Below are 72,089 nucleotides of genomic sequence, written 5' to 3'. Positions count from 1 at the left end.
ATCACGTGGGAGAGTTACAAAGAACGATGGATTTTCCTCGCTAAAGTACCTAAACTGATGTAATGTTGTATAAAGAGCACACATAATATCTGCAGTTAAAAATGATGAATATACTATAGTACATTACAAGGATTGATGGAAAATTTTAGTTTACCATCTCTGAATCTTTCAAGATTTGCATGTTTGCACTATGAAAATCAGTATTTCCACTCATACCTGCAATATAAACAAGCAATATAACTCATATAAAATGACAATAATTGTATGTCGGAGTCTCTGTAACCCTATCATCACCTAATTCATCTAAAAAGTAGCAAGACTGTTCCGATGTTTACTTGCCAAAAAAAATATACTAAATCAAGTGTCAATTAAGTAGCAAGAATGAGGAACACATTCGAATCATTATACCCATTGCAACAAACTAAACTTTGGAAATCCGTCTATGGTATCACGACTGAAAAAAATAGAGTAGAACAACAAGTATTCACTATTACTAAAGGCCACTTTATTCACCATTACTAAATTATCGAAATTCTACACCGAGTATAACAACAAGTACTATACAATTACATCAGAGTATCGCATATCAAATGACTTGGCCATGATTTTAAACAAAATAAAAAACTACAATTGTGAATCATATACCAAATTCTACATACCTCGATGTTTACTACTGCTAAAATTAAACATCAATTTGCTCTGCTTCTCACATTGTGTGGAGACTACTAAAAAAATGATAAATCGGGCACCGAGTATAACAAGTAATGTACAATTATGGAAGAGTGTCGCATATCAAATTCCTTGCCCATGATTTTAAACAAAAAGAAAAACTACAACTGTGAATGCATATACCAAATAGAACATACCTCCATATTTACTACTCATAAAATAAAAAATCAATTTGCTTTGGTTCTCAAATTATGCGAATACTACTAAAAGTAACCCGATCGGATTAAATCTTTACATGCATCAATTAAGATCAATACAACTTGAATTACTTTCCCAAGTATCATACATTTCAGACCATATAAGTTAGAGAAACTACTAAAAATAACCGATTGGGACAATTGAAGCATACAACCGAAACTTCAAATTAAACAAACAGTAATAGAGGGTTGATGAATTAGTACAGTAGTGTAGAGTATCTGATGATGAAAGTTAATTGAGCTTGGTATGAGGATTGATAGAGCAGCAATCGACCTTCTCCACCGGAGATTTGAGCAGCAATTGAGAGAAACGGCCGGAGTCCTATATTTGCATGCAACCCCTTTTCTACACTAGACAGGAGTAATAAATTCAACTACTTTTGACCTATATCCTTTTTATGAATCAATAATTAAATTTTTATTGTATCACTAAATAATTTAAAACTAATTTAATTTAATTACGTAATAAATCAAATGAGATATGTTGAAAATATTTGAATTTTGCATAATTCTTGAAATAAATTTAAAATTATATGAGTTGTGGACGGAATGTTGTGTTAGCGGAGAAAAAAAATTGATTAACAATTTTATAATGAAAATATATTACATAATTTTTGAAAATTAAAAAAAATAAGTCTTTGACATTTTTTATAAGCAAGACTCTGACATTTTTTATAATTTCACAATTTTATAATGAAAATATTGTACTACTTCGTTTCACTTTTCATATCTATAAACGAGAAACGATGACAAATACATGAAAAAGAACGAATGCAGTTAGTTAAATATAATAATATATTTAAACGTTAAACGAGGACAGATGCATAAAAAACAGAAGCAGTTCGTTAAATTTAATAATATCTTATTTTTCATTCTTAATTAGGTTCGTAAAATAATTTAATATGCCTATATTTATTTAATAAAATAATCGTAAAAGTTTAAGAAAAATAAAAAAACCCGTATACATAGCCCGAGCATATTACTAGTACACATTTGAAAGCATCATCAAGGCAACTTGGTTATCTCTCATCTGGGCTTCTAGTAATAACCACAAATAAAGTGGGGCTCATAAAAATAAACTTGTACGCCTCAAAGTGTAGCCTGAAGGAGCAAGCCAACCCCAATTAGTGAAGTTGCCCTGATTTTATACCTTGCATGAACTTGCAAGCTACGCCTCTTTCCTTTCAACGTCGCACTTTCTTTACTCTTTTGACCTGCATACACCCCCACCCCCTTGCTTTTATATCATTATTATTACATCTCCTGTTACAAAATAAAAGCCCCTCTACACTCCATTCCTCCACCATATTTTGAGTAAGATTTTTTTTAACTTTTTCGCTTGAAATTTATTTTAGGATGACAATTATTGTTATTCTTTCCTCTCACCGGTTTATTCAATAACTTATAGACAAATTTCAATGAAGTTTATATGTTTGTAACATCTTAAAATTTGATATTTATTGATATGATTATAACAGTACCGGATAAAACAAACATTTTTAACCGCATATTTTCAGTCAACAAAAATTGGTACGAAAAAATAGTTTATAACCATTGAAAACCTACTTTCAAGCTGGTCACAAATAGATTCATAACTGATCAACAGTGATCAGTAATGAACGGCTCGGATCGAATAAACTCATTTCTGATTAAGTTAGATGATCAGAAATATAGACTTTTCTTATGACAAATCAACCCGTCCCTCCCAAATATTTACATTTGGATTGGACACGTAATTTAAGAAAAATGATAAAATAGTGGAGAAAAGTTAAAAAAGTAAGTAAAGTGGTGTGACCTATTAATATTATAGGTATAAATTGAGTATAGTGGAGAGAAGTAGTGAATGTAATTATTTTAAAATTTATAAAAAAATTACTATTTTTAAAAATTTTTGAAATATAAATAATTAAAAGATATATCACAAAAAATAAAGTATAAATAAATGAGAGGGACAAGGAATATATTTTAAGAATTAAATGGACTCTAACTTGTTTAATATCTCTACCTTATTGTTCTTGAATCTTCAGCTAAATAAAAAGAAGTTGCATAAATATTTAGAAGATGGACGGTAGGCACCTTGAAGTCGACAATACAAAAACACCAAATCTAAAAGTAACAAAATGCCGACCGCTCTTTTTCAAATTGAGTGCTTTACTCAAATAAATGTACATGAATATCTAAAGAAACAGGGTACAAAACAGCTATTGTCTTTGTCATAACAAATCTAAATAAAAGAACGGTCTTTCTAATGTCCCAAGATCATACAATAAATACTAAATTTTATGAGTTTGGTGCATTTTTATTGATGAAGTTGTTGTAAATGCAGGGGGTTCGACCACTCAAAATGCATCAAACTCATGCGAGTTAGTGCTTATTGTGTGCACTTAGACACCCATTAGAAAAATCGATAAAATAAATTATGATAAATAGGGTCTCCTACATTTTACATTAGTGATAGGCCGTACGAAATCCCAACTTAATAATCTGTTAGGATTTATAAAATGCTGTGTAGTAGTAGTACAATAGACATGGGCTAATAATTGTTATTAAATTCTAATAATATTTAATATCATACGCAAAAATATCGACTTTTCTTTTTTAACATCAGTTATAAATTGATGTCTGATGCAATATTTCTAATAGTGATTACCAGATAGTAATTGGTTTTGGAGAATGAAAAGGAGGAGAGGACACGTGTAAGAAGAGGTCGACTTGTATTCAGGTGTGTGTTTAAATGACGCTGAGTGTCTAGGGACAAGGTAACAGAGTAGTGATTCATGCATTAGTTATGATAGTGATTCATGTATTAGTTATGATGAGTGTACGAGATCAGGGGAGAGGATGAGTCGATTCGACTCGGTTTTCAGATAAAATCAAAATCAGAATTATATATGTCTGTTTTTTAAAATTGAAAACCGTAATTATTGATTCGAATTCGGGTTTAATTCAGTTTAAAAACCTCGGTTTGATTATATTGGACTCAATTTACCGATGTATATAAGAAAAGGAAAGTAATATATATAAATGAGACGAATTGATGCGCAACTTAGACTCAATATATTTTAATTTCGGAATGTATTATTTTCATTCTTAGTGAATGATCGGCAATAGCCCTTACCATTTTCGGTTAGCTCCCCAAAATTGCTAATGACCCTAATTCCGTTACCATTTTCAATTGACAAAAGTAACCAGCTAATATTGACAAAATTCGTAGTTATAATTTTTTAAAAATTAATAAATAATATAATATATATATACATGTAAATTATAATATTTATTTATTAATATTAATAATCGGTTCGGTTAGAAGATATAACCGAAATTGAGTCATTTATATCGATTCGATTTCGATTTTAATTCAATTTTTTTGTTCAGCAGAGGCCGAAGGGACTTATTTAGGGGACTTATGACATTGTACTTTCAATCTGGGATAGAAGGGAAAAGGTTCGAAGGCTAAGGTTGTGTTTGGTTGGGGTGAATGAAATGGAATGAATATAAGTAAATGAAATAAATGGGAGTTGGAGGGAAGATTTGAAAAAAATAATTAGACGAACAAAATTGTTATGACAAGGATTGTGAAAAAATGGGGTTAGTAAGGAATGAAGCATTCTATCTCAAATTTGGAGTGTTTAATTATAATGTAGGTGGTTATGAATGAAATGAGTGAAAGAATGAAAATTTTAAAAAATTTAATCATTTTCCACTTAAAATCTCATTTCATTCCATTCCATTTCATTCACTCCAACCAAACACAACATAAGTAATTACGGATCACAAACTACATTTACCATCAATTACAAAATTCTAATTTTACTTAGCACTGTAGTAAAATAAATGCGGCACTCGATGCTAAATTAATATTGAGTGAAGGACCGGACCCATAATTAAAAATTTCAGATGAATGTTGCTTCAAATCAAGGTTGTTTATTTAGAATCTTTATAATTATTATTATTATGTGTAATTCAATATAGTTAGTGATCCATCTCACTCAACACAAACTATATAAGCATGTACGGGTTCTAACTTCTAACACATCATGGAATAAAAGTTGATAAAAGGAGTATATATAGCAGACAAGTTTTCTTTTGTTGAGTATTCACATTTATCTTCTTTTCTTGTTGTGCTCAGTACACTTATACCATTTTGCTTTAACTCCAAGGAAGGACATTTAATTGGTGGGAGATGGAAAAGCTGACGCCGTTAAGCCACCTCTTCATGACGGTGTTTTTGTACAGCTTCTCCACCTTCATGGTGGTTCCGGCCATGACAGATGTCATCATGTCTGCTGTTTGTCCCGGTGAAGACGAGTGCTCCATTGCCATTTACCTCACCGGAGTTCTGCATGCGGTATTTATCTATATATATCATCTTAAATAATTTTTTTTGATAGTTAAACTCACGTACACACCAGCCGTCGAACCCTTAACCTCTCTTAAAAGAACCAAGACATCCACCTCTCTAGATTAATCTTCTTATTAGTGACATTGATCAGAATGCTCAATTAGCTTCATGCTATATGTTTAATATAACTATAAGCATACAGGTGGTAAACTTTTACCACTAGGTTATAGCATCGCCCTCCTGATCATAATGTTTAATTAGCATCTAATTATGAAAATAATTATATGCAGGTTGTAGGATTAGGAACACTAGTGATGATGCCTCTGATAGGAAATCTATCAGACACCTATGGAAGAAAGGTCATGCTTACTGTTCCTATGGTCCTAGCAATTTTCCCATCAGGTAAGTTTAATATTTATGGTATAATTGAAAAGGAGATGGTTCGCAACAAATGATTATTAGTAGAATTTTATAATAAAGTAAAATGATAAACACCTACCTGAGGATAATATTGTGGTATGGTATACTGCAATAATAGCTTATTGTAGACCGGAACTCTAAATTAAAAAAAAAAACATAATTCATTTTGTCTACTAAATCTTCTCAGTAATGCAGTAATTAAGAAATGCAATTGTTAGTTGTAAGTTGTAACGTTGTATGTAAGTGGGTGTGGAGTGTACATGCAGCCCGTATACGTATTATAGGCTGGTAGAGATCTTTCACATCACATCTTGTCTTGGTGGGCATGAGCTAGCCCATCCAGTTCTACTTTCTTTTCATACACTCACTGTGTAATTGTTGCTGACTGCATATGAAAGCTACAATCCATGGAAGTCATTTTCAAAGCCTAAAATATTACTAACAAACTGTTAAAAAATATTAAGGGTATACATTTAAATTAAGAGCAGATAATTTTTTGGATCATAAGGTCCAAACTTTTTTTAATTTTGTAAGATGTCCGAGACAGTTTACGCACAAATTTTCATTTCTCACGTTCACGCTTATAAGACTAATATGTTCAACAAGTCTGTTAATTACCGGGAAAATATTATTCAGAAAAATATATTTTGAATTTTTCGACGTTTATTTCAACTCTAAAACATATATATTTTTCTTACAAAAAAAGCATATATAATTTTCAAAATTAAATGATTTTACAAACAGAGTGAATCATTTAACAAGCAGGTCTCTGTTTGAATAATGCACATTCAGAGTCCACAAGCAAATTTTGTGTTATCACGGAAACAAATTAAAAATTGAAATGGACCATTTAACAAATGGTGCTACCTAATTAAGTACACAATTAGTTCCAAATTTGTACTTTTTCTACATACATTAAGTTTGATTAATGGATACTAGTCTACTAGTATGCGATATATCACGAGAACTATAAATATGTCGAAAAATGCATAGCATGATTAAAGCAAGTGATGCTAAAATATGGATTGATCAATGCAGCTATCCTGGCTTACAGTAGGAGTCCTTACTTTGTGTATGCATACTTGCTGATCAAAACTCTGACTTCCATGCTATGTGAAGGAAGTGTGTTCTGCATTGCTCTCGCTTATGTGGTAAACAGAGATCTGGTGCTTTTACAATTTTAAATGTTATGCTTTAGCACATGATCATGAGCTGAGTTTACGGCTTTTTGGGGCTTGAATTGTATAACAGGCGGACAATGTAGCTGAAAAGCGGAGGGCATCAGCGTTTGGGATATTATCAGGTGTTACATCATGTGCTTTTGTTTGCGGAAATCTCTTCACTCGCTTCATCTCTACTTCTTCCACTTTCGAGGTATCCTTTTATGCTTCAATTTGTTTCTCTTTCGTTTGTTGTACAAGTTGACCCCTATATGTAAATGGCATTGTTGTGTTTTGAATTATATGAATCAGGTTTCTGCAGCAGGGACAGTGATTGCAGTAGTATATATGAGGATCTTCCTCCCAGAATCAGTTGCTGGTGTAGGCATTACTGGCAATAACAAGACGGAGGATGAATCTCTCTTGAGAAAAGATTCATCAGATAACAAGCCTTCTTTTCGTGATACCATCTCTTTATTAAGGACCAGGTGTGGATCGTCTTTCTTGAAAATCCAAATCAAGCATAGTCTCATTTTTTTGTGTTTTCTTGAAAAAGAATCACATAAATATACTTTCCTTTCTCGAATCAGTATGTAGTTTAAGAGAAGTTTAAGCACTTTTTCTCTTTTGCGCACAGTCCCACTGATCAGTTCGATTATGAACTTACATTTGAATAATCTTGTAGCTCTACCTATTCACAAGCTGCTGCTGTTACATTTTTTACCACTCTTGGGGAGGTTGGCCTTTATACATCGATGTTGGTAAATAATTTTCCCAACCTACACTTTTGCATTTACTAGCTTAGCAACATCTCTTTCTGTAACTATAAACAATATATAGTTTGATATGAGCATATATACTTCTGCAGTTTTCTGGTTTACAAACTAAATGGACACGGAAAGTTCATGCTTTTTAAATTTAATTATATGAAACTGAAGTGAGAAAGTCACTAATAGCAAATAGTTGTATAATGCTAAATGCTTCTTCTCCAGAACACTTGCAAACAAAATGGCTAAAAGGTGTTGTTATCACTTGCAAATAGTTTTCTGTGGCCTGCTTGCTTTGACCTTGTTTTAGCGCCATGTTTTCGTTGGGGAAAATTTTACTAATGACATTGAAAATTACTTAATGATGCTAAGTTCTAGAAGTTGGTCATTTCCGTGTAATCCAATTCCTCTTTATCAAATTCTGTGTTTAAAGTGTTTAGTATATTTCTGGGTGACCTTGTTATCAGATGCTGCTCTTCAATTGCACACTTGAAACTCTCTATGGCTGACCTGTGTAAATTATGCTTTTCAGTACTTTTTGAAGGCTCAATTTCACTACAGCAAGGACCAGTTTGCTGATCTCATGGTGATTAATGGGGTTGCTGGGACAATATCACAGGTGACCTTACAGAATTCATGTTGCTGCTCTAAATATAATATGTTCGTTTGATAATAATCTTCAACCGCTTGTGAATATTTCTATTTGATATCATGCAACAGCTTTGCACCATCTTTCTTTTGTTTCGTACTAATTCTTTTTGCACATATCTGGCATGTAAATGAAATTTGGCAGATGGTTCTCATGCCCCTAGTAGCTCCTTATATAAAAGAAGAGAAAATACTTGCAATAGGCCTTTTTTTCAGCTGTGTACATGTAAGTAGCTTAGTATATACCTCTATTAAAATTCTTTTATACTAGACTTGACTTCACTCGATGATATAAAATAAAGTTATACTTTTGATAAATAATGCACATCAAAGGATTTTATTTGAAGCCAAAAACTTCATTGAAGGACATTATTTGAAGCTATTATTGTTTTTCGCAGATGTTGCTGTACAGCATTGCATGGTCTTCCTGGGTACTTGCTTTGCTTAACCGTCTTTCTTTTAATGTTTTACTTTTCTATGCTTCAATTGGATTTGCTGTCTTGTACTAAGTCATCTTTTGCAAACATTGACAAAACAATAGGTTCCTTACATGGCCGCTATGGTCACACTTTTGGCTGCTATTGGGTCACCATGTGTGAGTTTATAGCTCCTGAATATGTTACCTCGTTAATTGTAGCCCAATCGCTAAGCTGCACATCATAATCGAGATGTTATTTTTACAGATACGGAGCATTGCATCCAAGCAAGTTGGGCCAAGTGAACAGGTAATATACTTGAATAATTGTTATTTTACTTGAATTTTGTGGCATGTTAAAGCAGGGATGCTGTGGCCTGTGACAACATTACCTCGCTAATTCACTTGTCCAGTAACAGAGAGGAAATTGGTAAAAAAAACTTGCTGGAATAATTGTCTTCTCATGATGCATATCTGAGGGAACTGGTAGCATCTGAAAACACGACTGAAAGTAATATGACCAGACAATATGAATGGAGCTCAACGAAAGGCTGAGGACAGAAAAAAATAATCTAATTACAAATTCAGCATTATAGTATCAAAATATCCTGGCTTCTCTACTGGTGTGGTTGTGCCCCATTAACTACGTTACTCATTGATTTCCCTAAGTTAATTGTTCAATCCTTCTTTCCAGGGAAAGGCTCAAGGGTGCCTGACAGGCATATGTTCTATTGCCAACGTTGTTTCTCCCCTGGCCTTCAGTCCCTTAACAGGTATAAGATTCTGATATCAACTCTGTTATCCAACAAGTCAGGTAAAACCTGAAACTAATACTTCTTTTTCCTGTCCAGCTATATTCCTCTCTGAGAGTGCACCATTCCATTTCCCTGGTTTCAGTCTTATGTGTGCTAGTTTTCTTGTGGTAAGAGCTCTTTGCTACCGGAAAGTATCTCACTGCTCATGTTCATCTTATCTTACCATCCAGTTTGGGGATTGTCGCAAGTTAAAAAATATTTTAAACTATGAAGCACCTAAAAATTACTGATATGTCATGAGGAAAGAGGCTAAAACATCTTAGTTGTAGATGCTAAAACTTGTAGTAACGGATCAAGCGATGATTTTTCTATATGTGGAAGATAAGGGTGAATATGATATGCAGAATATACATTAAAAAAATGGCGGAAAATGATAACTGTCCAATAAAATGCCCCGCTTAGTTAATATTGACAATGATTGGGGACAGAAAATTGCTCAGGGATGCAAAGACAGGCACTTCATAAAGTTTTGATACTAAAGTGCCCTGTTAAGTACCGGTGTACCAAAACTAGAGGCATAATATGCAATTAACTCTTACATACTATGTCATCTTGTATTACTAAATTCGATCATATTTCTGTAAATACCTTAATCTAATTACTAATTCGGAAAAAATTCATCATTTGCAGATGATAGCATTTATATTAAGCATTATGATAAGGGAAGCTCCTCTCACCGTAACTTCCACAGATGACAATTCTGCCTCTAGTTTAGACTTCAATGAGTGCACAGTATAGGTCTTAAGCAAAAACATGTCCCTGTTGTCTCATGCTTTCAAATATTTAGTATCTCAAACTCTTAGTCCTGTTAATTAGAACATGCACAACAAATTCTGGTTAATGCGAAGCTCGGGAGGCTTCAGTTAGTTAGGTGGAAGTAAGATTGCTAAATTGGTCTCTGTGTGTGAAGAATGACACCTTGTAATATATATCTTGTAATTACCTAGTCACAATAGAAACTTAAAAGTTCCTGGAGAAGATATAAAGCGTATCCTAACTTTTTTATATCACCGTATGAACAGTCATTACATTTCTCCTCTGTAAAGAAAGGCCAGAATAAATTGGGACTCATTCTCCTCCAGCACCTTAATATATGATCTAACAATTCAGTTTTCATACGCTCAGATTTTAATACTGCACAGGCTGCAAACACATAAGCTGATTGAAGGAGCATATATTCTGGGCTCAATGTTTCTTTTCATTTAGCTAAATATATTTAGATAAAATTGAGTGTATCCGAGGAAGCTGGACTGGGAGACATAATCGAGGGAAATCTTCTCCGTCTTCATGGTGTGGTTCCGGTCATGACAGATGTCATCATGTATGCTGTTTGTCCGCGAAAAGTGTTGAGTAATCAGTTTATCTAAAATTTTAAGATGTTAAAGGAAGGCCCCAATAAGATCATATAGTTAACATTTCCCCTCACTCGAAACCCATTTACCGGTCGAAAAGTGGAACATCGACGCTCATCTTTAGGGCATAATTGTCTTTAGTATCCACAATAAATTGTGAAAATTTTGGGGGTGGCGAACCTTAGTCCTCCCGCTACCCTAAACTCTGATACCATGTTGAGTAAACAACTCTGATACCATGTTTAGTAAACAGCTCATCTAAAACCTTAAGGTGTCGGGGAAGGCGCCAATAGTATCATATAAAAAGACAAGTGCTCCATGGCCATTTACCTTACCTGTGTTCAACGTGTGGTATAAATCTTAATTACAAAAAAAAAAGCTTGTGGAGTGTGGTATAAGTTAATATCACCTTGCAGTATGTTTTAAATATAAATCTCAGAAATTTTGATGCATAAATAACACTTCACATATCAGATAATCTACACTGATTATTAAAAAGAATAAGGCATGATGACATATATAACATGCATGTAGACTGCAGGACTGAGAACTTTTCACTATCAAAGGCAACATCACTAGTGTTACACATTACACTCTGATGTAGTCAACTAAAAATTGCGTTATCAATACTAGTGGCTGCAAGGAACACAACAGAGCTCAGCAGATTGGAGCATGTTTGTCTTATGTTGTAAGTTCATCAAACAACTTTGTAAAACTTTGTAATTGTGGTGGGGTAGACATCAGAATACTCGGAAATTCATGTGTTTACACGTAGGCTTAGAAGAAACAAGCGCTAATTCTTAAAAAGGATTGTTACATGAAAAATCATTTAACACCTTGAATCAATGAGACAATTCTTGAACTCTCAAGGAAGAATATTTGAAACCAGAAGGGAGATGAGAATAATCTGTTACATAATGATTTTATTTATATACGGAAACAAAATTTTAAAATAAAATAAAAGCATATCCTAATTTAGACCTTGAGCATGATCATGCATCATTATAGACCTTTAGCTACAGACTACAGTGGTGTTTCTCAATTTTGACATGATAATGAGATTTTTGTATGAACTCAATTAAAGAAAAAGTCAGTTAAATTTAAACTAATATTATAATTTTTCGGGGTAATAGACTAAAACATAATCAAACTAAACTGACCCAAAACTTGCAATTGGATTATTAAACTCAAAAAGTTTGCACTCCACTAAGTAAACTAATATAAACTTGCAATTAACTAAATGAACTGTTAAAAAGTTGCAATTAAATTATTGAATTGATGTTCAACTTGCAATTCGGTAATTAAAGTCAAAAAATTATATAATAACACATATTTTCATTTATATACATTTATTTACTCAATTAAATTAATAATTTAGTTTTTAATATTAAAAATAACAATTGAAATCAAATTTGTATTTATCGAAAATCATAAAAATAAAAATCGTGTTTTAAATATTATATTATGCTCCCTCTATTTTTTTTTATTTTTCGCTTTGACTTTTGCAAATATTTCAATGTGATTTGATTGGCTAGTTAAAATTATCATTTGTAAAATATTCTTTTTGTAAATAAAAGTAGACAACTTATATTTTAATTCATAAAAAAAAAAATTTAAATCATATTTTTAACTAGCCGGTCAAAACACATTGAAATACGTGCAAAAGTCAAAAGCCACAAATAAAAAAACAGAAGGAATAGTATTTAAGGTTAGATTTAGGTCATGTTTGGAAGTTAACTTTTTGAGATAATATTAGCTTATTGTATTAAATTAGATGCTTATTGTATTAAAAAGTTTGGAGGAGTTTTTCAATTAAATGATTGCTAATTAAAGTACAAACAGCTAATTTAAACATCTATCCACCAACCACTTTCTTCAAAACAGCTAAATTGAATCAGCTATTCAAAACAACTTACCCAATCAGCTAGTCAAAACAGCTACTTCAAAGTTACAGCTAACAACTAATTTCCAAACATGGCGTTACAAGAGTTTGAGAAATTTTGCAAATTTTTTTTTATTTATTGTCAAGCTAATTGCCAACTTTGTCAGATCATCATATATATTAATATTTTATTTTCACTCAATTTTATATAACTTGACAACATTCAACTCTAATAGTTAACAATTTTTAATTGTTGTCTATTTGATCCCTTAAATTAAATTGTAAATGACTTATAAACTAAAAAAATATTATTGATATAAAATTTTTGCATTTGTATATGTATTTTAATCATTTTAAGAAGTTGTCAAATTTTGACAACTTTGATATGCAACCTCTTGGCAACCAACCAAGGTTGTCATGACACATAAGATTTGACAACATTTATTTAAGAGCATCTCCAGTAGAGTTGCTAACAAAATTGTCAAATCATGACAAATTATTAAATATATTATTTTTTAATTTTCTTTCACATCCATGTCACTGTTGACAACATTTATTAAAATTTTGCTTCAATAGTTAAGCAACTTTAAAGGTTGCCCATATGGTCCCTCTATATTAATTTTATATTTAGCTCAATATAAAAGTGGATTGAGTAATATACACTTTAAATATTTTTTATGACTTTTTTGCTAATTTAGGAAGTTGTCAAGGGGTTGTCAAACTTTGGGGTAGACAACCTTTTGACAACCTCCCAACTCCAAGGATGTCATGCCACATAAGTTTGACAACCTTCTTAATAACCCCTATTGGAGATGCTCTAAGAGCATGTTCAACAAGTGGTTGTTAAAATAATTGTCAAACTCGTCAAATTATTGTTTATATAATATTTTATTTTTACTCAGTTTTATATCAACTTGGTAACATTTTACTTTAATAGTTCACAATCTCTGAAAGTTGACTACGTGGTTACTAAATGAAATTGTAAATATCACATATATTAAAAGAAGTATTATTAATATCCACTTTTTATACTTGTATATGTATTTTAACCATTTTTAGGAACTTGTTAAGTTTTGACAACCTTAATGACAATCTCTTGGCAACTATAGATTTCCTAGGCTAGAAATCAAGATTGTGATGTCTCATAAGATTTGGTAATCACTTGACAATTTATATTGGAGATGCAGATGCCCTAACATTAATCTTCTCTTACCATTTAGGGGTTTGATGTGATTATGTGGATCATTGTACTTCTCAATCAATGAAAAAGATATATGCACCCAAGGGCTAAGAATTTACTGAATTGTAATGAAAACAAGAAAAAAGTTTACAGAAGCTCCCTGTTAATTTATTAGAATCGATCTAATATATCTGGAGAACATGTTACAATTCCAGAGTAAATTTACACAATAGCTAGGTTATTTCCATTTGTACTCATTTGACCTGGCTTCATTGTATAGTGAGATGCTGGCATTTGTACTAAGCATTATGATAAGGGGAGATCCTCTTGCTCCGAGCGTCTCAGCTGGCCCAACGGAGCCTTGGTTTAAAAACTGTCATCCGTTCTAAACTAGTCCTATTCCTGTAAATCAGAACTTCATACAAAACCTATGGGTGAATGTAAAGCTTGCAAGACAGCGTTACTGCAGTTGGCCTGTGAAAAGTAGGACTGCTGATGCTGAATGCCAGAATTGAATTCAAATTGATTATCAAAAGGATTCTTATTTTGGAGGTGATTTTTCCAAGTAGCTTTGATTTCACATTGTCTTTTTTCGTATCAAAAATTTAATTAAGATAAGTACAGATTTGAGTGTCCAACACAAGCAAAATAGCATGCTTAGTCCAGGTAAGGAAACACGTGATGAACGTAATTAAAGACTTCTTAGAGCATATATAGAAGTCCAAATAATTCCAGACCTGTTTATTAATTTTCAGGTCATATATACTATAAAAAAATTATATTATCCTGGAAATATTTTTTTCATAATTGTTGATGTACATTCAGGATGACAGTTTTATCTTTATACAACTTATTTGCTCTACAACTTGAAAAACAGTTCTGGATTTAACATTTTTTAATAATTATTATTTTTATATGTTAATTTTTCCTATTTTTTCCTATACATGTTTAATTTTCTCGACTTTAAAATAGCAACTCTTTTGGAGTAAATTCGAGTCAACTTGTTTATTACTCCCTCTATCATATTTATTTTTACACATTTTTTTATATGTCTCATTCAACTCTATACATATGAAAAGTTATCAAAAATAGTAACATTTTATAATATCACAATTAACTAAAACACCTAATTTTTTTTCACAACACTCACTTTATACATATAATACTTTACCTATTTTTTCACACTAAATTATACATTTTCTTAATCTTCATATCCATTTCATTTATATTGAAATCAATGAGACGGAAGCGGTATATACAAGTCAGGTTTAAGTAGGGTTGATCAATTAAGAATTTGAAGAACTTTTATTTAAAAAAATTCTATAAAACTATTTGCAGGTCTGATTAATTTTAATTACATCTTATTTTTACAGCATAATAATCTGGATGTTATTTCTCTCCGCTCTGCTCAATTCCATTTAAGACATGTACAGTTACAGTTTCACATTATTACCGCAAAATCTCTACGTAAAAAGTACCCAAAGACATAAGTCTTGTCAGAAAAACAAGTACACGTGTAGTCACAACTTTCGCACACGAACCCCTCTCTACCTACGTAACTTCAAATCTAACTACCCTCTCCATTATTAATTCCCCGGCGCTCTTCCCCATACATTATCCCCGGCGGAGTAACCGCCGCCAAGGTTCCTCCGCCACCGCAATCATCTCTCTCTCATTATCATCACATTTCACATTTTAAATATTTCAAAACACTAGGCTCTAAATATTACAAATATTTTTCATACCAATGGAAAATGCCGACGACATTTCCGACGCATCTAACTCCGTTATCTATCTTCACGGCGATCTCGATCTCCGTATAATCGAAGCTCGTTGTTTACCAAATATGGACTTATTATCCGAGCATCTCCGTCGTTGTTTCACAGCTTTCAACGTTTGTCGAAACCCTAACTCCACCAAAAAGCCTCACCACAAGATCATAACTAGCGACCCTTACGTCACCGTTTGTCTTAGCGGCGCCACGGTGGCTCGTACACGTGTCATGTCTAATAACCAGAATCCGATATGGAACGAGCATTTTCAAATTCCCTTAGCTCATCCTGTTTCACAGGTTGATTTTGTTGTGAAAGATAATGACACATTTGGCGCTGATTTTATCGGAATTGCTTCCGTGTCGGCGCAGAGAATTAAAACAGGCGATTTGATTGATGAGTGGTTCCCGATTATCGGGTTGTTTGGGAAACCACCTAAGCAGCATGCTGCTATTAGGTTAAGAATGAGGTTTCTCGAATGTGAAGATAATTTGGAGTATAGTAATTCCAAATTTAGCTTGCAAGGCTCTTATTTTCCGATGCGGCGAGGTGGACATGTGACATTGTATCAGGATGCTCATACGCCTGATGGAATGTTGCCTGAGATTGAATTGGAAGGGGGGAAGGTGTTTAGGCAAGAGAAATGTTGGGAGGATATTTGTCATGCTATTTTGGAAGCTCATCATTTGGTTTATATAACTGGTTGGTCGATTTATCATAAGGTTAAGCTGGTTAGAGAGCCTAGTAAGCCTTTGCCTAGAGGCGGAGATTTGAGTTTAGGGGATTTGCTCAAGTATAAGTCGCAAGAGGGCGTGAGGGTTTTGTTGTTGGTTTGGGATGATAAGACTTCGCATAACAAGTTCTTCATTCGTACGGTATTCAATTTCGTTCTTTTTGTTAGTTTTGGGAGATTGAAGTTAATGTTTTTGTTGTGATAATTTGTTGCTTATGAGTTATGATAAGATAACATCACTGTTAGTGTAAGAAACTAATTTATGAAATGTGAAGTTGAATGTCATGACTTTGAGGTTGAGTTCTTTTGCTCAGGAAGGCGTAATGCAGACACATGATGAAGAGACTCGAAAGTTTTTCAAACACTCGTCTGTGAATTGTGTGTTGTCACCGCGCTATGCGAGCAGTAAGCTTAGCATTTTCAAGCAGCAGGTGTGCGTTATACTATACTTCAGTCCTTACAATTTTCCTTATGATTGAAACATATTACGGCAGGAACATTTTGGTATTTATATATCCTGCCTTGCCGATCTAGACAGGAAGATTCTATGTGCAAACTTACATCACCAAGGCCAACTTGAAATGATCCAAATTCCATGACTACTTGACATAGTTTGTTCTCTGTTTGATAATTCAATTGTAATAGAACGATTTTCTACATGAACACAGTTTGTTTTAATTATTTATTTATAAAAACATAATTTGTCACAAAATTATCACAATTTTTTAGGTATTTCATGTTGTAGCTTGTACACCCAATTGACAAGAAAACATAACAGTGGTAAAAACTAAGCCTATAAAAAAAATTAAAATGACTGTTGCCGCAACATAGTGATGAATTAGATATTGAGATATCAACCAGGTAGCTTTAAGGAACACTATCATACAGGATTGTTTGCCGTCTACCCCTCAAGTCATGATCAAGATGTCCTTTATTTATGCGTTCAATATTAATGCAGCTGAACTTTTTAGTTTCTTTGAATTAGGGCCTGTTTGGCGACCACATAATAAGTGGCTTATTGGCTTATAAGCCTGTAAGTACTTATCGATGAGTGTTTGTCGACCAAACTTATAAGTTGAATGTTAGTAACGACGTACTTTTTCTCAACTTATTTTGATTTTTAAATTTTTTATTAATTTTAGTTTTTAAATTTATGTTTTTAAATGTTAAGTTAATTTAAAAGTCATGAATTTAGATAATAATATTTTAAAAAAAATATTTTAGTTCATTTAAGTTAAAAAAAATTCTGACTTATAAGTAAAATTAACCAAACACTTAACTAACTTATAAGTATTATATACTTATCACTTTTAAGCCATTTATTAATTTTAAGTCATAAGTTACTTATTTTAAGATTTCCCAAACGGGCACTTAGTAACGAGTCCATTGCATCTATAGAAGTTCTAGAACAATTATAGTGATCAAGCCAATTATGCATTTTTCTTGGAACTTTAAAAAATTAAGAGACCCTTTAAGATTTATTTTTAAAGAATCACAAACTAGAATAGACCATCAAGTCATTTAGATAGCTTGCCCATTCCCTCTTATCATTTTTCTGTAATCAGTCATGTACATAACATGATTGTTGACTACGGCCATAAAATTGAATAGCAGGTACTTGATGCTGTTATTTTACAAAACGCAACTAAGTAAATTAGCTTTACATCTATCAGGTTGTTGGGACCCTTTATACACACCATCAGAAGTGTGTGATCGTGGATAGTCAGGCCCATGGAAATAACCGTAGACTGAGTGCATTCATTGGAGGTCTTGATCTCTGCGATGGACGCTATGATACACCAGAGCATCGTTTATTAAGTGACCTCGAGACTGTCTATGAGAATGATTATCATAATCCAACTTTTCCTGTAAGCTTTCATAAGTTCTATCTATGCTATAGTGAGTCAATGTAGATAAGTTCAAATTCATGCAATGCACGGCAACATGTCAACTTTACCATTTGATAAAATGAATAGTTGTAATGTAAATTGGAATTCATAGATTTTTTATATAAGACATGTAGATAAAGTATAGCATCTTAATGCAAAGTAGATACAACTGTTTTCGTGCTTTAGGATCTCAATGGTTCACCTTTTCAGTTTGAAAAAGTGTCTATGAACTATGATTGAACTCTGATAAGAGATGCCTAGTTTACTAACAATTGTTACTCTGTGAGCACTGTTGAAATTCAAATTATGTGTATGTATCACCAGACTAGGATGAGCAGAAAAAAGAAATCATTGTTTTACAATTGGTTTCAAGATAAATTCTAAATGTTTTGTTGATAGATCCTTTCTTTATTCAGACTATTGAAGAAGTGTCCAACCTGGATACGTGTCCAAGTGTCGGACTCAGCAACATTTTACAAAACTTACGTGTTTTTGGCTTAAAATAAGCGTCTAAGTACAAGTGTTATGTGTCGGACATGTACTTGAGGTAAATCGAAGAGTCTTTGATGAGGAACAGGAGTGGAAAATGTTTACATATGTTATTTATGAGTTTAAATGTATTTAAAATAGAGAGGATTAAAATTATTTGTTTGTCTTTTATGTGGGTCTAGTTGTTTATTTATTTAATAGGTTATATATAATAAAGCCCAATAGATAAGGTTCTTCGTCCATTAGGTTATTCCTATATAATTCTCCACATATTACTAAGCTTTGATTATATATTTTTCTTGAGGATAATATTGATTAATTATTCTTGGGAATCGTATAATTCATCGCTTGTTCTCTTATCATCGATCTTGTTTAATAAATCGTTGTTTCTGCAATCTTGTCCCACATCAGTCTTGGTAACATAGGACAGATCTTCTACCGTTGATTTAAAGCATAGGAAGTTGATCTTCTTGTAGAAGAAGGGTACACTACAAATGAAGATTTTTCCTCCTTATCTCTTGATTAAACATTATCAATATGCATTTCGAAAATTATAAAAGATGCTACTATGTTGGAGATTGCTCTAGTTAGCACATAAGAGATTTATTAAGCAGGCTCTCTTAAATTTTATCTACAAAACAATGTTGAATAAAGAAACGCGTTCCTCGCTGCAGTAGCACTTACTGACAAAAAAACGTGTCCCTCATGTTTATTGTTTTAATCCCATTAGTGGCACCATCGGATAATGGCCCAGCAGAAATTACTTTTTTTTCGCGACCCCGTTATAGATTGTATCCATATGTGTTCTGATCGACGACTCATACTTGATCTGGTTTCATTTTATTGGAATTAAAAGAATATCTTAGACTTTTTGTTTCCGAAGTAACTCTCATCAACTAGTACTAGTTTGATGTCCCCGTGCAATATGTGTATCTCATATATTACTTTCTCATTGTAAGGCTGGAGTTTTGGGCCCTAGACAGCCATGGCATGATTTACATTGCAAAATTGAAGGTCCTGCTGCATATGATGTGTTGAGAAATTTTGAGCAGAGATGGAAAAAAGCTACAAAATGGTCTGAGTTTGGACGGCGGTTTAAAAAGATTTCTCGTTGGCATGACGATGCCTTGATAAAGATAGAACGAATTTCTTGGATACTCAGTCCTTCTGATTTAATTCCAAATGACCACCCCATTTTGAGGGTTTCGCAAGAAGATGATCCAGAAAACTGGCATGTTCAGGTTTATATTATGCATCACTCCTTGTATATATAAAATGTCTATACCGTGTTACTAGATTTTCCATACTAAATCTTTTTATTATTGTTATTCTGACACTGACAGGTTTTCCGATCAATAGATTCAGGGTCTGTGAAAGGATTTCCAAAAGATAATAAACTAGTTGTGGCACAGGTTTTGCTCAATTTATATATCAAAATTTGTTAGTAGTGCAATGAATTTGTTGGAAAGGTGTCATTTTAACTAACTTCTGTACATATCCAGCATGTCTGAGTTTGACATTGTATTTTGTTTTCACTTTGTAATATACTGCAGAACCTAGAATTTGCCAAGAACCTGGTGATTGATAAGAGTATTCAAAAAGCGTATATTCAAGCTATAAGATGTGCGCAACACTTTATATATATTGAGAACCAGTATTTTCTTGGTTCATCTTATGCGTGGTCTTCCCGTAAAAGTGCAGGTTAGAAAACCTTCATTACTATATTATGCATGTCATGTATATTTTAGCATATATATATATATATATATATAACTTCTATGTAGTCTGGAGATGCAGGGTTGCGTGGTAATGTCCCTTGTTCTACATAATAAATGTTTAGCATACATATAAAAGTATCTTGTCATTAATAGATTGTGTATGCTTTTCTTCCTTTGTGAAACAATTAATCAAAACCTAGTTATACAAAAAAAGTGCTTATTTATGAACATACCTATTGTGTGACACTATCTGTTTTCTTTATGGTCAATCAGAAATTTGAATACACGTGCACACATGCCTCCACGGAGGCTTGAAACCTGACCTTCTACGCATTGCGGATTGGGTGGCGCCACTTCAAAAACTTTCCTGTTGCTGTTTTTTCCAAGCTATCATTAGTTTATGAAAGCAACTGTTTATCTGCTCATATATACTCAGTACTAACAAATTTTGCTTGCTCAGTTTCAAATTGTTTTTTTGTAATCTATTTGTTGTTTGGGTGATCAGGAGCTGATAATCTTATCCCAATGGAATTGGCATTGAAGATTGCTAGTAAGATAAGAGCGAAAAAAAGATTTGCAGTGTATATTGTCATCCCAATGTGGCCCGAAGGAAATCCATCATCTGCCTCTGTCCAGGAAATTCTGTTTTGGCAGGTAAATAGTGTAGCATAGTGAATTCTGAAATCATTATTATCTTAATAAATTCTTCTAGATGGAAGAATGCAGGAAAACTTTAAAATATAGGAGTTTAAGGAATCATAGGATGTCTATTTGTTCTTGCTGGTGAGCAGTGGCGGAACTAAAGGGAGGATAGCCTAGGCCACAGCCCCCACTAACTTCAAAAATTGTTAAAATTAATTTTATCCAGAACTTGATTTTGAGATTAAAAAACAGTAGAAAATTAATTTTAAGCATACATACTGATGGCCCCTGGTTCTGCCACTGCTGATGAGGTTAGTTTATTTTAATTATTTACAATTGATGTTCACACATTACACCATGGTCAAAACGGCCCTTCAAACATAAGAAGATGACAAAGAACAGCAAAAAAGAGCGAGAAACTTTCTTATATATACTAGCATAAATCCCGTGCGATGCACGGGTTCCCATTAATATTTTAAATTTTTATTTATCAAGTTATATTATATTTTTAAAATATTTATATAAATATATAATGATTATAAAATCCCGTGCGATGCACGGGTTCCCATTAATATTTTAAATTTTTATTTATCAAGTTATATTATATTTTTAAAATATTTATATAAATATATAATGATTATAAATTTATAATAAAAATAATAGAATAACATGTGGTCGTAATTTAGTAGAATAAATAGACTATTTCTAGTAGTTTAACAATTTAGTAGTTTAGCAGATATCTAACACTATTATTTATATCTTTTAATAATAGGATAAGTTGTATTTGTAGTTTAGTAAGATAAGTATACTATATTTAGTAGTAGTTTAATAATTTAGTAGTTTATTAGATATATAACACTATTTATCTATTTTTGTAATAATCAAAATTAGGGAATTATCGTTGAACCAAACCGTTGAACCAAATTATCTCTATTCCGGCTATTATAGTATAGTATAGATTATATACTGTATACTTATTTTCTTGTGATTTTCATATCATTCAGATACGCCATTCTTTATTACATTAAATAATAAACTTATATTAAGTGTCATTAGATCCCTTACTTATAAAAAGGGCTTTTTGCCTAGCTGTTTCCTCTCTCGAGGATTCCAGGCTTTCCAGCTTCTCTAGAAGCGCAATTGGGATGCCCTGAATTAGCTAGCAGGGAAAAGGAAAACTTGCCTTCTTAGATTTTTCACTTTTTTAGCTTATCTTCGTATCTTTGCATTTTCAGGGTGAGACTATGAAAATGATGTATGAGATTATTGCTCGAGAGCTACAGTCTGCAAATTTTGAGAACTCGCATCCACAAGACTACCTGAATTTCTATTGTCTTGGCAATCGTGAAACTAACAAAGAAATTGAGTCAGATGCAGTCGCTCAACCTTCCAACAATGGCACAACCGTGGTAATTATGCTTCTATAATCTGCTAGGTTGGTTCTATAATTTTTTTTATATGTAAATATTCCAAAACTTGACTCGTCATTAATAAATTTGGGTTCAATGTTTGACTCGTCAAGTACTATGGTCTGTCAGGTAAATCAAAGCAAGATTTATGTGAAATCCTTGAATTCTGGGTCTTTAAAAAATTCCTTTGAAGATGTTGATTCATTTGTTCAATCTCAATATGGAAAATGCTAGTCCCTGACAGATTCACTAGGATAATACTATGACTACTAATGCTTTAACTTAAAGTGCAACCATAAAAAAATACATCTGAAAATCATTGATAGGTTTCAAGCTGCACAAAAACAAGAAGAAATCACATTTGCTTTGTGATCATGCCCTCAGAAGTCTTTCACTATGAGATGTATATGTATTGAGTTTCATGCAAGGCTCTATACTTTGAAGTAGTTTTGTCCCAAGTTTTTTATACTTATCATTTTTTTAACTGACTTTCAATCTGTGACGTGAAACCTCACAAAAATATTGTGGTTCAAGTGTGTGTAAATGTATCCTCTGTAAAATTTATAGATAGCAGTGAATTTGGCAGACATCAGACTTGTTGTAATATTTTAATTTTGTTACTGTTGCCAGTAAGGAATTGCTTCTAATTATGAATTTCAGGTTTCGGCTTCACAAAAATACGGAAGATTTATGGTTTATGTTCATGCAAAGGGAATGATAGTGGATGATGAATACGTAATGTTAGGGTCTTCCAATATCAACCAGCGATCAATGGCTGGTTCACGAGACACTGAGATTGCCATGGGCGCATATCAGAACCATCACACTTGGGCTAAAAAGGGAAAACATCCACGTGGAGAGGTTGGTATAGTTAGTGCTTTCATTTTGGATCATGTTGCGGACATATTATATATATGATAAAGGATCCTACATGGACCGTATGCAGTTTAAATGTAAACCTGTGCATATTCTTGCAGATATGAGGAGGACAATATCTTGTGATAATTTGATGTGAACGAAATGTTTCAGGAATTTAGAAGCTAAAACTCAGTGATGTGTTTTTGCAGGTGTATGGATATAGAATGTCTTTGTGGGCAGAGCACTTGGGTAATATAGACGACTGTTTCAAGGAGCCTGAAAGCTTAATGTGCGTAAAGACCGTAAACAAAATCGCTACAGATAATTGGGAAAAGTTCACAGCTGAAGAGTTTATGCCCTTGCAAGGTCATCTCCTTAAATACCCAATCCAAGTAGATAGCAATGGTAAGGTAAGTTCCTTGCCTGGACATGAAACTTTTCCAGATTGTGGGGGTAAGGTGCTTGGTGCTCCGACCACCCTCCCTAATGCTCTAACCACATGAACTCCCCTCGACAAATTTTGGAGCCACGCCCTAAGCAACTTGATTATATGCACGTGCCTACTCGCTAAATTACAATCTATAAGACCAGTTGGTAGAGTGACTGATAAAATGGTTATTTCACGATTGTGTTGTACAGTATGGAGATATTGCATCATACTACTGAGAAGTCAGTATGGCAGAGGCATCACCAACATAGTAATTATTTGAGCCTGAGTAAAATTTTGAAATGAATCAGAACATGAGAGATTGAATTTTCCCCTCCTATTAGATCCTGACTAGTGAGCTTTCTCCTTAATTTCTTTTTTTTTCTAAGCTTTACTCCTTGATTTCTACTAGTCTGAAAATCTAAATAACTGCATCTAAATCACGCATCAATTCTGAATTACATTGGATTCTGGAATTTAGCTCCTCGGTCTATAATTTAGTGCAAGTGTGCAAGTGTTTTACTCTATTCTCATCGTCGATATATTTATCTACATTTAGATATTTATGCGAAAAATCTACTTGTACAAATATAAATATAGAGTAGCATAACGTTTAGGTTCACCTCATACATTCTACACAAATCGAATTCAACAATTTATCATAATCTTCAAATACCAAAAAGATTGAAACAAACTGAAAGGATGTGAAGATAATTATTTATATTGAGGGCAATTAGTTAACAGTGACCTCGCCTTTCATGCCAGCTCCTGCGTGAGGCTCACAGTAGAACTTGTAAGTACCTTTCTCGGTCAAGGTAACCTCAAAGGTCTCTCCAGCTCCATTGAGATATTCTGGCTGTGAGATCTTCTCTGCATTAACACCTGCAGGAACCTCATCCTCGTCGAAGACAATGTTGTGTGGGAATCCAGCATTGTTCTTGAATGTAATCTTTTCACCAGCAGCAACTGTAAACGAACTTGGAGAGAAAACAAGTCCACCATCATCAGCGCCGAGCTTGACTTCAGCTGCCATGGCACTGCTTGCAAGTAGCAATGCACTTGCTGTGGTCACCGCGGCAACACCAACATCTTTCAGTGAAGCCTTGATGGATAGCACGGGTGCGGAAGTGGAAACCTTGGCGGTAACGCTGACTCTTGAGGCAGTCGCGCCGGCTGACTTGAGGCCGGTGAAAGATGGGATGGAAACAGCTGCTGAGGTGATGGTTGCCATTTGTGGGGAGAGGTAGAAGTTTGTTCTGAGTTGAATTGGAAAGTCAGGAGATGAGAAGAAGGGTGGATGGATATTAATAATCCAAGGTGGGATAGATGATAGGATATGAAGGGAGAGGCTGAATTGTGAGTTGGAGTTTTGTGTGGTAGCAATGCTCAGATATCAGATAATGCATTCATGGCAAGCAAAGATGGCTAAGGATTTTGGATATCTTTTCATTGATTGGTTCTGACGGGGGTTTCATGTTCCAATTTATCCAGGTTCGACCAAGCAAAAAAGCTAATTAAAGTTTACAAACTTTTTTTTTTAAAAAAAAACTAAAGATATGAAACTTCATTTTTCTATATAAATAGAGGAAACCCATACAAATAAACACTACAAAGGTTTTTAGGAAAAAAAAGACACTGCAAAGGTAGGTGATTTAGTGTGTTGTTTACGTAACATTATTATGTGCCACAACACAATTCTAGATTTCTAGTGTCACCGTAAATATTGCAATTCTGACAACGAGTTCTATGACGCATTATCATTATTCATTTAAGGAAGAATTAAAATATAGACAGTAGTGTAGTATCACATCTAAATGGACTGAAATATCTACCACGATCTCCAACAAATAACTGGTTCGAAAATTGTAATAATTCAAATGTCGAAGAAAATTAAAAGCATCAAACACCACACGATGAGAAAGTCAGAAGTGGATAAAAAATTCAAGGAAATATCAAAAAAAATCCCCAAACGTGGGAGAATACCATATCCAATTCAGAGCAGGCTGGATGATTAAATTTGGGGCCTATCTAAGAATCTATATTGTCTCTCATATGTATTCTCTAATCAAACAGAACAGAGCCAATTGGTTTAAACAATTTAGCTAAAGATACGGTGACTCCATCATGAACCAACACATTTACAGTCCTCCGAAAATTCAGAGATCAAACATATGATAATATATTATATTAACCTAGGAAATGGATTCATAAGAAACAGCAGGAGCATATTCCAAAATATTAGCAAAGATAGTAATATGCCCGTGAACTTCAGTATAAGTAGCGAGGCTCTCCCATTTCTTGTCATCCAAGTACCACCCCCTGCAATTTTATTTTCTACTTTGATCGGTTACATTAGAGGAATCACACCTAAGGTCACTCTCCTTTAAAGTCTTTAGTCTGCTCTCAGTGTTTCTGTTCTAACATAGTGATGACCACATGCCTAACCCCTCTCTTTTTCATAATAGATTTAGGGTTCAGACTCAATGGAAGAATGAGGTGTACTCTAAAATATTTGGATACGACTGTTACCCAAAAAGAAATGAAAAAAAGGGGGCTAAGCTTAAACTAGACTCGTAATGATATTTCACGTAACATTGACTTGGGTGATGCAAGTAGAGAAGTCAATAGATAGTTCATCCTGGTGATAAGCTATACAAAACAAACACATAACACTATTAGCTACACTCAACGCAGTATGAAAGTTGTGAAGGACTGGGGGGTGTCATGTCAAGTTACTTTGTAGTAATTCATTATGCATGTAAAACCGACTGCAGAGGATTCTGCAAAAAGAAATCCCCAGCCATGGCAATTAAACCACAAATTCACTGATAAAGAAGTTGCAAAACAGGCACTAAGAGGAGAAAACATTATTATATTGGCTTTACAAACCACAGCAATGACACCAGAAATTCACTAATCAGCAAGATGGAGATCCAAAGAGACACTAAAAGGTAAACATTATTGAATTGGTAAAATCCATATATAAATCTACCACATAACTTTATTTATTGAACATAAGTTATTAAATATATATACAAGTAGATTATGAGTGAATTATATACACATGTTCGCATCTCAAATGCTTATGCAAGAGGAAAGATATCATCGTTGTCATCCATGTCTAAAAACTTGAAGCTCACATCGCCATTAGGATCTCTATAATTAAAGCTTGGGTTGACATAGCATTTCATTTCATGAAACAAGTTCAAGTTATCCACCAGCTTATGAAACACATTGCATCCACAACACTGCAAACATTGCACAAACAAAATAAACCTTCATTGCACATAGAAGTAATAATAAACATGTGTACATACCCTAGTTCCCATATACATTTAAACCTCTACAATCCCTCGGAACCTTTTTAATAATTTGAAGGAAGAAACTACATACAAAATGCAAAATGTAATACTCCTATAAACCAGCTGCTTATAAATTTATTGAGGTTTGGGTTCTATAATAAATAGAAAAGACAAAAAAAACAATTCTGTTTTCCACTTTCAAAATAAGACACGAAATTACTTTTCTAGTTTTATTACAATGGACGATTGTAAAACTAGTGCATTCCCGAACCTCAAATTAAAAGCAACATCATAATATCATTCAGTGAACAATGGGGAGATTGGTGCATAATATTGATGCGCTACGTTGTAAGTACACATACACAAAAAATGCAGCAGCACTGAGCCAGCAATGTGAACTGATAACAATACCTGAACAAAGACGGTACCATCAGTGTAAGCATGAGGATTGATCGCCCGTGTAGTGCGTTGACCACAGACATTGCAAGTGAAGGCAACCCGCATACGCCGTCGAGGCGATTTAGTGAAGAGAGACCAGGGAAAGGTATTAATTTTTTCGGTTTTAGATTCCGAGTCGGAACCAGCAGGAACAGGAGGCCCTTCCATGCCTGAACCGGTAGTCCAACCCCCAATATTAGCTGCACTCAAAACCAATCCCATCGCTGCATCCTAAAAAATAATTCCCAATTCAAAACCCTAATTTGTCGTATTCAAATTAAAAAACCTAATAATTAAATTCAAAAATTATAAATTTCTATATTAATATATACCTGAGACATAGTCTGATTTCTGAGAATTGGAACGAGGCTTGAATCAGTAGAGTCCGATCGAAACTCTGAGTCGTGTCCGTTATCTAAATCGGAAGATAAATTCAAATAAAAACAAATAATATATAGAAATGAGAGAGAGAGAGAGAGAGAGAGAGAGAGAGAGAGATGCTTACTCTTGGGAGAGGTGGAGAAGCGAAGGAACCTTCTGGAAGAAGAAGGTGAAGAAGGATCTGGAGATTTGGGAGAGAAGATGTTAAGGAAGGAGGGAGAGGATACAATAGGAGTGGTTGTTACAGATGATGTGAAAGCTGTTGCTGCTACTTCCATGGCTTCTTCTTCAACTTGAAATTATTCTCCTATTGATTTTTCCTCACTTTTCTTACTTTGTTATATTTATTATTCTCCTAATTAATTCCCCATTTTATATCCGCATTCCGGAATATATGCAGTGTCCTCCCGATCTTTTCCGTGGTTTTGACTTTTATTATTGAGTCGTGATAGGTGCAGGATGTTCTAATGAATATATGGGATTCATCTATACTATATATACTAAATTATAATAACCGAACATGGGTATAATTTGAAGTTGGGTTAACCCTGTTTTTGGTTATCCTTTTTGATCACGACCGTCACATCTCTTAACCAAATCATCATAACTGTTTGATCCGAATACTAAAAAAAATACACCAACCAAGCTTACAGGTTCGAATCCCGCCTACAACACACATTTTTTTTGAAATACAAATAATAAATAAATAAATAAAAATACACACATTTTTATTATTATTTATAAAATTACAAATAAATTTCTAGGTTCAAATCTTGCCAACAAAAAATATTTATATTAATATTTATAAATAAATATACTAACGAAGTTCACATATACGAACCCCGCCAACATCAAACATTTAATTATTATTTATAAATAAGGTTTTAGTTTAAATATCATCAACCATATACTATTTGATTTAACTTAAAATTATACACAATCAAATTATAATTATAATATTATTAATTAACGTATTTATTTATTTATATTTGAATTTCAATAAAATTATATAAAATATAAATAAAAAATATAAATATTAACAGAACTCGTACATCGCACGGGTTTTAAGCTAGTATATAATAATAACCGGAATGAGATATAATTTGTAGTTTGGTTAACCCTCATTTTGGTTATCCCTTTACATCACGACCGTCAAATCTTCTTCATCAAATAATCAGAATCATTAGATCAAAATATTAAAAAAATACAGTACACAAGGTCTCAGGTTCGAATCCCGCCAAGAACAAATATTTATATTATTATTTATAAAGATACATATAAATTCTCAGGTTCCAATCTCTTTAACAATAAATATTTAAATTATTATTTAAAAATATATATATAAGTTTTCAGGTCAAATCTCACGAACAACAAATATTTATATTTTATTTATGAATAGGATCTCATAAATAATATACTATTTGAACTTAACTTATACATCATGAAATCATAATTATATAATCATTATTTAGTATTTAATTATTTATAAAGAACTATAAATTATAAAAAATAGAAATGAAAATATATAAATATTTATTAAGACCCGTGCATCGTACGGGTCGTGAGCTAGTTTTAGTTAAAATTTAAAGCATATTATTTTGTACATAATTCAGTACACTAAACTTTTTTTAATATTACTAGCTTACGGCCCGTGCGATACCCGGGTTTTGGTTAATATTTATATATTTATATTTTTATTTTCATTAATATTTTATATAAATAATTAAATACCAAATAATAATTATATAATTATAATTTTATTGTGTATAATTTCAAATTAAGTTCAAAAAGTATAAATAATATATGTCTGATGAGATCTTATTCATAAATAATAATGTAAATGTTTATTGTTGGTAAGATTTGAATCCGAGAACTTATATGTATCTTTCTAAATTATAATATAAATATTTGTTGTTGACGGGATTCGAACCTGAGAACTTGTGGAGTGTATTTTTTAGTATTTGAATATAAGGGCTCTGATTATTTAGTAAAGAAGATCTAATGGTCGTGATGACAAAGGATAACCAAAACGAGGGTCAACCATAAATTATAGGTCATTCCAAACTATAAATTATAGGTCATTCCAGTTATTATAATATAGTATATATATATATTTGATTTATTTTTACACACTAGCACGTATCCACCAGGAGCATACGCGGTTAGGTTTGTGTTGAACGGTAAAAGTTGCACTAAACTTCTCAAATGTTATAGCAATTTAATGAAATATTTAATCTCACGAATTTTTTAACCGCGAATTTGTAGTTGGTGCAGATGAATTTGCGGTACCCGAAAAAACTTAAATTTGAAATGACATAAAAAATTAATAATACACAAATTAATTTGAACAAACATTTTGTCAACAAAAGTAAAAAATTCCAATAAATAACTTAGATTGTGTTGTTTAAATATCATACATTATTTAAAATGTAATCGGGCTAAATTAATTGGGGTAAAATAAGAGTATATGGTATAAAAATCCAATACTCTTTACCTATCATATGTTATTTATTTCAATTATGTTTATAAAGGTATGTACTTTTAATTATTATATTTTTCAATATATATATGCATATTATTACGGTTTCAGTTGAATTTTTGTATTTATTTAAAATCAAATTTGCATCCAATTCATGAATATGCGGTTTTTGTAATTTAAATTCGCAATCAATCCGCATATTGTGATTATCCGCTAAATCCGATTAAATGCGATTCGATTGCGAACGGTTAGTCCGGTTGAGTGAATTATCTATATATCCCTACTGACATGTGCGATATACAAGTTTATTTTAATAATGAAATATTATATAATTTTTTTATTTAATTTAAAATAAATTTGTTATATTATATCATTAATTTAAATTAAATTAGTAGTGTATTTTTTGTTGAAAATGTAATTAATTTGGTTATTTATAATTATAATTTTATTATTTTATTAAATAAAATTGTGCATGTTATTTTAGAAAAAAGGAGGTTTCATTATACTAAATGGAAAAGTTAATATGTTTTAGCTGAAGAAGAAGGTAATTTGTTAATCTCTCCGTCCCACTGGGTTTTTTACTTTGGGGACGGAAGATCGGCACGCATTTTTAAGACTCCGTAAAATATGTTTTTTTTAATAATTTTAAATATTTTTTTCTTTTAAATAAAAATATAATGTCTAAACTTTTATATAAAAAAGAAAATTTTAAAAATAAATTATAGAAATATACTTTATAATAGACTTAAAATGCGTATCAAGTATAAGGAAAAAATATGTAAAGGACCATGTGGGACAGAGGGAGTAGTTATTAATAATTATAATATTATTATTATATTTTATTAAATAGAGTTGTCCGTGATATTTTGGAGAAGGAAATGTTTTTTTTTTGACAAATGCAGAAAGTTCTCATTAAATTGAATATAGTACAGTCGGGACAAACCCCCAACTGTCGATACAACCGGGTGATAAAACAAATAACATACTAAAAACAATTAGATGATTTGTTTCCTGATCGTTTAACACATTGAATTTAAAAATTCTTGAAATTAAAAACGAAATCAAAGACATCCCAAGCGATCCAAATTGCAGCAGCATCTCTGAAAATAGCAACATCGCAATTGACCATATCACATAAAAACTATGGTTAGCCAAGTGTTCAGAAACACCAATCGCATAAAATGAGATTGGAGAAGCGGCACCCCAGCTATCTACATGCCGGACACCAGCTATAGACATGTCGAAGGCACCCCAGCTATCTACATGCCGGATTCCAGCTATAGACATGCCGAAAGTATAAACCCATGAAAGATGAACAATCTTTAGTTGTGAAAGGTGAGCTCTTGCAATAATCACCACCGTCCCATATCCGATGCAGGCTTTGCAGATCACCAAAAATATCAATAAATTCGTGCTCAACAGATCCATCACAGATAAACCCAAGCATGACTAAATAAAAACATAATAAACACTCCAAAAAGAGAGACAAAACATACACTCCAAGAGGAGAGACACACAAACACCCAAAAAATTGGGTTTTATTGAAAGGAAATAAACGAGAATAACAGAGAATGAAGGTGTTAGGGCTTTCCACCGGAGAAAACCAGTGTAAGTCCCTCGATTTACTTGAAAATAGACAAATCCTAATAGAGAGGATGAAAGAAGGGAGGCGGCTGAGAGGGATGTGAATTAGGGTTTGCTGAGAAGGAAATGTTTTAGTTGGGAGAAATAAAATTGATAACCTATTTTAGTGAAAAAATAATTGATATTTTAGTTGAAAAATAAATTTGGTTAATTATTATAGTCCGTAATATTTTTGGAGAACGATATGTTTTAGTTTGGAGAATTAGAAAAGATAATGTGTTTTAATTTAAAATGGTAATTGGTATTTTAGTTCAACTAGGCAATTGACTAATTATTAGTATTATATTATTAATAAATAACTGAAAAATATTAAATAATTTTTTTTGATTCGTCTAATATACAATAGTGTATATATATATTCTATTTAAAAAATTATTTACAAATATGTCATACTTTTAGTTTTAAATTATAAATATATCTAGAATCACAACTTTTTACTAATTTAAATGTGAGAGAATAGAAAAAAATGCATATCTCGTGTGTATTATTTAAAAGTATGTGAGATAATATTTTCAAATCTTTCTATTTCTTAGAATAAAAAAATTTGGAAGAAAAACTTAAGATAACTAGTTATTAAGTCGCGTTTCGCAACGGTCATTCAAAATAATATTTCAATTTTTTCAATAAAATCAGGAAAATATAATATGATAAGTTGATTTTAAAAAAATAGGAGCAATAACTTTAAAAAGAAATTTAGAAGAATATGAAGATGGTAAGTAGATTTAAATAGAAAGTAGATTTTTTTGGAGAATATTATTATGACAAATTTGATTTAAAAAATCTTAATGGAAGATGTAGTATAAACTTTAGAAGAATATTATGATGATGATAAATATTTATAGATATCTGCATTTATAATAGTTCAGAGATTAAAAATTAGAATATAATAAGTTGATTATCGGAGACAGAGAAGAAATGATAGTAAAAACAAAATTTATGAGAATTTCAAGATGATAAGTTGATTTAAATAGATAGTAGAAGTTTTAGGAGAATATAATGATAAGTTGATTTCAGAAATCTTAATGAAAGATTTTATAGAAATTTTAGGAGAATATTACGAATATGATAATATATTTAGGAGAATACAAGGTAATTGTAGTTTTTGATATATATTAACTCAAAAATTGAGAAGAATAGAAAAATAGATTGAGACGATTTGAGAGACGACACCTAAACGCTCTCGTTTTTTCCTTTAAATTCAGGAACATATAATATGATAAGTTGATTTTAAGAAAAATAGGAGAAATGATATTAAAAAGAAAAGTTAGAAATATATAAAGCTGGCAAGTTGATTTAAATAGAAAGTAAAAGTTTTAGGAGAATATTATGATGACAAAGTTGGTTTTAAAAATCTTAATAGAAGATGTTGTAAATTTTAGGAGAATATTATGATGATGATAAATATTTATTGATATCCGTATTTGTAATATTTCAGATATTAAAAAATAGAATATAGTAAGTTGATTGTAGTAGAAAGAGGAGAAATTGTAGTAAAAATGAAATTTATGAGAATATAAATATGATAAGTTGATTTAAATAGAAAGTAAAAGTTTTAGGAAAATATAATAAAGATTTAATAGAAATTTTAGGAGAATATTACGAACGAGGAGAATACAAGGTAATTGTAGTTTTTGATATTTATTAACTCAAAAAATTAAGAAAATTAGAAAAAAAAAAGAATGAGACGATTTGAGAGGCGCCACCTAAACGCTCTCGTCTTCTCCTTTATATAAGTAAATTGATGATTCTCCTTTACATAAGTATATTTATTTTATTACATATCATTTTTTCTTGTAAAAAAACTCGGGTACATACTTTGAATTTTTTTTAAAAAACTTTATTTTCCTTTCTCTTTTATTCTCTCATTTACTAAACTCGGGAGCATATTATTGTTTAATATTTGCCACGGTGAATTATGACGATAGCTCATTTTCGAAAGTTAAATCATTTTTCTTTTTATTTTGAATTAATCTGGTTTTTTAAATAAATATCTCCTTTTATTGAAAATCTTGGTACGTGTAAATTTTTTTCTTATTTAATTTAGTATCCGGGATTATAAATTTGTATAATTTATAAATTGGTTCATAAAATTAGGTTGTATATGATATTTTAATCACGATCAATTGTTTGAATATGTTTTAACAAATTAATTATATAGCTTTTATTAGATGATCTCTCATTAAAAGTTTTATCTTTTCGGTTAATATTAGCTGTATATGTATCATAATTGAAAACTTACTCAACGATCGATAAAGAAAATCATGATTCATTTTATTTTACTACGTGTTTATTCAATTTTCATTAGTTTTGTAAATATAGTATAACTTTCTTTTAATGGGAATTTTGGAAATGACTTTTTTCAAGTGTTACACAAAATAATTTTACACTCCACCAAATATGACTTATTGCAAGTCTAACATGCATTTGTGTTACATAAAATATTGCAATAAGCAGCCAACTTTTTACGAGTCCATTATAATAGTTTAGAAATTATTATATAAAATAGGAAAGTGTTACAAATAAATTGTCAAAAATAAATTTTAAAACAAATGTAATACTTTTAAAGCGTTAAAATACATTGTAACGAGGGTTTCAATTTTTGTGTTAGGCGGGATTGTGAATGTTTTTAGCACCAAAATATTAGCACATCTAAATTTTATCACACCCTAATTTTATCACACACGCTTTCACACTATGTTTCACTCTCACACTCTCACACTCTCTCTCTTCTCAAACTTATCTCAAACTTATCTCATCTCTATCTCACTCATCTTTCTCGCTCATCTCTCATATTTGTTTTGAAAACCCCCTAAATCTAGTGGAGCAAATTATGGCTTCGATTGAATTTTTTAAATATAATTATGTAGTTTTGAAGATGGAGCAATTTGTGATAAGTCTCCGAATGTAAATAGTGTTTTAGAGTTCAAGCTCCTCTGGTAGGTCTTTTTATCTTTTCCCTAATAGAATACTATTACAATGATATTTAATGTTATTTTGGTATACTATATGATGTTTTTGTTAAATATCCAGTCTTTGAAAAATTTTCGAAATTTGATGAAGATATATGTTTTGGTTATAGGTTTCATTTGTTGTTGCGGGTATATATATATATATATATTAGATTGTGTGTATACTTTGGATGTACCCACTCAATGCTTAGTTGAGTTTTTAATTGTTCAGTCTCTATATGGTTGATATTACTTGAATATTTATTGAGCCACTCTAGATATGTTGTTTTACTTGATTTGATTTTTAATTCTAAAAGAAATATTGATATTGACTTGGTCAAATGTTTCTTCCATAAGTATTGGTTAATAGTGAGTATTGGTTTACATAACGAAACATAATTATGTTATTATCAGCGACGAAGTCATCCAAAATAGCCATTTCTATGTAGTAGTGGAGTCTTACGAAGGAAAATGGGTAGTCCTTGTTGGATTGTCAGCTTTAAAGGTTACTGAATATGGAAAATTGAAGCTCAAATTGATGAGTTTTATTGCATACACGGAAGCATGGGTAACAATTTATAACGCATAAAATCTAATAAAAACGCACACTATGGTATCCACCAAAAGAACGGATCGTCGGATGAAGGAAGAATGGAATAGAGAGAATTATAATTGTCTTCCTCTTCAAAACTATTTAGAAAAATAGGGTTCGGCTAATAAAGTTTATAATAGTATATATATATATACAAAATATTCAGCTGCTTTTTTTTCTATAAAATAATATAATTATCAACCCCATGTTTTGTTTAATCTCATTAATCCATTAATTAACCATTAAAACCTATTTAATCATTAAATCTTTTTCTAAATTCTTTAGAAAAATAATTCTCTCACCAATTTAATTTTATAAATTAAATTCTTAATTAATAATATTATAAACTCATCTTAATTAATGTATAATAAATTAAATCATATTTAATTAATTATAAAAACTGTTAGTCAGTTATTTATTTCATAAATAATGACTAACTATTATATATTAACTCATCAACCAATAAATTATTCTCTTTTATGGTGTGATCTTGTAGGTTCAATATTAAAACCGGTAGTAGACATAAATAATAATAATAATAATAATAATAATAATAATAAAACTATATTATTATATTATATGAATTCTTTAAATCATTAAATATAATTGATAAATTAATCATATTAATTCTGCATCGTGAGGGATTCTGCTCAATGCATCGCTATTATCCGGATAATATCGATTCAGTGCTTAGAATACCAAGTACCTACTCAGTGAATAGTAATCGTACAATGAATTCCCTCTACTCTACAATGTCTTGTGTCATGCCTATCTAATTTAATAATATGTTTTCCACTTTACTATACCTAATGTTATTTAATGTAATTTAGAAACTTCTTTCTAATTCATTCATTCAGGCCAAAATCCCCGAACTAGCATAAGTAGAATAACACATGACATTCTCTTGTTTCACTAGAAGAAGTATATCCTTAATTGATCATTCACTATCTTCGTGTACAAATTCTTACATCCAGAAGATACCTTATTATTGTCCCTAGAGACTAAGAACAAACCAAAGTATAGTTCAGTGTACACAAGATGACTATGATGACCTCAAGTCTAAGGATACTTGTACAACTATCATTATGTGAACAACTACTGACACGTGAGTGAACTCCATCAGTTGTTCAGCTGTGTGAGTCATGTTCAATGAACTTATTCTCTAATAAGCATGTGGTGCAAGACATGCCTGTACACGCAAGTATACGCGTTTGCAAGTAATATAGAATTATTTCTAGTTCGTTCCCACAGAGACTGACTTTGGTTAACTAATTAATTTATGCAATGATATGGTTATTATCCAATGCTAAGACTATAACAATTTGGGGTTTTGATTATAACCAAGAATTAAACTAATAATTAAAACTAAGAGAATAAGAATGGTTGAATTAATATATATGACAAACATGAGATTCTAACTTCATTAAATACTTCATTCAATAGCCTTTTTGTTCTTAACCTTAGCATATAATGGTGATGACATTAATCAGATAACACGAAACTGATAAACACCAACTTTCATTGTATGAATACCATACTACCTGACATCCATAAAATATAGAAGCTGAATAGACACCAATTATATTGAGACCCTATATGTCTATAGAATTTGACAACATAACGGTTTAAAGCACAAGTTATCTATCGTGATTACATAGGGCAAGTAAGATGGTTAAAATTACCTACGAATCATGCATAACAATAACACATGAACCTATGCTTTGCGTCAAGTTCTAAATCCTAAAATTCATTGTCGCTTCATTAAATATTAACACGCTATCTTATAAGTTCGCGACGCTCATAAGACGAATAAGCACAACCAATACTAGGTTATCATACAATCACCACACACTAAGGTATCGAAACAAATTAACTAAAGAAATCCAGAAATGAATCCGCTAGAACCCCATGATAACGATTAGCCCATAATCGGACTCATCACCAACGTGGGTTCCGATGAAAGCATGGTATAATAAACGTAGTCTTATAACGAATAAATAATAAAACCAAGTACGAACAAGAGTAAGGTTCACGAATAAGAAAACTAGCATCCAAGTTACAACTTAAAACAAAGATTCACAAGTAAAAATAAGATCTTCTTCGTCTTCGTTGAATCGTGCTAACACGGTCTTCTTACGGCTCTCCTTGTGCTCGGGTATATCCGTCTCTCTAGAAAACGCCCTTTATTTAGTATATATAGCAACCCATGCAAGATAGAAGTCCTCCAATTATAAATCAACTAGAATCAGAATTCTGGAATCACGACCCGGCGCGGCCGCGGGCTTCATCAGCGCGGGCGCGCTGACTCTCTGACAAATAGGCGCGGCCGCGCGCTATACCATAGCGCGCGGGCGCGCCGTGCTTCTGGAAAAACTTCTGAATTTCTTTAATTCCTGCTATAATCGAGTTGGCTTCCTGAGCTTTATTCTTTGGACATCATCCTAACACCATATTAGCACCGAAACAATGTTAATTCACCTGATTCTTAGAATATTGCCTGAAATGCAAAAACACTAGAAAACACATTAAAACACCAACAACTTGAGTACATTTACACCAATTCAAAGCTTTATGGAGCGTAATAAAGTTCATAAATGCGACTCAACATACCCCCAAACTTGAATCGATGTTTGTCTTCAAGCATAAATAGACTCAAAGAACAAGAAATAAAAATGCATGAATGCAAATAACTTAAACCAATCAACAAGCAACATCTCAACAAATGCAGTTATTCGCATAAGATAAATCAACCTCACAAATCAATCTACAAACCAGAGACGTGCGTGTGTGCAACTGCTTACAGATATATTATCGCCACTAGATCAATAATCATGACTCACTATTCATCAAAGCAATCATAAGGTTATAAACAAAATAAAAGCTAGACTCAAAATAACTTATAACACTTCAATTCTTATATTGGAGTTTTATATGGATTCATGCTTTTATTCAAACAAAATAACACACTTATGCTTATTTGATCGTGCAATGAGTGAGGTCCACAAAAGACTTATAAAATAGTACCCATGTAGCGAGCGTTAGGTTAGCGGATCCCAGACTATAAAAGCCTTAGGTCACTATGCACAAAGTCCCCTAAGAACTCAATAACTCGAATACTAAAGAGCCCACTCGTGATCAATTATACATAACACTCATTTTTTTTTCTTTTTTCTTCATAATTTCTGAACGAGTGCATTTCGCTCCATCTTGTTCAACCCTAGACTACTCATATAAATATGAGTCGACTACTAGCCATTTGACACCTAGCCATATAAACTAGCAATGAAATCCAATTTTTCTCCAATTTCTAAAAATCTATGTTATATTATTATTAAGAGAATATCCTAAATTCTAAATATAAACAAGCGATTAAACCTCTAAAAACAAACAAACCATGACCATGATCTAGTACTTTAGCAACCTATAAGACTTAGTGAAATACAATTGTCTCTAGCATGCAAATCAATTTGATAGACTTAACATCACTAAATACGACATCACTACACTAGCATAAATATCACAAGTCAATCGGAAAAATGATCTAAGGGATCATGTTATTATGCAAATGCATGAAACTAAATGAACAAACTAACATAAAAACTACCAAAAATAAAAAAACTACTACATGGTAAAATATGCAACTATATGAACTAAACTATCATGAATATGCAAACTATATGCGATTCTTACAAAACATATTCCTTCAACTACTACCCCCAAACTTAAAATATTCATTGTCCTCGGTGAAGGTAATAGTATGGAATCATGCATACCTGTTATTCCCTAACAATATAACAAGAATTACAGAAGGGGGGTTGAATGTAATTCTGGATACTTTTTCAAGATTTTAAAAAACTGAAATATATAAATCAAAACACAAAGTAATAAAAACACAAGCTTTTAAAACTTTCTGGTGGATTTGAATGTATCCACCATATATATATATATCAGTTTGAGAACTCTGTGTAGCTTAAAATGGCTCACAGCTGCTTTACAAGTAGAACAAACAAACTACAGAGAAATTATTGACAAGTACAACTTTTTCTATCTCTCTTTAAAATGTGTTTGCTTAGTTGAATGTTTTACTAGCTACATTTGGTTTATATATCACCAAGTTTACATGACAATAAGACAAGATAATAAAAACAAAACATATCTAGTCCAACTCCACGCTGTTTCACTACTCTATTCCAGCATATTTGAATATCTTCAGAATTGTATGAAAATGGTAATGCTTTTTTGTTCTCAAATTCCTGCTTAACAGGCTGCCACATTCCTTTTGCAAACACCCAACGCATGTGACTGTGTTGTCACTGTCAACAGATATTTGAATTTGATCATCCGTCGGGTACATATTTGTCATCCGTCGGGTAGCTTTGTTGATCATCTGTTGGGTAGCTTTGTTGATCATCCGTCGGGTAACTATTTGTTACATGACTCCATTTCACTTATACAGAATTACAAGACATCTCATATTTACGATTAATTAACCTATTCTGCATATCCACTAGTAGTCAACATGACTCATATACTCCTACAGAATCTACACAAAGTTGATTGCAGAAATGTGCTATAATTCTTATTTGTTACATAAGCTACTCACCCGGTGGATGCCAAATTGTCATCCGTCGAAACTCTATTGAATCATCCGTCGGGACTATATTTGATTATCCGTTGAGTGCTACAAAATTCACTAAGTTAAATCTATTAAGGTGTTTTGTTTAATTTATCATCAAGTTCACAACATATTCCTAATAATCTTCCCCAATTTATGTCTACTGGAATTGTAGCCATAAATTAAGAGAAACTTGATGTAACAAAACACCCCAAAAATACAGATTGAAAAATAGTAGATAAACTGATAAGTGCTATAATATTTACTGAAAATTGAACAAAGCAAAGTATACAAAAAAAGTTGCTCACAATCATTATCAAGGTGTTCCTCTAGTCTGAGCAGATTAATCTATTTCCTTGATTATCTGGATTTCTTCCTAAGCCTTATGTTGTTCTCTTCTATTTGATTTTGGAGTTTTCTGTGGAATTCAAGTTCATCAACTTCAGATAAATCCAACATTTCTTGTATTTCCAAAAGAGTCTCATTGCTAGAGATACTCGGTTGGTCATCCAGTTTGAAGAATCTTATAACTCCCTTATCATCCATGAATTCCATCAGCCAATAAGGCCTCAAATGCACTCTCTTTCTTGTGAAGGGAATAAACAGAGTTTTTGGAAGTGCATCTTTGGCTCTATTGCTCCTTAGCTCCTCTATTTTATTTAGGACTATTCTCCTTGCAGTCACATTAAATCCAAAGTTCTTCTTGAAGGATGAATAGACCTTTATTAGTACAAATTGGCTTTCTTGAAGAATCATGTGAAGTGGCCATGTGACCTCTTTCCCTCCCTTGTACTTGAACACTAGCCTTTCAGGAAGATGTCTGTAAGCATCAATCCCTCTTACTTCTTCCAATTCTTCCAAGTAGAGGTTTATTTCAGAGAACTCCTTGATGTCACAGATGTATAAGAGATCTTCCTTGTTGACTGTGGGTTGAGATTTAGTTAGGGTCTTGGATCTGAGAGTCACAGGCTTCACTTTATTGATTGCTCTAGTCTTTGTTTTCTTTGACTTGTTAAAGATAAGAAAGTTTAGTTCAGGAATTGGCAAACTATCCCAATCTACTGGCTCATCCTTTGGAATTATGGGCTCACCATGAATATTCCTGCTTGGATACACCACCTTGAATTTTTCAAATACCACTGAGGGTTTTGTTGTCTGAGTTGAAATTGTAGAGTTTTTGGGAATGTAGTTTTCCCACTACACCATAGATGGCCTACAGCAACACCCAAAAAATGTTACAACAGGCCAAAAAAATGTTACCATAGCCACCCAAAAGACCTAAGGTAACATAAAATTTAAGTTGCTTTTTTTCGAGTTACCTTTGACCCCTATGGTAACATTTCCTTTGCCCTGGTGCAACATGGACTTTTGTGTTACAATAGACATCAAAGGTAACATCAATGTATGTCTATAGTATCACATTATGTATGTTACCTTTGCACTTTGAATTTGCAAAAAAAATAGGGCCCACTTGTGGGACACATATTGGGGCCCACAGGTGGGCCCCATTTTTTTATAATGATTTGTATTATATTAATTTTATAGGATTTGTTTGTAAATTGAACATATATACCATTAACATATTTTTCATATGTAAAAAGCAATACTACATGAAATTCTACGATTCGAAATCGAATAATCCCAAAATATCATTACATACCACAAAATGTATTACATCCAAACCAACTCAAACATTCAAACCATCACATGTCTAAAACTAAGACAACAACAATTATTTTAACTAAACAAAATAGTTCAAGTTCTTTACTAAACATTAGAAAAAAAAGATAAACTTGATAAAATAGCAACACCAGATGACATTCTCCTCGACTTCAGATGCATAGTGTTTGGTCCACTTTTTGTTAAGTGTCCTCTTTTACCAACATGTCCCTAACCGCACGATACCCCAAAGATAATGCACAAATTAGTTTGACTCCAAGTTACCTCTTCCTTCCTGTGACTCAGTGATGTAAAACTCAGTTTACATCTATTCATCAAATCCCAATATATATGAACATATACAAACAGTCAGTGCAGAGAAAAAAATAATATGCATTCCGACAGATAAACTGAAAAATTAGCAGAATTAAAATTAAACTGCAATTTTTAAAATGGGCTGTTACTTATTTTGACATCCTAAATCATAACATAACATCACTGTTCAATTGAAGCTGCCCAATTGAAGGAGTGTGAACTGTTGCTGTTCTCTTTGGCGATGAATGCCAGCTGCCAGCATTTGTCAGTAGCAAGGTAGAGAAAGTTGTTTCTAAGAATTGCAATAAGATAATTTTTTTTAACTTGAGTCCAGTATTTTAGAAAAATATATAGATATATTTAATTTATAGAATAAGTCCATTAGTGTAATATCAATGGAAGTAACATATATATATATATATATATATATCTCGATTTTAGAGTAAATTACCTAATCCATGTGCTATCTATGTTAGGTTTCTGCTGAAGTTGGCATCAGCCGAAGCTTGTTCCAGAGATTAAGTGCCCTTGGTGTTTCCAGAAACCTCCTTGACATTCAATACCGAATGCATCCCAGTATAAGTAGATTTCCAAATGCAAAATTTTATCAGAATCGAATAATGGATGCAGAAATTGTCAGAAGTAACATTTATGAGAAGCTTTACATACCTGGTCCTATGTTTGGCACCTATTCCTTTTTGAATATTTCTTGTGGTAGGGAGGATAATTCCGACTTGCATATCTTGAAAAACATGCTAGAAATAGCTGTCCTGCTTAAAATAATTCAGCTGCTGTACAGAGGTATATTAAGGGAGTTATTTATTAGCATATGTAGTTGTTTAAATGTAATTAAATTGAGTCGCACAAAATTTAACCCTACTGGAGGATTATACTTTTTCTGTTTGTAGTAACTAGCTATAGCGAACAGTTTTTCTAAATCCGTATTTTACAACGTACAGCATGCGAAGCAGCCAAAGTAAAGGTTACAATTGGAGTTATCTCCCCCTATTCTGCTCAAGTGTCTGAAGTTCAACGAAGACTTGGGTAGAAGTATGATGACCATGAAAATTTTAAGGTGCATGTCAGATCCATCGATGGTTTTCAAGGCGGAGAAGCTGAGGTTGAAACATCACTGGCAAAGGACAAACGAGGACCGCCAGATGGGAACCATGGGCAAAAAGAAGATCAAAGAGATGTGAATAGAGATAGTTAAGGTCGTATGTAGTGTTAGCTCTAAGGAAACAGAGAACCTGGTCAAGGGTTTGCCACTGGAACCAGCTGCGTAGTGAAATATCATGGAGCTAGAAAATGTAATGCACGGGGTACCAAATACGTAAAAGTACAAGTTCATATTTGAGTTCGTAACAGGAAGTTTATGCAAATTATAACATAACAAAATGCAAGCCTAAGCGAAACAAACCTGTAAAACTGGTGTTTTAGCTTCGATGAAGCCTAAAGATTAAACTGTCTTGCGTACTTCTGATACAACCTACTGAATTTGTGCAGAGGTTAACATCCAATTTTCAATAAGTCATGACTAATATAAGACAATGACAAGCTTTACATGGGAAATATGAAAGAAGGCATAGCATGAAGTGAACAAATCTTCATTCCTTCATAATCTCCACCAAACAACTTTAAATCTGACCAACAATCAATAGTCATATCAAACCACAAACCATAGGCTTCCAAATTAGCCACAAACTAACACAAAAACCCAACATTGAGGTGGTCTGTCATTGTGCCAAGAAGGATGACATTGTGCCAAAAAGATCAAACAAATGAGGCATATCATTAATATATGAATAACAACATATCATTAACAGAACTCGACTCAACCTTCTACGTGGCTGTGCTACACTCGATCATTTCTGGACTACGTCTACATATCATTTACAGAACTAGACTCAACCTTCTGACTTTAGCACAATCAGTTCTGTATGCCTACACTTACCTGAACCTAAGCCTACTCTTCAAATAACAAAAATATCAACACACACAACACGGTATGGTTTACTCCACAGTACTACGTCTACATAACATCCATTTTACTAGATTTTAGATACAGTCAGGACAATCTTATAACATCATACACAATAAATCACTCGATCAAAACTTACAAAAACTTTAAATCAATAAAAACCTAACAGATCAAACAATCAAAACTAAACAAACATCCCATTTCAATAAACATACAACATAGCTAAACTAACTTTAAAATATACTTGTTCCGCATGATTCTTAATCTCCTGCATCTCCTTTCCACTTTCCTCCAGCTCCTGCACTTCACTCTTCAAAACCCTAGTTTTTGACAAAATGAGTTATAACCAAATGAATTCAATTAGTGCATCTCAGCCAACAACTATAACAATGTCATTACGAGAAACAGCTAAATCGACATATACGAAAAATGAAAAACAACCTGAATTGTTGCGAAATATCTGTATATTCAGAATCGAGGAGATCAATTCGAGACTTAATCGACAAAATAACGAAATACTTAGAAGCAATCTGTTGTTGTAGATTCAAACACCGATGATCGGCTAATATAATTGAAGAGATTTTGGAAGCTAACAGTAGAGATATGAGAGAGACGAGTGTACTGGAAATTTGGGCGGCCGGATACGAGAACCAGAGAGATTGTTGGAGTTTGAGATTTGAGAGAGATTGTTTATAGGGTTATGAAAATATGGGCGGCCTTTTACCCAAAATTTGGGCGGCCTTTTAGTTAAATTATTTTGCCCCGTTTTAAACATTTTACTACCCAAAAAGTTTCATAAAATATTTTGTGTTTTATTTTTTTAATAAATAAAAATTTAGTTATTATTTTACAAAAAACGTTAATTACTTATTTCTATTTGTTTACTTTTAAAAATTCGTATATATATATACTTTTTATTTTTAAAACTTTTATATTAGTTCTCGTCTTAAAACACGAGGAATTTTAATTATTTTTAATTTTTATTACTTTTAAAGTTCAATTTTTAAGTATTTTTAAATTTACTAGTTTTAAAAGTTCCTATTTAAAATTTCATTAAATATTTATCATATCCACATGTAACTCATTTATTAAATTTGTATATCACCTTAAGTATTCTTATAAAATTAAGATATAATTTTAAAAACTATTATATATATGTTTTTATACTCTAAGGTAACATTTTGACAAGAATGTGACAAGCTGCAACACTTTTTACCTAGTGCAACATCATATTTTTGGCTAAGGTAACACAAAAAATACAATGTTAGATTAGGTCATGAGTACCATATCTAGGGTAACATATTATGTAACATTCTTGAAGAGGGCGGTTGCGATAGGCCATCTATGGCGTAGTGTCCATTTCCTCATCACTGAGGGTTCTGTTGTGGTTCCTGTTGCATTTTCTGATCCTGAGTTTCAACAATCACATATGGGGTTGTTCAGAAATCTCATTTGTAGTCTTCAAAGCTTGAAGTTTGGCCAAGATAGCAGCTTGCTCCTTCTTTTGTTTGAGCTTCTTAGCATTTAAGGCAACTTGCATATTTTCTTGCCTGATTCTTTCCTTCTCTTCCTTTTTAGCTTCTATAAACTGAGGGTGTCCAGCCACCACACAAATTTCCTTACCATTTCTGTAGATCTTGGCAATCCTTCTTTTAAGTGCTGAATCAGCTGGATTTTTGAAAAACGCAATTGACCTAGCCAACAGCTTCTTCTCATCTGGCCTAGGTGTTTCATACACAATATCCATAGGATTTTTATCTGAAAACTTTGAGTAGTTTCTTTTAGGCTTCAGGACCAGATTTGCCTTTGGAGACGTTATGCAAGATGTTTGACCCTTTTCCAGATAATTCAAACTCATCTCATTCACAGAAGTCTGCTTGACTTTAGAGTGATAATTAAGGATTTTGTCTGATTTCTGAATTGGTCCAAATTTCTGTTGAATTTCTTCATCTATTCTTCTCAATTTTTCTTTTAGTTCTTTCTCAACCGCTGCCTCATCAATCTTTAGCAGTTTATCATTTGATTCCAGTTTTGCTGCTGCCAGATTGATGATGTCAATGCTGTCCATGGCTGGTGGCTTAGTAAAAGCAATTGTTGGCACAATTACTTTGCTGACTTGAATATTGAGATGTTTCTCCCCTCACTTGATGAGCCTTTCTCCCCCTTTTTGTTAGCATCAAGTTGTTGAGTGGAAGGGAGTTGAGCAACCGCCAATTGTTGTAGCAGAGCAGTCTGAGTTTCCTGATTAGCAAGTATCTTGACCATTGACTTCTCCACATCAGATAATCTAGAGTCCATGGCCTCAACCTTTCAATTTAGATCAGCTTCCTTCCTCAGTTTTTGAGCTATCTCAGTCATGGTGGTTCCAGGAAGTCTAGCATCCAACCTTGCTATGAAATCCTGTTTTACTTCAGAAACTTCTTGCTTTATTTCATCCACACTTTGACTGTGTTGGAAAGCTTGAATCTTGTGCAGCTGATGAGCTTCAAGATGTGTTGTAAGTAGTCTCTTTGTGCTGGCATTTGTAGATGCTTGAATGGCTGTTTGGGTGTCATGAATGAGCTTGAAAAATGTGGATTGGAGATGTGAGTATGAATATTCTTTGGTTAGCATCCAGGAAGGAATGTCTACATCTCCCCCTATGTTCATGCTATCTTCCTCATCATCCCCACCAGCATCCCCAAAAAAATCTTCAGCCAGTTCAAAATCATTGCCAGTATTGGATGACATAGCAGTGATTGCATCCTTTGCTCTTTGTAGAGAAGCAGTTGTGTGCACTAGATTGAGCATCTTTTCAACCTCCTCATTGCCCTGTACAGCTAGAGTTTGATAAGCTGTAGCAGGATGAGTAAATGTCTCATCATATAGGGAAATAGAGTCTATGACAGCTTGATATTCTTGTTGAAATAGTCTTTTCCTTTCCGCATCACTGACATTCATTGACTCACTAGCAATGGTGTCCATCCTTATCTCTCCAGTACCTGCATTTCTCTCATGTTCTCTCTGTTTTTGCATCAAGGGCTCCCCTTGGCTTCCCACCCTCACACCCTCACCTTTACCATCTAAGGTGGGACTCCCCTCACTCACTTTTTCCAGTCCTGAAGAAATGAACTGCATAGGTTCACTCATTTTCTCTCCTTTTTCCTGGGAGCAACCCAACCTCTCACCCAGTTCACTCTCTTCCCTCAGTCCTAAGAGTGATTGTACTACTACTAAGTCCTTAGCACTTGTGATAATTGAAGAAATTTGAAGTTGTTCAGAGACTCTCGACGGATGAAAAATATCCATCGGGGTAGTATTTTGGCTAGCCGACGGATGACTGTTGTTAGGCACATCCGTCGGGATACAATCACCACTCGATGGATGAATCATATCCACCGGGATAGAAGAAATGAATGAGTTTAGAGTGGAGACTATTGTAGACTCTGTGCAGATTGATAAAAATTTGGTCACAGATGTCTCAATAGACTCAGAAATAATTGGCAAGTGAGCCAACAAATTATCCAAAAGATGATGCTCACTTGCTTGGATTTTTGGCTTCACCAAAAGAGTTAAAGATGAAGAATTTGGAAGTGATGTATGAATCATATCTACATCCAGTGAGTGTGTGGGTGAATTTGGTGTTTCAGGAGCTTCATTTATTAAAGATTTTGGCTGTGACTCCACATTTATTGGAGCCACATCAATCTGACTTTGAGATGGTGCAGTGACTGGGTCTTTATCACCAGTTTGTACTGTGTGTCTTACCTGTGCATCCCCAAGGGTTTTTGATCTTTTCTTTCTAGCATAAGTCTGTGGTGAACTTGTACTAACTCGAATTTTTGAGACCTTGTAAAACGTTTAATGAATAGTAACCCTGACAGACGGGAAAAAATTTTGAGACCACAATATGTAGTGCATGAGAAAATGAGTTTCGGAGTTGATATTATGATTATGCGTACCAAATGAGTGTATGTAAACGCTATTAGTTTTCGAAGAAAATGAACTTTGAAAAATGACCATATTTACGAATCATCGAGGATTACGGGAATCATAATATAATTACAAATATAAAACCCTACGGATTTATATCCAAGTATGGTAATTCAAAACATAAGAAATAAATACGAAAGTAATTACGTCGCGAACCATTTATGAGGAAGTATTACGAAAACATTTAAGCGACTGAGCAAACGCGTAAACGATTAAATAAATATAATGCACTAACTAACCATGATAAGAAAGTAACCATGGTTACTTTATCAAATAGTGAGCTAGAGATAGGACGATCAACCAAGGCTAATGGAATAGTAAGCTAAGGAAGCTAAGCAAGTGGCTTAGCTTGTAATCTACCACAAGCTAGTAGATTTGTCCATGGATTTGGCAACAAGAATAAACCTAGGATCCTAAAATAGGAGAATATAAAATCAATATAAGATATCACCAACATCATTTCCTAGAAGCAACCAAGGAACAAGCATAAAAACACTCCCTCTCTCCCAAAGAAGCTCCATTCAGCTTCTTCTTCAAAACCAAGGAATTCAAATTCAAATCTTCAAGTTCAAGCCATGGATAAATCCTCCCATTAATTCTCAAGCTTCCTAACAACCAAAATAAGGTAAGATAAATCTTTGATCCCTTTTTATTAAGGTTTAATTGGTGAAATAAAATCAAGAAAGTTGCTAATAAATAGTAACTCTTCTTTGGTTTCTTGATTTCAATGGTGGTTTTAGATTCCAAAAACCATACCAAGCACTCCCAAGACTGCACCATCATCAAAAACACATCTCAAGCTTTCAATAAAGGTAAAAATCTTTGACCCAACTTTATTTAAGATTCAATTTCAAGATCCTTTTAGTATGTAGTTGTAAACCTAGTTTTAGTGGTGATATTGTTGAGATCTTGATGTTTAGTTAAGTAGATTTAAGGTTGATTGTTGTTGCCTCAAGAACATGAAGTTCTTGAGAGTAGTCAGTGTGTTGATGATGATATGATGATTTTTGGTGGTAGTATAAAGATTTAAGGCATAAACGAAACTCCGATCGTAAACGTAATCTCGCTAAAATGAACAAAACGTAACTTTAAGTTTCTGCAGAAAGTTCCGAAGATTTAAACTGTAGTTTCTTGAAAATTAACCCTTTTTTATGATAGACAATGTTATAAGGATCTTTTAGGCTCTTGAATCGCTTGATTCCGATTTACGGATCAAAAGTTATGGCTGTTTTACTAAAAGTGATTTACGCGACAAAAACTGCTACAAACTACGAACTTTGAAAATATAAAGGATCGACTTAAGAAGGTTCATAAATCATGAAATTTTTACAGAGAGTAGAATATTGAGTTTTCTAACTGACATAAAAATTTCAAGTAAGAATAATTATTTTTCAATTTTATAAAAATATCGGAGCCGAAACTGCGCGATTAGAAACCGTAGAATCCATAAGCGGAGCCGACGACGAAAATGAAAATGAACTTAAGATACTTTGAAAAAGGAAGCGACCATGATGTGAATAAGGACTTAAAGGAATAATAAGGGTAATGTAAGTTTAGAGGGTGCATAATAATTATCACATGAGTGCGGGTAGCCATAAATTAGAACGGGACCTAACGAAATGAATTTTGTTCATGATTATAGATTTTCGAGCGGAACCTAGAGCATCCTCCACCTCGAGATACCCAGGCAAGTTTACGAACCCAACTCCGTTTTAATGTTATGTTGTGAAAGAATTGTTTTATTATCATTGCATAAATACCATGCTTGCCATGATACGTAGTAATTGAACTTTTCGCAAAATATAACGATATTGTACGATAAGTATATATCGTAAAATATTTAATTCCGCTATAAGCGTGACGTATGATTATAAGACCGAGAGTCGGTCGGGATTTTAATATGAAAACCCGGGAATTATTCCGGTGATATTATAGGACGATTACAAGTCCATAATAGTATGTTTTAAAGGGACTCAACGTCCACTTACGAAATATTAAAAATACCTCGAACTTTTATTAAATTGATTTCCCAACGATCATATTCCGTCAACTATATTTTATTTTATCGAATAATAAACATCTTATACCCATTCCTTTATTATGGGAGAAGTATACTCCAACGATTATTTATTTCAAACACGATTAAACATTAAAAGTTATTAATTGCGTAGACATAAACTAGTTGAGAAATATTATTTTAAATATTCTTTTAAAGAATAAACTCATTCGAGGTTTAATTATTTTTCGATTATTATTTAATTAATTATTATTTAGTAAAGGGTTTACTTATCATTTAAAATCATAAAACCTGATCTAAAATACTTTCTGATTTTTGGAAAATCATTCGAATAATTTCAGATCGTCGGATAATATTATATCGACTTATTTTTATATTTTGAATTTAGTGTCAAAGAGAAACGCCCCCCTTATTTAATTATCTGTTGACAACGGTCAACTCACATCCTTAGTACTTCCTCCGAAAACTTTCGGAAGTACGTATATATATATATGAAGTAAAGCTATACCTATCAACAAGCAAAATGCTTGGGGGAACTTCGATGTGGTTCGAGTTCTCGGGATATGATAGGATCTCCTAAAGGACAAGGGAGGGGTAGGATCCAAGTACTTCGTGTATTGGATAGACTACTGGTATCGTAGGAGACGGTACAACATGTACCTAAGGATCTGCGAAGTGTGTGTATACCCGAAATGAGGACACATAGCCCGTATGCGGCAAGGGTGATAACCGGGATATGAAGGTGTCATCCTTCTACTAGTAGAAAAGTTTACTTTTATCGTAGTACGACTGATCATCGTATGCGGTGGCTCCAATGAATGTCCTATACTTCCAATTGGAATTGTGATGCAATACCGTAACCTCAGACTATGTGCTGGGTTTACTATTAAGGTATTCGCAGGTTAATAAAATCCACTAAAGGATTGTTTTCGTAAAAGGTGTGTATCACCAAGGGAAACTATTTTCGAATAAAACGTAATTATCATATATGATGTTTTACGTAAGTTTATCATACAATCATTTTCATACTGTACATTATTATGCTGGGCATTATAGCTCACTCTTGCTTTCTTTTAAATGACACAACACAACAGTGAATCAAGATGCCTACCATTAGAACCACAACCAGGAAACGGGTAGGAAATGGCCAGTTGTTCCGTAGATTGTTTGGTGTTGTGCCGCAGGTAGTCCAAATAAGCTGGATGGGTTTTTAGTTGTTTTTAGTTCGGCTTATTTATAAGTATGACTTATGTATGTTAACAAATAAGAAACGTATATTTGGCCGACGGACTAGCCTTACTTAAAGGTTATTCCCCGGTAAGACTTAATTACTTTTGGGTTGTAATAATTATCACTTGACGGTTTAATCTACTCTAGTAATGAATGGTTCGTTTCCAAGACAATAACCTGTAAGTGTGTGTGTGTGATAAGTGTGGGGTCGTAGAGTGTGAGTATTTATATATTATGGTGTGAGCTATATGGTTTATAGTGGTTTAGATGGCGTGGCCTCTGAGTTTCCCGACCCCGGATTTTGGGGCGCTAGAGAAATGGTATCAGAGACTTAGGTTATCAAATCTTAGAAATGATAGGATATAAAATACGTAGACATAAGGATAATAAAATAATCAATTAGAGCTCAAGTCGAGTTCATCGTCGGACTACACGGGTAGTCTTGACAGTTTTACCCTCAAGGGAATTCTGACTCTAAGATAGTAACACCTTGCCTATCGTGTCAGGTACCAGTGGAGCCTATGAAGGAGGTTGACCCTGTTGATGATGTTATGGTTCCTGAGCATGACCCTACTCCCGAGCCAGATGACCCACCCATTGATGACTCAGATGATGACCCTACTGAGGATGTCCCGGAGGAGGAGACTGACCTTCCTATCCCCATAGCTGATGACGTTGAGATGACCCAGGGAGATGGCGTAGGCTGGAGGGATGTAAAGATGCACCCTCACCCGACTATTCGCTCTCCTACGCCACACCCAGGGATGCAGAGCCCTTCGCCCTATACTGATGATGATGAGGAGGATGGGATATATGCACAGGTCTACGAGACTTATGACATCCTCTAGCGACCCAGACTCATCTCTACCACCCCCGGCGACCATACATGTAGCTGTACACGACTGGATGGTGGCTCAGCTTAACGCTGAGATCACCGCGACATCTGCCCGCATTGCGGAGTTACGTCAGACACTGACAGCTGAGAGAGCCATCCGACTAGGATACCCAGGGGATTTCAGAGCTGCTTCCCCAGCCATAGCCTGCAATGAGATTGATGGGATCGAGCTCCGTACCCGGGTTTAGATGAGGATGAAAACGATTGGAGGATACATCCCGGTAGTTGATGCAGAGCTGATATTGGCAGGAGCGATGAGGAGGGTATTGGATTTTAAACGCAGCGGGGGCATGGTAAAACACTTTTACACATACAAAATCCAAATAAAAGCATATAAATCGTGAATAAAAATTCGAGGGATCGAATCTAACCTTTTAAAATAATTCGGAGACAACGATCAGAGATCCTTAGCAGTTGCTCCTCAAGTGTGAAGCACTTCACCGGTATCCACCAAGAAAACGATGTTAAGGAGGAGGAAGGAGGTGGAGAGAATTGGGTTTTCCAAACTTTTTGGGTTTTCGGGTTCCAATGGGGTTAGAATAAAAATAGGGTCTATAATAGTGTATTTATAGGCAAAATTTTCAGCTGAAATTTTCCCATAAATATTATTATTATTATCCCATTTATTATTCTCATTAATAATTAAAACACCTTTTAATCATTAATCCTTTTTCTAAACACTTTAGAAATAATTCTCTCTCTTGATTTAATTTCCAAAAATTAAATCCTTAATTAATAATATTAAGAACTTTTCTTAATTAATTTATAATCAATTAAATCTCATTTAATCAATTATTAAATTTGCCAATTAATTATTTATTTCACAAATAAATAATTATTAGCCATTATTAATTAATTCCTCCACCAATAAATCATTCTCTTTTTATGGTGTGACCCTGTAGGTTCAATATTAAGCCGGTAGTAGAAATAAATAATAATAAAACTATTTTATCATTATTTATATAAATTCTCTAATTTATTAAATATGATTAATTAATTAATCACATTTATTCTACATCGTGAGTGATGTTTCTCAACATATCGCGACTATCCGGATAATATGAATTCACTGCTTAGAATACCTAGAACTTGTCAGTGAATAGTTACCGTACAATAAACTCCTTCTACCCTACAATGTTCCGATTAAATACAAGGCATGGATCTCGTGTCAAGCCTATCTAATTCAATCACTTGCTTACCATTTACTATGCGTAGTTCTATGCAACTTAGAAACTTCTTTCTAATTTCATTCACTCTGGCCAGAGATTCCTGAACTAGCATAAGTGGATCAGCCTTGAACATTCGCTTCCTTCACTGGAAGGGGTAGATCCTTTATTGATCATACACTATCTTCGTGTACAAATTCCTATACCCAGAAGAGCCCTAATAATTATCCCTGGAGACTAAGAACTAAACCAAAGTATAGTTCAGTGTACACAAGATGACTATGATGACCTCAAGTCTAAGGATACTTGTACAACTATCACTATATGAACAACTGCTGACACGTGAGTGAACTCCATCAGTTATTCAGCTGTGCGAGTCATGTTCAGTGAACTTATTCTATAATAAGCACCTACATACTAGCTATAGTGTCACCACACAAATGTCCATGAGAACAGACATCCTTCATAATGAAGCAAGCATAGTATGTACCGATCTTTGCGGATTATTAATTACCAGTTAGTAATCCTACGACCAGGAACTATTTAAGTTTAGAGTTATCATCTTTTTAGGTCTCACTATTATGATCTCATCATAATCCATAAAAAGCTTTACTCTAAACTATGGTATATCTTATTTAAACACTTAAATAGATAAAGCCCGTAATAAAAGCAAAACAAGTCTTTATTAATATCAATGAAATCAAAACAGATTACATAAAAGTTATTCCTAAATCCTAATACATGATTGGACTTAGGACATATTCCTTTCAGAGGGTGCGTGACCTCACGCGCAGTGACAACGACTGAGGGACTAGTGAATATTTATAGACCTTGAAGAAGGCTGGGTGACTTGTCACCAATTTTGATAGGATAGCTAGTAGTAGATATCATTCCTAGCCCTTCAGGGTATATGGCTTATGTATTTACATTTCAGTATTTAGGACAAGTAATGATGTATTATAATCAGGCATGTATGAACTCGGCTAGTCGTTTTGTCCCCGAGATATAAGTGGGAGACCCTATGCTATATATATCTAGCAGTTATTTAGAAATGGATTTTCATATTATTGCACCTAATAAAAACATGCTAAATAGTAAATAACATGCTCGCATATGAATAAATTAATCCGATTATAAAACATTGCAACTATATTGACAAATTTTCCTTATCAGAACAATGCCACCCCGTAGAAGAGGAACGAGGGCACATCCCGCAGAATCTGTTAACCAACAACGGAATGAACCTGACCCTGTAGTGAATGAAGAAAGTGAAGAGGACCTAGACTATAATGAATATGATGAGGAAGAATATGTAGAAGAAGAGGCTGAGGATACCCATTAGGGAGGGAACCCCATGAATGAATTTATAGAACTGTTAAGAGCAAATCTGAACCAACAGCCTATTCCACCACAGCCAAATGCTGCCCAACAGACTACAACCACTGCCTTTAGGGCTTTCAAATCTCTCAAACTCCCAGAGTTTCTAGGATCTGCCGACCCCGTTGAGGCACGGGCCTGGCTCAAAGAGATAAAAAAGTCCTTCGAGATACTAGGTGTAGAGGAACGGCACAAGACCATTTTTACTTCTTACATGCTGAAAGGAGAAGCTAATCACTGGTGGGAGTCCAAATGAAACCTAGAGACTGATGTTGTGATTCAATGAGATAGGTTTACCCGACTGTTCTTAGAAAAGTATGTCCCTAGGTTTATGGAAACCCAGATGGAGATTAAGTTTCTGGAGTTGAAACAGGATAGGATGACTGTGGCAGAGTATGAGGCCAAGTTTACTGAGCTATCACGATTGGTGCCTGGATTTGTGAATACCGAAGAGAAGAAAGCGCGAAGGTTTCAGCTTGGTCTGAAATAGTGGATCCAAAACTGAGTGGCGGTACTAAAGCTGACAGATTATGCCACCTTAGTGCAGAAAGCCTCAATTTTGAAGCTGTCAGTGAGCAGAGTGTGAAGGAAAAAGAAAATAGGAAGAGAAAGATAGAAAACCAAGGCGGAGGAGGAGGAGTAGGAACCGGGAATAGGAGCCTTCCAAGCACGTTCATCAGGGGAGTGATGTCCCAACCTGCACGAGGCCCCGGATTCAGAAAGGCCCCAAGTGAGAGTGTTGGCCAGGGCGGCGGATAATCTAGGGCAACATTTCATAGCCAACCACGCGCCCTAATACCAGAATGTCAGACATGTGGAAAAAAACACCATGGGGTGTGCACTCAGGCAAGAGCCCCTCTGAAATATTACAGGTGCGACCAACCCGGACACCTTGCCAACAACTATCCCCAATACAGCAAGACATGTTTCCAATATGGGAAAGTAGGGCATATGAGGAAGTTTTTCCCGATATTGAATCCCCCGGCCTCAGGGATGAGCAGAGTTGCATCTAACCGGCCCCCAGCTGTTAGGACCTTCAACATGACCATTCAGGATGCTGTCCGAAATACTGATGTGATAGCAGGTACCCTTCTGTTAAATTCCGAACATGCAAATGTCCTATTTGATTCTGGAGCAACCAAATCATTTATATCTCAAGATTTTGCTAAAAAGTTAGAACTTAACGCCATACCCTTACGTGAGATATTACAAGTGGAAATAGCAAACAAAGGAATAATTCCTGTGAATCAAGTACACCCTAAGTGCAAGTTGAAATTAGAAGGGAAGGTCTTCGAAGTTGACCTAATCCCATTTACATTAGGAGAATTTGATGTAATCTTAGGAATGGATTGGTTATCCAGTAATGGAGCGCAAATAGATTATGAACGGAAGAGGGTAAAGATAAGAGTGCAAAATGGAAAAGAAGTAGTGTTTAGAGGCCAACGATAGAACCATAAATTTCTGACCATGATACAGGCAAAAAGATTATTAAGGAAAGGTAATGAGGCCTATTTGGCTTATGTGGTAGATACCAAGAAGGAAGTCCCTAATATACAGGACATACCCGTAGTGAACGAATTCGAGGATGTGTTTCCAGAGAACTTACCAGGATTGCCACCTAACAGGGAAATAGAATTCGCTATAGAATTAGCACCAGGAACAACACCAGTATCCAAGGCCCCATATAGGCTAGCCCCAGTTGAGATGAAGGAACTAGCTTCTCAACTGCAAGAGTTATTAGATAATGGAATTATAAGACCCAGTGTGTCGCCATGGGGAGCGCCAGTACTGTTCGTAAAGAAAAAGGATGGCAGTATGAGGTTATGCATAGATTATCGAGAGCTGAATAAGCTGACTATTAAGAACAGGTACCCTCTCCTTAGGATTGATGACCTATTCGATCAACTCAAGGGAGCTGTACATTTTTCCAAAATAGATTTGAGGACAGGGTATCACCAGTTGAAAATCAAACTGGAGGATATACCGAAGACTGCTTTTTGCACTAGGTATGGACACTATGAGTTCTTAGTCATGTCGTTTGGGCTAACCAATGCACCCGCAGCCTTTATGGATTTGATGAACAGAGTGTTCAAAAATTACCTAGATATATGCGTGATAGTTTTTATAGATGATATTCTAATTTACTCAAAGACAGAGCAAGAACATGCAGAACATTTAGGGATATTCTTAGAAATTTTGAGGAACGAGAAATTGTATGCCAAATTCTCGAAGTGCGAGTTTTGGTTAAGAGAAGTTCAGTTTTTAGGACATGTGGTGAGTAGCAAAGGAGTTTTAGTTGACCCCGCCAAAATAGAGGCGGTATCCAACTGGGAAAGACCAACTACCCCAACATAGGTTAGGAGTTTTGTGGGTTTAGCAGGATATTACCGAAGATTCGTGCAAGACTTTGCTAAGATAGCTGGTCCACTGACTAGACTTACCCGGAAGACAGAAAAGTTTGTATGGACAGAGAAATGTGAGGAAAGCTTTCAGGAACTGAAAAGGAGGCTGGTGTCAGCACCAGTGCTCGCTCTTCCTGATGGAAAGGGAGAGTTTGTGATATACAGCGACGCATCCCTTAAAGGATTAGGATGTGTACTGATGCAGCACGGAAAAGTTATAGCGTATGCCTCTCGGCAATTGAAGGAGTATGAGAGCAGATACCCGACGCATGACCTAGAATTAGCAGCCATAGTGTTTGCCCTGAAAATTTGGAGACACTACCTATACGATGAGAAATGCGAGATCTACACAGACCATAAAAACCTCAAATATATTTTTACTCAGAAGGAACTGAACATGAGACAGAGGAGATGGTTAGAGTTGATTAAGGACCACGACTGTGAAATTTTGTATCACCTGGGTAAAGCCAATATGGTGGCTGACGCCCTTAGTAGAAAGGAAAGACTCAAGATGATAATGACATCAGAGGAGTTAATTAAAGAATTTGAGAAAATAAAAATCGACGTGAGAATGACCGGTAAAGGAACGGAAGGATTATTTGAGATTAAGTTAGTGCCGGAACTGACTGAAAAGATACGAGTATGTCAGGAAAAGAAGATGAGTGAAGAAAGAGGAACATTAACCAGGTGAGGAAGTGAGATGCGAGAAGAACGAGAAAGGGATCATGAGGTATGCGTCCCAAATTTGGATACCAAATGAGCAAGAGTTAAAGGATGAGCTGCTGCATGAGGGGCACAGCTCCAGATTTTCAATCCACCCAGAAAGTAAGAAGATGTACCGTGACCTTAAGGAATATTATTGGTGGCCTAAAATGAAAAAAGATGTAGCAGAGTGGGTCAGCAAGTGCTTGACATGCCAGAGAGTGAAGGCTGAACATCAGCGACCTAGTGGACTATAGCCATGGATTTTGTGATAGGCCTACCAAGGACAAAGACCAATCACGACGCCATATGGGTTATCATAGATAGATTGACCAAGTCCGCACACTTCCTACCAATCAACGAAAGGTACACCGTAGACAAGTTGGTGGACATTTACTTGAAAGAAATTGTAGTGAGACACGGCGTTCCTGTAGCCATAGTGTCAGATAGAGACCCAAGGTTTAAATCCCAATTTTGGAGAAGCTTCCAAGAATGCGTAGGCACCAGACTAAACATGAGTACCGCTTACCACCCCCAGACTGATGGACAAAGCGAAAGGACTATTCAGACCCTAGAAGATATGCTGCGAGTATGTGCCATTGATTTTAAAGGAAATTGGAATGATCACTTACCCCTTATCAAATTTGCCTACAACAATAGCTATCACGCTAGCATAGGAATGCCTCTGTATAAAGCTCTTTATGGAAGGAGATGTCACTCTCCCATATATTGGGATGAAGTTGGAGAACACAAGATAATAGGACCAGAGTTGGTCCAACAGACCAGGGAAATGGTGGGACTCATCAGGAAAAGACTGGTAGCAGCTCAGAACAGAAAAAAGAAGTACGCCGACCAGACCAGGAAGGATAGGGAATATGAAGTAGGATAATTAGTGCTATTGAATGTATCTCCGTGGAAAGGAGTGATGAGATTTGGGAAGAAAGGGAAGCTGAGTCCCAGATTCATAGGACCCTTTGAAATTTTGAGGAGAATAAGACCTCTAGCTTACGAGCTCGCCTTGCCTCCTAATCTGCAACAAGTGCACAACGTGTTCCATGTGTCCATGTTAAGGAAGTACCATGCAGATGTACGACACGTAATAGAATACGAGCAGGTAGATTTACAACCAAGCCTGACCTACATCGAGCAGCCAGTAAGGATAATGGACCAAAAAGAACAAGTGTTGAAGAACAAGACTGTGAAGCTGGTTAGAATCTTATGGAGGAATCAAAATGTCGAAGAGTCAACTTGGGAACTTGAAGACGCAATGAGGAATAGATATCCCCACTTATTTTCTAATTGATTCCGGGACGGAATCCTTATTAGAGGGGAAGACTGTAATAACTCGAATTTTTGAGACCTTGTAAAATGTTTAATGAATAGTAACCCTGACAAACGGGAAATTTTTTTGAGCCCACACTATGTAGTGCATCAGAAAATGAGTTTCAGAGTTGATATTATGATTATGCGTACCAAATGAGTGTATGTAAATGCTATTAGTTTTCGAAGAAAACGGACTTTGAAAAACCACCATATTTATGAATCATCGAGAATTATGGGAATCACAATATAATTACGAATATAGAACCCTACGGATTTATATCCAAGTATGGTAATTCAAAACATAAGAAATAAATACGAAAGGAATTACGTCGCGAACCATTTACGAGGAAGTATTATGAAAACATTTAAGCGACCGAGCGAACGCGTAAATGATTAAATAAACGTAACGCACTAATAACCATGGTAAGAAAGTAACCATGGTTACTTTATCAAATAGTGAGCTAGAGATAGGATGATCAACCAAGGCTAATGGAATAGTAAGCTAAGGAAGCTAAGCAAGTGGCTTAGCTTGTAATCTACCACAAGCTAGTAGATTTGTCCATGGATTTGGCAACAAGAATAAACCTAGGATCCTAAACTAGGAGAATATCAAATCAATATAAGATATCACCAACATCATTTCCTAGAATAAACCAAGGAACAAGCATAAAAACACTCCCTCTCTCCCAAAGAAGCTCCATTCAGTTTCATCTTCAAAACCAAGGAATTTAAATTCAAATCTTCAAGTTCAAGCCATGGATAAATCCTTCCATTAATTCTCAAGCTTCCAAACAACCAAACTAAAGTAAGATAAATCTTTTATCCCTTTTTATTAAGGTTTGATGGGTGAAATAAAATCAAGAAAGTTGCTAATGAATAGTATGAATAGTAACTCTTCTTTGGTTTCTTGATTTCAATGGTGGTTTTAGGTTCCAAAAACCATACCAAGCACTCCCAAGACATCACCATCATCAAGAACACATCTCAAGATTTCAAGAAAGGTAGTTATAAACCTAGTTTTAGTGGTGATATTGTTGAGATCTTGATGTTTAGTTAAGTAGATTTAAGGTTGATTGTTATTGCCTCAATAAAATGATTTTCTTAAGAGGATTTAGTATTTTGATGATAATATGATGATTGTTGGTGGTAGTATAAAGATTCAAGGCATAAACGAAACTCCGATCGTAAACGTAATCTCGCTAAAATGAACAAAATGTAACTTTAAGTTTCTGCAGAAAGTTCCTAAGATTTAAACTGTAGTTTCTTGAAAACTATTTATGATAGAAAATGTTATAAGGATCGTTTAGGCGCTTGAATCGATTGATTCCGATTTACGGATCAAAATTTATGGCCGTTTTACTAAAAGTGATTTACGCGACAAAAACTGCTACGAGCTACGAACTACGAACTTTGAAAATATAAAGGATCGACTTAAGGAGGTTTATAAATCATAAAATTTTTTCAGAGAGTATAATATTGAGTTTCCTAACTGACATAAAAATTTCAAGTAAGAATAATGATTTTTCAATTTTATAAAAATATCGGAGCCGAGACCGCACGATTAGAAACCGTAGAATCCATAAGTGGAGCCGACGACGAAAATGAACTTAAGATACTTTGAAAAAGGAACCGACCATGATGTGAATAAGGACTTAAAGGAATAATAAGGGTAATTTAAGTTGAGAGGGTGCATAATAATTATCACATGAGTGCGGGTAGCCGTAAATTAGAACGGGACCTAACGAAATGAATTGTGTTCATGATTATAGATTTCCGAGCGGAACCTAGAGCATCCTCCACGTCGAAATACCCAGGCAAGTTTACGAACCCAACTCAATTTTATTGTTGTGTTGTGAAAGGATTGTTTTATTATCGTTGCATAAATACCATGCTTGCCATGATACGTAGTAATTGAACTTTTCGCAAAATGTAGCGATATTGTACGATAAGTATATATCGTAAAATATTTAATTTCGCTTTAAGCGTGACTTATGATTATAAGACCGAGAGTCGGTCGGGATTTTAAGATGAAAACCCGGGAATCATTCCGGTGATATTATAGGACGATTACAAGTCCATAATAGTACGTTTTAAAGGGACTCAACGTCCACTTACGAAACATTAAAAATACCTTGAACTTTTATTAAATCGATTTCCCAATGATCATATTCCTTCAACTATATTTTATTGTTCGAATAATAAATATCTTATACCTATTCCTTTATTATGGGAGAAGTACACTCCAACGATTACTTATTTCAAACCCGATTAAACATTAAAAATTATTAATTGTGTAGACATAAGCTAGTTGAGGAATATTATTTTAAATATTCTTTTAAATAGTAAACTCATTAGAGGTTTAATTATTTATCGATTATCATTTAATTAATTATTATTTTGTAAAGGGTTTACTTATGATTTAAAATCATAGAACCTGATTTAAAATACTTTCTGATTTTCGGAAAATCATTCGAATAATTTCAGATCGTCGGATAATATTATCTCGACTTATTTTTATATTTTGAATTTAGTTTCAAAGAGAAACTCCCCCTTATTTAATTATCTGTTGACAACGGTCAACTCACATCCTTAGTACTTCCTCCGAAAACTTTCGGAAGTACATATATATATATGAAGTAAAGCTATACCTATCAACAAACAAAACGCTGAACTTCGATGTGGTTCGAGTTCTCGGGATATGATAGGATCTCCTAAAGGACAAGGGAGGGGTAGGATCCAAGTACTTCATGTATTGGATAGACTACTGGTACCGTAGGAGACGGTGCAACATGTACCTAAGGACCCGCAAAGTGTGTGTATTCCCGAAATGAGGACACATAGCCCGTATGCGGCAAGGGTGATAACCAGGATACAAAGGTGTCGTCCTTCTACTAGTAGAAAAGGTTACTTTTATCGCAGTACGACTGATCATCGTATGCGGTGGCTCCAACAAATGTCCTATACTTCCAATTGGAATTGTGATGCAATACCGTAACCCAAGCCTAGGTGCTGGGTTTACTATTAAGGTATTCGCAGGTTAATAAAATCCACTAAAGGATTGTTTTCGTAAAAGGTGTGTATCACCAAGGGAAACTATTTTCGAATAAAACGTAATTATCATATATGATGTTTTACGTAATTTTATCATACAATCATTTTCATACAGTACATTATTATGCTTGGCATTATAGCTCACTCTTGCTTTCTTTTAAATGACACAACACAACAGTGAATCAAGATGCCTACAATGAGAACCACAGCCAGGAAACGGGTAGGAAATGGCCAGCTGTTCCGTAGATTGTCTGGTGCTGTACCGCAGGTAGTCCGAATAAGCTGGATGGGTTTTTAGTTGTTTTTAGTTCGGCTTATTTATAAGTATGACTTATGTAAGGTAACAAATAAGATAAGTATATATCGTAAAATATTTAATTTCGCTTTAAGTGTGACTTATGATTATAAGACCGAGAGTCGGTCGGGATTTTAAGATGAAGACCCGGGAATCATTCCGGTGATATTATAGGACGATTACAAGTCCATAATAGTACGTTTTAAAGGGACTCAACGTCCACTTACGAAACATTAAAAATACCTCGAACTTTTATTAAATCGATTTCCCAACGATCATATTCCTTCAACTATATTTTATTGTTCGAATAATAAATATCTTATACCTATTCCTTTATTATGGGAGAAGTACACTCCAACGATTACTTATTTCAAACCTGATTAAACATTAAAAATTATTAATTGTGTAGACATAAACTAGTTGAGGGATATTATTTTAAATATTCTTTTAAATAGTAAACTCATTCGAGGTTTAATTATTTATCGATTATCATTTAATTAATTATTATTTTGTAAAGGGTTTACTTATGATTTAAAATCATAGAACCTGATTTAAAATACTTTCTGATTTTCGGAAAATCATTCGAATAATTTCAGATCGTCGGATAATATTATCTCGACTTATTTTTATATTTTGAATTTAGTTTCAAAGAGAAACTCCCCCTTATTTAATTATCTGTTGACAATGGTCAACTCACATCCTTAGTACTTCCTCCGAAAACTTTCGGAAGTATGTATATATATATGAAGTAAAGCTATACCTATCAACAAGCAAAACGCTGAACTTCGATGTGGTTCGAGTTCTCGGGATATGATAGGATCTCCTAAAGGACAAGGGAGGGGTAGGATCCAAGTACTTCGTGTATTGGATAGACTACTGGTACCGTAGGAGACGGTACAACATGTACCTAAGGACCCGCAAAGTGTGTGTATTCCCGAAATGAGGACACATAGCCCGTATGCGGGAAGGGTGATAACCAGGATACAAAGGTGTCGTCCTTCTACTAGTAGAAAAGGTTACTTTTATCGCAGTACGACTGATCATCGCATGCGGTGGCTCCAACGAATGTCCTATACTTCCAATTGGAATTGTGATGCAATACCGTAACCCAAGCCTAGGTGCTGGGTTTACTATTAAGGTATTCGCAGGTTAATAAAATCCACTAAAGGATTGTTTTCGTAAAAGGTGTGTATCACCAAGGGAAACTATTTTCGAATAAAACGTAATTATCATATATGATGTTTTACGTAAGTTTATCATATAATCATTTTCATACAGTACATTATTATGCTTGGCATTATAGCTCACTCTTGCTTTCTTTTAAATGACACAACACAACAGTGAATCAAGATGCCTACCATGAGAACCACAGCCAGGAAACGGGTAGGAAATGGCCAGTTGTTCCGTAGATTGTCTGGTGCTGTACCGCAGGTAGTCCGAATAAGCTGGATGGGTTTTTAGTTGTTTTTAGTTCGGCTTATTTATAAGTATGACTTATGTAAGGTAACAAATAAGATAAGTATATATCGTAAAATAATTAATTTCGCTTTAAGCGTGACTTATGATTATAAGACCGAGAGTCGGTCGGGATTTTAAGATGAAAACCCGGGAATCATTCCGGTGATATTATAGGACGATTACAAGTCCATAATAGTACGTTTTAAAGGGACTCAACGTCCACTTACGAAACATTAAAAATACCTCGAACTTTTATTAAATCGATTTCCCAATGATCATATTCCTTCAACTATATTTTATTGTTCGAATAATAAATATCTTATACCTATTCCTTTATTATGGGAGAAGTACACTCCAACGATTACTTATTTCAAACCTGATTAAACATTAAAAATTATTCATTGTGTAGACATAAACTAGTTGAGGAATATTATTTTAAATATTCTTTTAAATAGTAAACTCATTCGAGATTTAATTATTTATCGATTATCATTTAATTAATTATTATTTTGTAAAGGGTTTACTTATGATTTAAAATCATAGAACCTGATTTAAAATACTTTCTGATTTTCGGAAAATCATTCGAATAATTTCAGATCGTCGGATAATATTATCTCGACTTATTTTTATATTTTGAATTTAGTTTCAAAGAGAAACTCCCCCTTATTTAATTATCTGTTGACAACGGTCAACTCACATCCTTAGTACTTCCTCCGAAAACTTTCAGAAGTACGTATATATATATGAAGTAAAGCTATACCTATCAACAAGCAAAACGCTGAACTTCGATGTGGTTCGAGTTCTCGGGATATGATAGGATCTCCTAAAGGACAAGGGAGGGGTAGGATCCAAGTACTTCGTGTATTGGATAGACTACTGGTACCATAGGAGACGGTACAACATGTACCTAAGAACCCGCAAAGTGTGTGTATTCCCGAAATGAGGACACATAGCCCGTATGCGGCAAGGGTGATAACCGGGATACAAAGGTGTCGTCCTTCTACTAGTAGAAAAGGTTACTTTTATCGCAGTACGACTGATCATCGTATGCGGTGGCTCCAACGAATGTCCTATACTTCCAATTGGAATTGTGATGCAATACCGTAACCCAAGCCTAGGTGCTGGGTTTACTATTAAGGTATTTGCAGGTTAATAAAATCCACTAAATGATTGTTTTTGTAAAAGGTGTGTATCACCAAGGGAAACTATTTTCGAATAAAACGTAATTATCATATATGATGTTTTACGTAAGTTTATCATACAATCATTTTCATACAGTACATTATTATGCTTGGCATTATAGCTCACTCTTGCTTTCTTTTAAATGACACAACACAACAGTGAATCAAGATGCCTACCATGAGAACCACAGCCAGGAAACGGGTAGGAAATGGCCAGCTGTTCTGTAGATTGTCTGGTGCTGTACCGCAGGTAGTCCGAATAAGCTGGATGGGTTTTTAGTTGTTTTTAGTTCGGCTTATTTATAAGTATGACTTATGTAAGGTAACAAATAAGATACTTATATTTGGCCGACGGACTAGCCTTACTTAAAGGTTATTCCCCGGTAAGACTTAATTATTTTTGGGTTGTAATAATTATCACTTTACGGTTTAATCTACTCTAGTAACGAATGGTTCATTTCCATGACAATAACCTGTAAGTGTGTGTGTGTGATAAGTGTGGGGTCGTAAAGTATGAGTATTTATATATTGTGGTGTGAGGTATGTGGTTTATAGTGGTTTAGATGGCGTGGCCTCCGAGATTCCCGACCCCGGATTTTGGGGCACCACAGAACTTGTGTCCCTAACCCTCTTGTCTTGTGCTCCTGGTTAGGAGCTTGTTTCAATAGTAACATCCTTTTGGGAGGATGAAACTAGAAAAGAGCTTATTTCCTTATTAACAACAACAGTTTGTTGGGAAACTGTGGTGTGGCAAGGTTTGGATACACTAATCTCACCAGCCTTATCCTTAGGGTTTCTTTGATTTTTACCCTGTCCCTCACCTTGCTCACTCTCCTTGACACTCCCCTCTTTGTGTTTAGTAGTTTTTGCAACTGGTTACTTTTGAAAGAAATCAGAGGGGGCTTTCTTAGCTTTGGATTTTGAAGATTTTATTTTGGTAGCTTGGGTAGGCATCTGTTGGATCATTTACACAGATGCCATAGCTACACTTGAAGGCAAAGAAATGTGTGAGGTTGGAAGAGTGGAGACAGTGGTGCTTACCTCACTTACCTGAGGTCCCTCCATGATTGGAAAGTAAAGGAGGGGCACCTTTTTATGGTGACTTTCCCTGTTGAGATCAGCAATGACTCTCCTTTCTTGAACCCAACAATTTAGCTTGTTGGTTGGGATCTCAACAATAATATTCTCAATAAGATGGTTAGCAAGCATCATAAAGAATCTAGCATAATAGACACTTTTACCTCTCTTATTAAGTTCTCCTAACTTATAACCTAAGTCAAATATGATCAAGTCACTGGGATTAAAGTACTTATCAGTAACTAATATATAAAGCATGTTAAGCATGGAGATGTTGACAGAATCAAAATTGCTAATTTTACCAGATACTTTAGTTACCACATCACACAGCTAACTCCATTCCTTTCTAAGACCTAGCCTCCTAATTTCACTTAACTTAGAAGTAGAAAGTGCATAACCCATAGAATTTAGCATGTTAACTATATCAGTATCTGTGTGTGGAACAATAGCAGTGTTATCTGGAATTCTAAAGCATGCTTTGATAATGTCACTATTGATGCAAAACTGCTTACCTTTAAGTGCAAAAGTTATGGTTTTGTCAGATTAGTTGTACACGGCAGTTGTCCATATCTCCTCCACAACTTCACAGTAGATTGTGGGTGATTCCAGCATAGCATAACTGAGTTTACAGCTCTTCACAAAGTCCATCATCTTGTGAAAGTCTCCAGACAGTGGACAAGAGCTACAAAGTTGTTCTTTTCATAGATATATCCAGATTGAGACATGATTTTGACTACTGGTGCCATTGTTATTGAATGAGAAATTTGCAGAGAGAATATTTGCTTTGGAGAAGAAAGGAAGTTAGAGCAATTGATTTGAGAATGATAAAAGAGTAGAATAAAAATAAATTCTGCTTTTATACTATCTCAGAAATAAATTGTCAAAAATAATAAAGTGAAGTAAAGTAACCAAACAAAATAGCCCAAAATAGCCGTTTAAAAATAAATAAACTGTAAAAATTCTGTCACTTATCCGTCGTGTTATACTTACAAACTGTAAGTATACTCGATGGATAACGTTCAAAGTATTAACGTCTAATATTGAGACAATTCGATGGATGAGGATAAATCAATTATCCGTCGGGTTATAAAATAATCCAGAAAAGTAATTGATTTTTATTAACAAATAATATTCCGACGGATGATCAAACTCGATGGATAATGAGCATCTGTCGGGATGTAAATTTTGACTTAGCCAAAATTTCATCAAAATCAGAAAAATCAATTAAGTTTTTGGCTGCATTTTAACTTGCAAAAATATCTAAAATAATTCAAGAATAATTAAGCATACCTAACTCACCTACCAACCTTGAAAATGTGGATTCATCAAGTGGCTTGGTAAAGATATCTGCAAGCTGCTTTTCACTTGGAACAAAATAAAGTTTCACAATACCATTCATCACATGTTCCCTAATGAAGTGGTACTTGATGTCTATGTGCTTTGTTCTTGAGTGTTGTACTGGATTTTCAGTGATGGCAATTGCACTTGTGTTATCACAGAAAATGGGAATTTTATCCACTTGTAGACCATAGTCCAACAATTGGTTTTTCATCCACAAAATCTGTGCACAATAACTTCCAGCACAATATATTCAGCTTCAGTTGTAGAAGTAGAAACTGAATTTTACTTTTTACTGAACCAGGACACAAGCTTGTTCCCTAAAAATTGACAGGTTCCTGTTGTACTTTTTCTGTCTATTTTAAAACCTGCATAATCTGCATCTGAATAACCAGTTAGATCAAAACCAGAATCTCTAGGTTACCAAATGCCAAGTTTTGGTGTTCCCTTGAGATATCTGAAAATTCTCTTAATAACTACTAAGTGAGATTCTCTAGGATCAGCCTGAAATCTAGCACAAAGACAAGTAACAAACATTATATCTGGCCTACTAGCTGTTAAGTACAGAAGTGAGCCAACCATGCCCCTAGAGTTTGAAATATCCACAGAATTTTCAGTATTGTTTAATTCAAGCTTAGTTGCAGTGGCCATGGGAGTTTTTGCAGATGTACAATCCATTAGATCAAACTTCTTTAACAGATCATGAATATACTTAGTTTGACTAATGAATATTCCATCACTAACTTGCTTAACTTGTAAACCAAGAAAGTAAGTTAGTTTTCCCGTCATGCTCATTCCATACTTACTTTGCATCAATTTGGCAAACTTTTTGCAAAGTTTTTCATCTGTAGAGCCAAATATAATATCATCTACATAGATTTGAACAAGTATACTAGAGCCATTAATATTTCTAAAGAATAAAGTTTTATCAACAGTACCTCTTGTGAAGTAATTTTCCAAAATAAACTTTGATAAAGTGTCATACCAGGCTCTAGGTGCTTGCTTCAGTCCATAAAGTGCTTTCAAGAGATAGTAGACATATTCTGGAAAATTTGGATCTTCAAAACCAGGAGGTTGACTGACATAGACTTCCTCCTCCAAATCTCCATTTAGAAAGGCACTTTTGACATCCATTTGATAGACCTTGAAATTGACATGAGCTACATAGGCTAAGAAAATTCTGATGGCTTTAAGTCTTGCAACAGGAACAAAGGTTTCATCAAAATCTATTTTTTCTTGTTGATAGTAGCCCTTAGCAACCAATCTAGCTTTGTTCACTATGCCATTTTCATCCATCTTGTTTTTGAATACCCACTTGATGTTAATTAGATTCTTTCATTTAGGTTTGGGTACCAGCTGCCATACCTTGTTCCTTTTAAATTGGTTTAGCTCCTCCTGCATAGCTAAAATCCAATCAGAATCCAACAAAGCTTCTTCCACCTTCTTTGATTCTTCCTTAGATATGAAGCTGCTATATAGACATTCTTCTTGAGTTGCTCTCCTTGTTTGAACTCTAGAAAATGCATCACCAATGATGAGCTCAAAAGGGTGATCTTTAGTCCATTTTCTTTGTTGAGGTAGATTAGCTCTAGATGAAGAGGCCTCATTGTTGTCTTGATGTGTGACCGAGTTTTGACTGTGAGAAACTCCCCCTGAGTTTGTGAATTTTTAATTTGAGAGAGGGGAACTTTCGGTAGGTGATCTATTCTGACTTTCAGCTTCTCTTAATGTTCCGACGGATGATGCACTTTGTGTCCCGACGGATGAAGCTGATTGTCTCCCGACAAATGAAGCATTTTTGTAACTCGACAGATGTTGAATTATGTGCTTCATTACTTGTAGACTTTTCTGTATTATCCTTATTCACTATTTCTTGATCACTTTCATCATCACTGCCATCACTAACCATCTCCACATTATCAAACTTGAGGCTCTCATGGAAATCTCCATCTTGCAGTCCTTCAATCTTTTTGTCATCAAACACAACATATACAGATTCCATAACAATGTTAGTTCTTAGATTGTAGACTCTATATGCCTTTTCTACAACATATCCAACAAAAATTCCTTCATCTGCTTTAGAATCAAACTTCCCATGTTGATCAGTTTGATTCCTTAAGATATAATATTTGCAGCCAAAGACATGAAGAAAATTTTGAGTTGGCTTCCTATTCTTGAACAATTGGTAGGGTGTCATGCACTTTTCTTGATCAACCAAAGAGATATTCTGAGTGTAGCAGGCAGTATTCACAGCTTCAGCCCAAAAATATGTTGGTAACTTTGATTCTTCAAGCATTGTCCTTGCAGCTTCAATAAGAGATCTATTTTTCCTTTCTACTACTCCATTTTGTTGATGAGTCCTTGCTGCAGAAAACTCATGCATAATCCCATTCTCTTCACAAAATGATCTCATCACAGAATTCTTGAACTCAGTTCCATTATCACTCCTGATTCTTATTACTTCAAAATCAGGATGATTGTTGACTTGCCTTATGTGACTGATGATGATTTCACTAGATTCATCTTTAGACTTTAGGAAATATGTCCAAGAGAACTTTGAGAAATCATCCACAATTACTAGGAAAAATCTTTTCCTTGAGATGAACAACACATTGACTGGTCCAAACAAATCCATTTGTAGCAATTGCAAAGGTTCTTCAATTATTGAATCAAGCTTCTTCTTGAATGATGCTTTGATCTGCTTTCCCTTTTGGCAGGAATCACACAATCTATCCTTAGTAAACTCCACTAGAGGAATACCTCTAACTCGTTCTTTCTTGACAAGTTCATTCATGGTCTTGAAGTTTAGATGGGACAATTTCTTGTGCCTTAGCCAACTTTCATCTTGACTTGCTTTACTGAGAAGACAAGTCACAGATTCTACATTTGATGAGTTGAAGTCACCTAGATACACATTCCCTCTTCTCACTCCAGTGAGAACCACTGTGTTGCTCTTTTTGTTTGTCACAACATAGTCTTCTGAATTGAAGGTTACTGAGTTGCCCTTATTACAAAGCTGGCTGATACTCAACAAATTATGCTTGAGACCATCCACTAGGGCAACCTCTTCAATGATAACATTGTCTTTTGAAATCAATCCATATCCCACAGTATAACCCTTGTTGTCATCTCCAAAAATAATACTTGGCCCAGCTCTTTCCTTGAATTCAGTGAGCATGGTAGAATCTCCAGTCATGTGCCTTGAGCAACCACTATCCAGATACCAAAGATTCTTTCTGTTTCCCTGCACACATCAAAATCAAATCAAGTTAATTTTGGTACCCAAGTTTCCTTAGGTCCTGCCTTGTTAGCTTTCTTCTTTGGTTTCTTATGTTTGATCTCATTTGACTTGGGAATTTCTGATTCATCCTTAATCATCTGAGTTGGATCTTTGAAACCAGTCATTAAAACATAATTGTCATGCACATTTTGATTAACATGAAAAGGCATGCTATTTGTAAACATGTTATTCCAGTAAGGCATGCTAAATGGCATTTGAGGCAGACTAAATGCAACATAATAAGGATTAGGTGCAAATGGCATATTAGCAAATTATGCATTCATATTCTGAGCAAACATAACATTCATAGGCATGGTAGGCATGGCAGGCATGGCAGTCATGTTGGGAAAAGAAGAGGGTGCAGACATAGGAGTAGGCATGGCAAGTTTAAAATTAACATACAATGATTAACACTTCCACACTTAACACAAATTTTTCTTGGAGCATATTTATCAGGTGTGTAGTTGTTATGTTTGTTAATTCCTACTTTCCCATTTCTATTATTTTTCTTTTTAGCTTATGTTTTAACCTCAATCTTTTCTAATTTGTCATTTAATTGCTTGATGGACAGATGACCAACATTAACTTTCTTTTCCTTCCTGACTTGACTTGATTCTCCTGGAATAAAGTTCTTAGAAACTGAGCCATATTTCTCATTTAACTTGGCTAGCTTAGCTTTGCTCACAGGTTTACTTACAGCCGACGGATGTGGCTCTTTGTCACTCGACGGATAATCCTTTTGATTATCCGACGGATGATTTTCATCATCCGTTGAGTCCACATATGTCAACAATTCTTCAACCAAATTGGATTCCAGCTTCTCTTTACTCTTCTTCCAGGCTGCATCACAAAAGGACTCAATACTTTGAACTTTAGTGATTTGAGCATGGACATCTTTGGATGATTTCCATACTTTAATTACTTCTTGTTCTCGTTCAAGCTGCTTCTTTAAAATCTCTTCTTTCTTCAAGGACTCAGTTAATTCATCCTTAGAAATCTTACACTCAATTCTCAATTTTTCAAATTCAATAAACTGAGACTCTAGCACATTATTCCTCTCACTTAAAAACAAATTATTTTCTTTAATTTTAGCATTTTCCTTAGCGAGGGACTTAAGTGTAACACGC

At 34.0% G+C, this 72,089-nt stretch overlaps 4 protein-coding genes and 1 long non-coding RNA gene across 10 annotated transcripts; 3 read left to right on the top strand and 2 right to left on the bottom strand.

The window, feature by feature from the left end:
• Positions 1-4,957: 4,957 nt before the first annotated feature.
• On the top strand, positions 4,958-10,905 carry LOC141713467 (uncharacterized). 3 transcript variants are annotated; one of them, XM_074516901.1, is made up of 14 exons: positions 4,958-5,274; positions 5,559-5,670; positions 6,727-6,839; positions 6,940-7,062; positions 7,161-7,336; positions 7,534-7,609; positions 8,148-8,234; positions 8,409-8,489; positions 8,662-8,694; positions 8,805-8,858; positions 8,947-8,988; positions 9,373-9,451; positions 9,530-9,600; positions 10,516-10,905. In XM_074516901.1, exons 1-14 carry the CDS (start codon positions 5,110-5,112, stop codon positions 10,588-10,590), a joined length of 1,287 nt encoding a protein of 428 aa, XP_074373002.1. In that variant the 5' UTR covers positions 4,958-5,109; the 3' UTR covers positions 10,591-10,905. The 3 variants fall into 3 exon arrangements, 2 of the variants coding, with proteins under 2 accessions (XP_074373002.1, XP_074373001.1); XM_074516900.1 differs by lacking the exon at positions 10,516-10,905 and adding an exon at positions 10,124-10,498 and having other exon boundaries at positions 4,960-5,274; XR_012571963.1 differs by lacking the exon at positions 10,516-10,905 and having other exon boundaries at positions 4,959-5,274; positions 9,092-9,451; positions 9,530-9,599.
• Positions 10,906-15,435: 4,530 nt separating this feature from the next.
• Positions 15,436-24,174, top strand: LOC141713464 (phospholipase D delta-like). 3 transcript variants are annotated; one of them, XM_074516895.1, is made up of 10 exons: positions 15,440-16,554; positions 16,727-16,843; positions 18,086-18,280; positions 19,750-20,031; positions 20,134-20,202; positions 20,344-20,491; positions 21,014-21,162; positions 22,386-22,559; positions 23,220-23,420; positions 23,627-24,174. In XM_074516895.1, the coding sequence occupies exons 1-10, from the start codon at positions 15,655-15,657 to the stop codon at positions 23,918-23,920; spliced, it is 2,529 nt and encodes an 842-aa protein (XP_074372996.1). In that variant the 5' UTR covers positions 15,440-15,654; the 3' UTR covers positions 23,921-24,174. The 3 variants fall into 3 exon arrangements, with proteins under 3 accessions (XP_074372998.1, XP_074372997.1, XP_074372996.1); XM_074516897.1 differs by lacking the exon at positions 23,627-24,174 and having other exon boundaries at positions 15,436-16,554; positions 22,386-22,585; positions 23,220-23,357; XM_074516896.1 differs by lacking the exon at positions 18,086-18,280 and having other exon boundaries at positions 15,439-16,554.
• Positions 24,175-24,424: 250 nt separating this feature from the next.
• On the bottom strand, positions 24,425-25,157 carry LOC141713466 (plastocyanin A/B). The gene has a single exon (XM_074516899.1). It carries the CDS (start codon positions 25,073-25,075, stop codon positions 24,578-24,580), a length of 498 nt encoding a protein of 165 aa, XP_074373000.1. The 5' UTR covers positions 25,076-25,157; the 3' UTR covers positions 24,425-24,577.
• Positions 25,158-26,823: 1,666 nt separating this feature from the next.
• LOC141713465 (uncharacterized) lies at positions 26,824-28,415 on the bottom strand. Its single transcript, XM_074516898.1, has 4 exons — positions 28,090-28,415; positions 27,917-27,999; positions 27,558-27,815; positions 26,824-27,092 (listed from the first exon to the last, which is right to left on the bottom strand). The coding sequence occupies exons 1-4, from the start codon at positions 28,241-28,243 to the stop codon at positions 26,928-26,930; spliced, it is 660 nt and encodes a 219-aa protein (XP_074372999.1). The 5' UTR covers positions 28,244-28,415; the 3' UTR covers positions 26,824-26,927.
• Positions 28,416-34,774: 6,359 nt separating this feature from the next.
• Positions 34,775-43,567, top strand: LOC141711089 (uncharacterized). Of its 2 annotated transcripts, XR_012571212.1 has the most exons (3): positions 34,775-35,024; positions 42,694-43,018; positions 43,177-43,567. It is a non-coding gene; the product is annotated as an uncharacterized LOC141711089 (long non-coding RNA). The 2 variants fall into 2 exon arrangements; XR_012571211.1 differs by having other exon boundaries at positions 42,694-43,567.
• The last annotated feature ends 28,522 nt before the right edge of the window (positions 43,568-72,089 follow it).

The sequence above is a fragment of the Apium graveolens genome, chromosome 3 (assembly GCF_009905375.1).
Source record: "Apium graveolens cultivar Ventura chromosome 3, ASM990537v1, whole genome shotgun sequence".
NCBI lineage: Eukaryota > Viridiplantae > Streptophyta > Magnoliopsida > Apiales > Apiaceae > Apium > Apium graveolens.
Note: the sequence above shows the minus strand (reverse complement) of the source record. Positions and strands in the feature narration are given on the sequence as shown.

Coding starts and splice junctions, on each gene's coding strand:
- LOC141713467 (XM_074516900.1), top strand. CDS start 5,110: ATGGAAAAGCTGACGCCGTTAAGCCACCTCTTCATGACGGTGTTTTTG. Junction 6,840..6,939: donor GCATTGCTCTCGCTTATGTG/GTAAACAGAGAT, acceptor ATTGTATAACAG/GCGGACAATGTAGCTGAAAA. Junction 7,063..7,160: donor CTACTTCTTCCACTTTCGAG/GTATCCTTTTAT, acceptor TATATGAATCAG/GTTTCTGCAGCAGGGACAGT.
- LOC141713464 (XM_074516895.1), top strand. CDS start 15,655: ATGGAAAATGCCGACGACATTTCCGACGCATCTAACTCCGTTATCTAT. Junction 20,492..21,013: donor GTCTTCCCGTAAAAGTGCAG/GTTAGAAAACCT, acceptor TTGGGTGATCAG/GAGCTGATAATCTTATCCCA. Junction 22,560..23,219: donor CCAACAATGGCACAACCGTG/GTAATTATGCTT, acceptor TATGAATTTCAG/GTTTCGGCTTCACAAAAATA.
- LOC141713466 (XM_074516899.1), bottom strand. CDS start 25,075: ATGGCAACCATCACCTCAGCAGCTGTTTCCATCCCATCTTTCACCGGC.
- LOC141713465 (XM_074516898.1), bottom strand. CDS start 28,243: ATGGAAGTAGCAGCAACAGCTTTCACATCATCTGTAACAACCACTCCT. Junction 28,000..28,089: donor CTTCTCCACCTCTCCCAAGA/GTAAGCATCTCT, acceptor CTTCCGATTTAG/ATAACGGACACGACTCAGAG. Junction 27,093..27,557: donor ATGGTACCGTCTTTGTTCAG/GTATTGTTATCA, acceptor CAATGTTTGCAG/TGTTGTGGATGCAATGTGTT.